The 60,948-nt window shown below is 44.0% G+C and overlaps 1 protein-coding gene across 1 annotated transcript; it reads right to left on the minus strand.

The window, feature by feature from the left end:
- Positions 1–12,642: 12,642 nt before the first annotated feature.
- On the minus strand, positions 12,643–57,197 carry PANX1 (pannexin 1). The gene is made up of 5 exons (XM_090267843.1): positions 56,580–57,197; positions 30,702–30,841; positions 16,678–16,903; positions 14,887–15,549; positions 12,643–14,318 (listed from the first exon to the last, which is right to left on the minus strand). The coding sequence occupies exons 1-5, from the start codon at positions 56,758–56,760 to the stop codon at positions 14,239–14,241; spliced, it is 1,290 nt and encodes a 429-aa protein (XP_090123969.1). The 5' UTR covers positions 56,761–57,197; the 3' UTR covers positions 12,643–14,238.
- Positions 57,198–60,948: the final 3,751 nt, after the last annotated feature.

The raw sequence follows: 60,948 nt of genomic DNA on the forward strand, positions 1-60,948 counted from the left end.
ATTAGATTCCACATATAGGTGAGATCATATGACATTTGTCTTTTTCTAACTGGCTTATTTCACTTAGCATAATGCTCTCCAGGTCCATCCATGCTGTCACAAAAGGTAAGATTTCCTTCTTTTCTTATAGCTGAGTAGTATTTTATTGCATAAATGTACCATAGATTTTTTACCCACTCATCTACTGATGGGCACTTGGGCTGCTTCCCGATCCTGGCTATGGTAAATAATGCTGCATTGAACAAAGGGGCGCATAAATTCTTTAAAACTGGTGTTTCGGGATTCTTAGGATATATTCCCAGAGGTTGGATTGCTGGGTTTAAGGCAGTTTCACTTTAAATTTTTTGAGGAAATGCCATACAGTTTTCCATAGTGGCTGCACCAGTCTGCATTCCCACCAACAGTGCACTAGGGTTCCCTTTTCTCCACATTCTTGCCAGCACTTGTTGTTTGTTGACTTATTAATGATAGCCATTCTGGAAGGTATGAGGTGATATCTCCTTGTGGTTTTAATTTGCATTTCTCTGATGATTAGTGACATTGAGCGTTTTTTCCATATATCTGTTGGCCATCTGTATGCTCTCTTGGAGAAGTGTCTATTCAGGTCCTTTGCCCACTTCTAATTGGATTGTTTGTCTCCCTGCTGTTGAGTTGTATAAATACTTTATATATTTTGGAAATTAAACCCTTATCAGATGTATTATTGGCAAATATGTTCTCCTATTCGGTGAGCTGTCTTTTCACTTGCAGAACCCTGCACTTCTAATACTCCAGTCACCACATATGTGGAGGCTTTCCCCTCCCAACAAGCAATTCGCTGTGACACCAGCTACAGTTTAACTCAATTCTGACACTACCTACCTGGAGACAGCATCAGATCCCACAGCTTAAAGGCTCAGTCCCACAAGACTGCTCCTTCCCCGTCAGAATCCAATTGCAAGTCATAGATCTCCAGATTACCCACAATTTCTGTCCAAATTGGCTACAAATTGGAGGTTCCCAGGGCCTCCCTGCCCTGGATAAACACTTACTTATGTTTACCAGTGTGTTAAAGTACATGATAAAGGATACAAATGAACAACCACATGAAGAAATACAGAGGAGAAAGTCTGGTAAGGTTGTAAGCACTGGAGCTTCTGTCTCTGTGGCACTGGGGTGTGTCACCCTCATGGTACATGGATGTGTTCAGCAACCTGGAAGCTCTTGGAAACCTGTGTTATTGAGATTTTTATGGAGGCTTCATCACGTAGACATGGTTGATCATTAACTCCATTTCCAGACCTCCCTTTTCTGGAGGATGAGGGGGTGCAGCTGAAAATTCTAAGCTTTTAATCATGTCCTGGTCTTTCTGGTGACCAGCCCCCATCCAGGAGCCCCATCCAAAGTCACCACATTAGAACAAAAGGCATTCCTATCAACCAAGACATTACAAACATTTCAGAACCCCTGTGTCAGGAACTGTGATGAAAGACCAAATACTCGAACAAAAGATACTCCTAGTGCTCTTATCACTTAGGAAATCATAAGAATTTCAGATGTAATGTGTCAGGAACCAGAGGCAGAGACCAATATATATATATATATTTGCTATTATCTCACAAGCATCGAATTAAGTCAGTGCCTGTGAAGTATTTGGCACAGTGCCTGTGATAAATTAAAAATCATAACTCTTGTCAAATGGCCCAGTCAAGCCATCTGACACGTTAATTAATGTTTATTTTGTTTTATGTGTGTATGCTCCAAATTCCCCCCCTTTGAACATATATCACTATTCTGACCAGGAAAACATGTACACACCTGCTGGTAAGTCCTACCCACTGGACCCGACTCTTTGGGGCCTAGATTCTAGATCACCAGAAGTCTAAATTCACCAGGCTCCTTTTTAAGTCTATAAATTGGATGGATTCTTAGTGTGAAACAACCACTAAGTACCTGAAAATGCAGTGAAAAATTACTGTCTGACAGTTAAATTGTAAGGCAAGCATAATGAATTCTGATAAAATAATGAGCACTGGCATTAGGTTCTGCTTGTGCCAGGCTCAGGCACTCTCCGTGTTCCCTCACTTAACCCCCACAGTGGTCTTCTGAGGTAGGAGGTATTATCCCCATTTTTCAGTTGAATATTGAGTTGTAAGGAGCTGAAGAACTTCCTGAAGTCGTGTGGCAACACTACACCTAGGAGCCATTCTGTCAGGCTTCAGAGCCCACCCACTCAACCCTCTTTAAAGCCACTTGTAAAGAATTCCTCTAAAGGAAGTAACGCGTGACTGAAATGCTGCATATTGACAGAAAAATATTTTAGAAAATTATGATGGCCTTTCTCTTCCTAATTCAGTCCCAAAATCATTACGTGGGCAAAACAAGGCAGGTGTCTATAGAGAGCCGCAGCTTGGTGTGGGGTGTTGGACAGACACCCAAGCCATGACTGTGACTCACACAAGGCAGAGGGAGAGGCCGTGGGAGAGGTAGCAGTGAATGCAGGCTTTTGACTCCATATATTTGTGTATTGTCTGAAAAAAAAATTTTTTTTGAAATGAATATCTAATCATGAATAGCTTATATCATCTTCATTTTAAATTAAAAGTAAAATAAAGGAGAAAAGAGAAAGGGGACTAGAGACTTAGAGGAGCAGTGGGCTGTTTGGGGGTGAGGCTCGAAAGGGATGGGCTGAGCTCAAGGCTGGGGAACAGGAGCGCTGAGGCTCTAACTCATGGTCTCCATCAGCGCCCACACAAGCGGCGCATGCGCCTCGGGGCAGGGTTCCCAGGGTAGCTTCTCCAGCCTCCCCTGCAAATGCTTCAAGGTGTAGGGGACAGTGAAAGCTGAAGTTAAAAAAGGAAAGCCAACTCTCTTGGCCAGGATCAGGTATTAGAAAGGTCTTGCCTGACTGAATACGTCTGCAACATGTAGCCTTCTGATGACCAAGGTTGGAGCCCTGGGGGCTGGAAACAAAGCAGGAGCAGGGAACATCCTGACTACTAGATTAGAGCAGGAGCTACTTGCAAGATAATCTAAGAACACTCCACCTACAGCTTTCTCAGGAGTTTCTCATCATTTCGTTTCTTAGAAGTTTCACTTGCTAGTTTTACCTCCTGACTGCTGATGTCAGTAGCTGATGTAATGGAACATTATAAATAAAATTGGTGGACTCAGGCAGGTATCATTGTCTCTCCATCTGAGGGCGATGGACCACCTGACCCCCGCTTTGCATTAATCTTGTGTCTGTGTTTTTCTTTTAATCGCCAGCAGCCCCCCCCCTGCCCCATACCTTAGGTTTAGACATTGGGCTGCACAGGTCGCAGCACCGAGGTTCACTCCCACAGGGCCCATCTGGTTGGTTTACATTTGAGGGTGTTTCTGAGTCAGGAATATTCCTGAGTAGCTTTGAAAATACTCGTCACTCTCACAACCCTCCCCTGTCTTGGCTGCCACTCACTTGGGGCTCAGGGACAAAACTGTCTGGTCTTGGAAAAGTAGAAGTTTTCTCATCTTAGAAATGATCTTCCCGCAATACTTATCCAGCGCTATGTTCCACACTGGGTTCTTTGAAGACACTGGAAATGACTTCCCTTGCACTTAGCTGTTGTGAGTGGGTTTCTATTCGAGATAAGATAATAGCTACTATTCGCTGAGCTCCTTGGTTCCTGACTCCAGGCTGATTATCTCACTGAATCCTCACAACAGTGCCAAAAGGCAGAGTTTGGTGCAGAGAAACATGTTTTAAATGACTTCCCTACAGTCATCTCTTAGAAGTGTTAAAACTGAGGCACCACACCAGATTTTATGATTAAAACCTAAAGTGAACTCCTTCAATATACCAAACTGCCTTTTTAATTATGCTCCAAAAGTTTGGGATATTTTTAGTATTCAAACATGGTTTACTTTGTGGATGAAGATAATGCTCTTAGACTAATTTATTTTTAAAGGATTAAGGGTTCTCTAACCTACTTTAATCCTCACCAAACCCCATGACTCCTATGTTAACATATGAGGAAATCTGGATCCAAGGTCTGGGTCTGGATGATCCTGAGACAGAACTCTGGCAGCTTCTCTTAAGCACCTTTTCCCTTAATCACTTGACTATGTCCCTCGCCCCAAAACTACAGGCACCTTCTCACTCACTTGTGAAGATTTAGTAAGCTAATGTTACCTCAGGCTGTTTAGTCTGAGCTCTCACCAGGCAGACAGCTCAGAAGTGAAATCATTGGAAATAAAGCCTGAGTCTTTCTCCACCTTCCCCTCCGTTTTTGCCACCATCCTTCCCAGGAAACTCCAAGAAATCAAGGCCTGTTGGTTTGTTCAACTTTATAGCCCCATCTTGGTCACAGTAGGAGTTTGAAAAGCCTTTGTTAAATGAAAGAAGGCCACCTCATCTTGCCGCTGAGTAGAGCTTGGTCATAAAGGGTCCTCACCGGAGCTTTGTATTGAATATATAGGGAAAAACCAATCATCTTTGGTCCCCTGCCCCAACTCGATCAATGCTCAAATGTGACTCACCAGCTTAGTGAGAAGACCAGTTCTCCAGCTGATGTATTGAACAAAGAATGCCCTGGACCACATGGGGATTAACCACATGGCACAGACTACAAGCCCGGAAGCAGGCACAGCACAATGAAGAGCCCTGGGCTGGGAGTCCATGACCTGGGGTCTTACACTCTTGGCCTCCTCCCCTCTCTGAGGCTTACTATCCTTGGCTTTCAAAGGAAAGAGCAAACTAGATGAGCTCTGACCACAGGGCTTTATTTAGCAGAAAGATAGACTGAGTGAGAGTGTGGCTTCATGGCCAGAGGGAATCACTGTCCCAAGCTGGTGTCCATCTTCAACAAGAGCTCAGAAGCAGAGCCACCAGGAAAGAAGACCTAACATTTACTGAGCACTGTGCAAGTGACTTGCCTTTGTGCTCTTCTGTGGGATCCTCAAAACAAGCTTGTGTAGAACACTCTTCAGTGATAAAAAAGAACAAATTATTGATACATGCAACAACTTGGACAAATCTCCAGGGCATTATGCTGAAATGAAAAGGCTGTATGCTATATGATTCCATTTCTATAGCATTCTAGAAATGACAAAGTTATAGAAATGGAGAAGAGATTGTGGTTGCCAGGAAGCAGGGATGGGTGGACAAGGGCCTGACTATATAGGGGTAGAGTTCTTTTCTGATTATGAAACAGTTCTGTATTTTTATTGTGGTTGTGGTCACACCAATCTACACGTGATGAAGTTGCATAGACTATGTGCAGACATACAATGAATGCATGTAAAACTGGTGAAATCTGAATAAAATCTATGAATTGTACCAATGTCAATCTCCTGATTTTGATATTGTGCTCTAATTACATAAGATGTTAACCATTGGGGAAAGCTGAATGAACGGTTAAGGGGACCTCTCTGTACTATTTTTGCCATTTTCCGTGGGTCTCTGTTTTCATCTACATATGAGAGACTTGAGGCTTACCGAAGTCACACACCTCTGAAAAGAAAAATGAAGGTTTGATTCCACTTTTCTCCTCTGACCCCGGAGTTGTGAGCTTCTCTTTCCACCACATGCCTTGGGTGTGGAAAGGGAGTTGCCAGAAGCCAGCTCATGCAATCCCATTATTCTCCACTCCAAGTGAGTGCATATTCTTTTTTTTTTCCACCTGGGCAGTGAGACTGTATGACTTAGCCAACCCAGGGCGGGAAACCCCTTTTGGAGGGTCTAAACTAAGCGCTCTTATTGTACTTCTTTATCCAACCTTCATCAAGGCTTCGATTGAAGGAGAGGGGGTGACCTGAACACCTGCTGATTTGATGGCTCTCAGAGGAAACACTGTTCTTTACCCATTCCTTCACTTTCTCTCAGCTCCTTCTCACCTCACTTCATCTTGCTATGTGCTTGGCACTTGCTAGACTGAGGTTGGGGTGGAGATATCTACTATGAAGACACCAAGACAAGAGTTGAACAAGGACTTAACAGAGCCTATAGCCTGTTTGAGGAAAACAAGTAGCAAAAGCCAAACAAAACAGCGATAGCAATTAAGGCAAGAGAGTATGTGGGTTGGGGAAGCAGCCACCAGCTCTTACTCCAGGTTAAAGCTGCTTCAAAGGGAGGAGGTGTTTAATGCACATCTTATGAGCAGCTGGTAAGTACTCACAGACTTGTTGAGTTTCAAGATAGCAGAGAATATACATCCCATTATTTCTAATGGGAGGGACAGATAATCTTTCAGAAAGGAGTTAGATTTCAAGGGACTAGAACCCCAGGCCAAAAGATCACCAAAGACACAAGTACATTAAAGTGCATACCATTAGGTAGGAGCAGCTATGGCTAAACCATGGATTTGACCTGTTCTGTCCTACATGGTAACCACTGGCCACAAGTCACTACTGAGCACTTTATTTATTTAATTAAAAAAAAATCCATCCCAACCCTTCCCCTTTGTTTCTCTCTTACATTGATGTTTCTCTCGCTCTCTCTCTTCCTCTCTCTCTAAAAATCAATAAATGTATTCTCAGGTGAAGATTTAAAAAAATTACTTATGTGGCTCTCATTATAGGCTATTGGATAGGCTGTCTAGATCACCATTTTTCTGTCTAATGCTTGCTCTACTTTCTGCTCATTTTTGAAGCAGCCATAGTTTGGAGCAATTTCTTTCCTCTTTGCTTAAATGAAGCCTCCCTCTCAAGGGATGGTATTATTTATAAGGTACTTGGAAAGATGGTAAAGAGCATCCAGAGCTGCTGTGCTGAACAACACTGCCTTTGTAATACAGTTTTGATATTCAAAATGAACAAATGCGTTGAATATTGAAATCTTTAGGGTCTCTTTACTTCTGAAATCACCATTAGACTATTTCGTTTTCCATTCCATAGGTTTCCATGGAAGCTTGAGTTCCAATGGCCTCTTTGTGTCCTGAAGTAATGCAAATTACATTTCTGGGGACTTGGAAGTGATTTTTGATAGCACTTTGGTTCCTCTTGTTTTCCTTTTCCTTGTGTTTGAGAAAAAACACATGTGAACATTGGAACAGGGCTCTTGGAAAATGAATTTTAATTTTCTTTCATCCTCCACATTTGACTTGCTTTTCTTCTCCCTGAGGCGTCTGCAGTATGGAATGTACCACAAAGGAGCATTTATTTGATCCTTCTCTTTGCTCATCTCACATTCAAGAAAGAGAGTTTAGAGCTGCAGGCTCAGTTGGGGGGTCCCCCTCCCTAACCCGTACTCCCCCTGGGGTGATGGTGGTCCTTGTGTGGTGGGAAGCATCATAGTTAACTAAGCCTCTTTCCTGACTAGGCACACAGTGTGAACAAATCATTCTCCTCTTACTACAATAGTATCAGTATTTCAAATCAACACTGGCCCAACTGCTGTGTTCAGATAAGGTGGTGCATGTTAGCACCTTTAGACTGATGATCGGCCCAAGGATAGTCCCCTTTAATCTGATGCTCCTGTCCTGCTGGGCATCCTCAGAATATATTCATGGGGGACCTGAAGGCATAAATAATTCTTTAGTGTCTGTGTGGGTATCAGTCTGTGGGCCAGGTGCTGGGGATACAGGGACAAGGGAGGCACCATTCCTGCCTTCAAGGGCCTCCCCAGCCAGTGGGAGACAGGCAGGAACACCACTGCAATACTGCAGCGTGCTGAACGCCAAGACAATGTGCCCGCAGCCCCGGCACAGGAGCAACGCCTGAATCATGGTCAAGGGAGGGAAGAGGTCACACAGAGCTCTCTGCAGGGGATGACAAAGCTTTGTTTTTCCATTGCGATGAAATACACACAACATAAAATTTACCATCTTAACTACTGTTAAGTGTACAATTCAGTAGTGTTAAGTACATTCATAGTGTTGTGCAACCAATCTCCAGGATTCTTTTCATTTTTGCAAAACTGAACTCTATGCCCATTAAACAACACTATTCTCCCCTCTCCCCAGTCCCTAGCAACCACCATTCTACTTTCTGTCTCTATAAATTCCACTGTTCTAAGGACCTAACATAAGCGGACTCATATGTATGTTTTTTCTTTCTGTGTGTGCGCGCACCCATGGCTGGCCTATTTCATTGAGCATAATGTCAAGATTTGTCAGTGTGTAGCATGTGTCAGAATGTCCTTCCTTTTTAAAGACATTATGCATGTACCACATTTCTCTATCTATTCATCCACCGATGGACATTTGGATTGACTTTACCTTTTAGCTATTATGAATAATGGTTCTATGAACATGGGTGTATAAATACCTCTTCAAGACCCTACTTGCAATTCTCTTGGGTATATATCCTGCTATGGACTGAACTGTGTCCTCCTGCAAAACTCATATATTGAAGTCTTAATTACCCCCCACCATGTGATTGTATTTTGAGGTAGGGTCTTTAGGAGGTAATTAAGGTTAAGTGAAGTCATAACGGTCCTAACCCCAGAGGGGATGAGCTTGAAGAAGCGGGCAGGAGGTGAGGCCTTGTGTGGCCTCAATCACAAGTTTGTTCTTTATCCTGAAGTCCATGAAGAGTCCCGAGGGATTTAAAATGGTGGTGGAGAGGTGGTGGAGACTGTTGGCAAAATCAGACAGATAGACTGACAGGAATGAGGAAAAGGTTTAGACATGGTGAGACCTTTAGAGGAACTCAGGAACAAAATGACCAGAGCCTGAAAGATATCACTGGGAATGGAGAGAGCCCTCAGAAAGATGCTAAGGAGGTTATACTACATGATCAGAGACAGAGCGGTTGGGATTTAGGACAACTCCCATGGCAGGTACCCCTAAGGTGGCCCCCATGATCCCCTTGATGCTCATATCCCATACAATCCCCCACCTCACAACCCCTAAATGTGGGAGGGACCTGTCTCTTGCTTCTAGGCAACAAAATATGGCACAGGTGAAGGGATTGCACAGATATGATTAATTCCCAAAGCAGCTGATTCTGAGTTAACCCAAAGAGAGAGTATTTGGAATGGCCTGACTCAATCAGGTAAAAACCCTTAAAAGAGGGCCCAGGCCCTACCTGAGGTGAGAGCCAATCCTATGGGCTTGATGACAGAAGCAATCATGTTAGAGAAACCCACATGGCAAGGAACTGTGGGTGGCCTCCAGCCAACATCCCATAAAAAGAAGTCAGACGTGAATTCTGCCAACAACCTGAGGGAGCCTGTGATGTGAATGTAAGCCATCCACACCTAGAATGCAGCCCTGTCAGACCCCGAGCAGAGGACTTAGCTCAGCCACGTCCAGACTCTTGACCCAAGACACTGCGAGATAATCAAGGTATTTGTTTTAGCTGCTAAGGTAGCAGTAATCTGTTACCCAATGATGGAAAAATGAACATAACTCCCAAGGTGCCTGCAGTGCCACCCTAGGAAACAGCTGGGGAGCAGGAGGAGGCAATGAGAGAAGTAGGCAGGCCAGCAGCGTCTCAAAGCACCTAGTCCATACTCCGTCCTCTCTAAGCCCAGGCAAACAATCCCCAATCAGAAAGCATGTGATTTCTGCTTTAGAAATGCCAGAATCTGTGGGCCCTTAATCAAGGCTTTCTTCCTTTAATTACTGCCAGCTGGATTTCACTAAGTATCATGGAGCCCACTGAATTTGAAGTACCCAGCAGACAGGAATGAGCCTCAAGATATTTCAGCACTCATCTTCACTAAAGAGAAGGCAAGGAATATCAAGACACATTCTTCGTTCCTCACAGAAGTTTTATTTAGGTGGACACAATAGTGAAGAACCAAAACACTGTTTCACACCTATCTATGGACACCACAGCCTCAATTTTAGCCTTTCATCCCTCCTTAAATGAAGTCAGCATGATCTGAATGCAGATCTTGGACAGCTGACTTACATGGAAACATGAAATATAATAGTGATAACCACCAAAATGCAGAGCTTTTAAAGCCCTTGTGCTGATCACTTTCTAAACCATGATATGTCCTCATCCTTTGATTTTTTTTTTTTTTTTTTGTGGACTAGAAGCCATCATTTTTACCAAATGACACAGCAGAAAGAACACACATGTTTTTCTTTAAAAGTGTTGAAGAAATTTAGTCATTAAAAAGAATTGAAATTACCCCTAGAAGCACCACTTTACAGAATACCATTAAATTGTAATTATGATGCTTTTAAAAAGCCAACTTGTCAAAGACAAGCTGATGGCATCGGTTTCTGTAGGGAACACTTGTGACACTGTAGAACTCTACAAGGATTTTCCTCCTCTGGTGGGTAGGGGGCACACACTCGAGGCATGAGAAGCCTTTATAACTTTCAGGAACTTGAATAACAATTATTGATCAAACTGCATGCTTTAAGTGACAAAGTATTTGTACTGCTCACAAGAGAACCAAGAACACAAAACATTTCCTTTAAAGCAGGCAAGACAAACCAACCACAGATTAGCATTTATGATATTCCACAAATAACACATCATATTTGCCAACTTTTTTTCCCCCAAAGTTTTCACTAATGAAAAATAGAGCCAAAATGCCAATAATTGCTAGTTCATCTCAGTGCCCTGAAAGATGAAACCTGGACTACTGACAACTACACATTTCAATCAACAATTTTCCAGCTTATTCTGGAAAATTACAGAGATCGGGACCTTTAAAAGTTCAATTTCTCTAATCATTGTGAGGCAACATTGAACTTGTTTTGAACTTGGAAAGCGATCATGACTAACTCCACAATAAAAAGCTAAGAACTGTCACTATGTATATGTGGAAACCTATTCACCTGCAGAAATAGTTCCCTCTCCATCACGATGCTAAACGAGCCTCCCTTCCCCTCTCCTTCAGAGAATCATCTGCCTTTTAAAATCAAATCACAGTTGCCAACAAACTGGGATTTACCATACAGTGTGTTCGTGCATTCAACAAATATTTGAGAATGCCTACTATACAACAGTTTTTGTTTTAGGAGCTTGATGTACAGCAGTGGATAAAAACTCCCACCCTCGCGGGTCTTCTGTTTACCCTGGACTGACAATAGTAAAATAAACCAAACATGAGCACATTTTAAAAGGTGTATAACCATCTGCCTCTAAGAGCTGAACTAACGCTCCCAGGAACAAGCCCCCAGGGCCCTGCTGTCCCACCCGCCTCATTCTTGGGTAGGAGAGGATACTCAGTGAACAGGCTATTTCCACAAATGAAGCAAGAACATCAACAAGACCCACCATACAAATAGAAGTTTCTAGCTTTGTGAAAGAACCACTACACAGTAGAACAAAGTCTTTTACAAGTGTTAAGCCACCAGCCTCACATTCTAGGGAGGCTGCATGGGGACAACAATTTGAATCTGGAATAAGATAATACCTGGTGACCAGAGAACAGTGGTTAATGCCAGCTGCCTGATCCAGCCAGGCTACCTCCTCCAGCTCACTCTCGTAACTGAGTTTCAAGCCTGACTCTAGAAACTGAAATGAGCTACTCAAAATGTACACCTCACTCAACAATCAACATACAGCTGAGACTCAAGTGTTTCCACAAAGGAAGCGGCTTGGCCTTAGGCCTTTAAAGCACAGCTTAACCTGGCGCTTGGACTATGATCCCTGAGGGTTTCTTTTGTGTTTGTGTATATCTGAAGAGAAGGTGCAGAGCTTAAAAAAATATTTTCAATGGAGTTTGTAATCTGCCAAAAGCTTAAGAACCTCTGCACTAGAGCGTCTCTGCCTGTCCCTTGGTAAAATTATACATGCAGTTGGTCACTGCGTTCAGAATGATGGGTCCCAGTCCCAGCGGCAACACGAGTGTTAAGAGTCTGGTTTAGAGGCCTCCTGGTGGTTTACTAGGAAGACCTGGGCCAGAGACAAGGTCAAGCACAAATGGGAGTAATCATTTAGGATCTGTTTGTCTCCTTTTATAGAACAATGAATGACTCCTCATCCTCAGGAATCTGGCTCCTCAGAAGCAGTCCTCTGAGCCAGTAACTCACCATGGATGGACGGGATAACTCTCCTAATAACACTTTTTTTCTAAGCCGAAATATATGCCCAGTCATCCATACCAGCGTCCTGGTGCCATGACTGCTGTTCATGGGCAGCTCCATGTGCCCCATTGGCTTGTTCCCCACTACCCCCTGCCAGGTAAGGTACAAAAAGTGATTGGAGTGATTGGAGCTTTTACTGTTCAAAATCAACATCTATGATATGGTTTTGTTCAAGCTTTAGTCTAGGGAACATGGAATGAGAGCCTCTGGGAAAAACTTTAACTAGACTCTCAAAATCATCAGGAACATAAACTGAGAAAGAAGAAAACAACATGGTGTTTCCCAGGAACACAGAGCATTGGCTGTGAGTTTTCTGTAAGGGCCTTTATTGTGGCTACTCTTCTTGGTACCTGCCTCTCTCCTCACTGCCTTTTACTAGACTCTGAACTCCTCCAAGATGAGGACCTGTCTCATTCCTACCCATGTAGTCAGTGACCAGTGAGGTCTGGGACATCCCAGACCCTATCAAAGCTCAGAGAGAAGGAATGGGGAAATGAACAGAGGCCAGATTTTAACTCTGATAAGAGAATTACACATGACAGGACTTAAGAGTTCCTGATCTCCTAAATAATATATCCACTTTTACTGCTTCAAAATACAAATTAGGGGCAGTCTATAGAAAAGATGAGGCTTTTTTTTGGGGGGGGGGAAGCATATCATAGAAAAATATATTTCAGAAATCTTTTCAAATTATAAAAACTAATGAAAAAATTGTGATCGAACATCTCAGATACAATGATATAAATATGTAACAAAATCGGTTATTTATGTTATTGCCATTTCCACTACAATGGTAATAAATATCAAGTAATAAGAATAATTTAAACCACTGATTGCATCCTTGGAACCATCACAGAAGTACACACATACACACAAAATCTGCTTTTGGGAATAATCTGAAAAACAAAGAGCAGCTTATATAACTTTTGTTTTTCACAAAACAGTCATTAGATCAGGTCAATAACTGTCCCTAAAGCCATATGTAAACTTTGAGGTTCCTGAGGATTACTCACTTTAACAATGTGTTAAACTTCTTATGAATAAAAATGAGGAGGTCCACAGATGTCATTTTAAAGAATTTTGTATAAAATATAAATACAGCTACGATGCATTTACATGGTCAGAATTGGTTCAAGTTTTTACATATTCTGAATCCACCTTAAATGTTTATGAAATAATGTTTGAATTTATATTATATGTATACCTATTTGTAACATTTATTCTATAATTCTCCACCAATGTTAGAATATTCTTCCCAAATGGGCTCAATTCTGACACCATATGATTCTAAATTAAAATACATTCTTAAAAGATGTGCTTAATTATAAATAAAGTAAACTGCTAAATTGTTCTGGCCCCAGGCATGCCATATGGCAGCTGTCATTTATATGTTCTGATCATAATAGGCAAAATGTCCCTCACTTTAAGCATTCGGTTAATTTGTTTAAGGAACATCTGTTTCAAATGCTTTTGCTAATAGAGGAATGCACTGAAGAACACCCTTGGGGAGTGACTGAATTAACCTGTTCTGTATGTTCCGATTTCCCCACTGGCTCTTTTAGAAGCATTCTTTCCTGTATAGAAGTCACAATTAAATATCCTTTAGACTCTATCTTATAAAAGTTTTCAGTCAGAGCAGTGCTTGGGCCTGGGCCTCTCAGAACAGACTGCGACGAAGAGCGGTCAGAGGGTCTCAGTTAGTCACGGCTCACAGGCAGCAGTGTAAGGAAGCCAAGTGTGCAAGACCAGGGCCCAGCATTCCTCCCAGTGTAGGATGAGACCAAGAGCAGGCCCACTTCTGGGTCCACAGCGGTGGAGGTTTTTCTTACCCAACAGTCATTAGGGTACGTAGGAGACCCATATTAAATTGTATGCTGACAAGCTTATTATTACTTCATAAAACAAAACAAAAAATCTCCTGAAGTCCTTGCTTTCCAGTAGCTCTGAGTCTCATCACACCATCTATACAGAAAAGTGTTTCTTTGAGGCACCAAAAGGGCTACTGCTCTTACTTTGATTAGTCTGACCACTTTTCATTTGATGAGAACTTATATACTTGCTGTGGTTTACTAATCTCTGCATTGCTTCTCAAAGGAAGTTCATGACTGGTTCTCCCTCCACATTTTGTTCATCGCTGTTTTCATTAGGGACTCCGTACGTCGTGTCCTGTCACTACCAAGAACCATTTATTGCATGCAAACCAGTTGAAATCCGACAGAGGCGCTTTAACCAAAATGAATCCCACGTCACAGAAGTCATGGATCTGAAGTTCACAAAATAATCATCAGCAAGAAGAATCCAGAAGTCTCTGTCGAGCATTCCCCTCTCCATTATTTGCTTTAGTTCCACTGTGTATATTCGGATCTGTCAAAATGGAAAACAAATGTCCATGACAGAAGGCACATAGCAGGAACCATTAGCACAAATTAACTTCTCTTCTGCTGTAAATCTATCTCGCGTTCTTTGCCTTGCCAGGTGTTGCTTCTGAGCCAAGTTTCATTGCACAGTAAAGTTAGGTCAGGGCAACAATTAAACCAATAAACTTTCATTCCTTTTTAAAAAGAGACAGAGAATGAAATACAAGAGGATTAGAGGTACAGGAAGGAAAGGTACTAAAACATGAGAGAAAAATAAGCAAGAATGACGGCAAGGAGGAATGCTTGAGCAAGAGGCAGAGTATGAAGCAGAAAGAATGAGGAGAAGAACGAGAACAGTCTAGAGAAGTCACAGATGCTTTCCTTCTTTGGAAATTTGGGGCAGCCCCAATTCTTTCCCTCTTTCTCCTAGTACTGGAGGGTTTCACCTAAGACCACATTAGGAAAATGGTTTAATGCCCAATGGTGGGCATGGCAAAAACTGTCAATCATTCATAAAGGATTGCTGCAAAGGCTCTCTGTGGGTTCCTCAGCCAGTCCCTGAAAGCTAACCTTACCTTTGAGCTCTGCCATCTGGTTCCCCTGCTCCTCTCCCGTCATCTCAGCCTGCTTGACAGTTTTGCCATCAACAGTGTCCACCTTGATCTTGCCGAGGCTAGTCAGGAGAATTGTTGTGTCGATATCCTGACAACTGCTTTTAATATTCTCCAGTACCTTAAGACACTTGTATGACTTGAGTTCACTTATATTATCCTCCAAGAAAAGGTTGTAGAGGCTTAAGTCATTGTACCCTTGAGACTTGAAATGCAGAACATCAAAAGTGGGTAGGATTTCATACACTTTGAGAACATCTGTCTTCTTCTGCCGCCATGGAACAAGCAGCGTGTAGACAACCACGGGGACCAGCAGAACATAAACCACGAGGTTAATGAAACTGAGCAACTGGAAGATGCCACCCGCAATGAGTTTGCACTGCAACTGATCGGGGATGGTGCTGTCATTTCTCAGGATCCCTGATTTGATGCTGCAGGGAAACTCATCCGAGAGGGAGGAGAGGCTAAAGTAACAGCCCAGGTAGACACATGCTAATAGTATAATGCTGAGTGTTAGCACCCGGCAGCTGATATACTTGACAATTAAAGTATTAGAGTTTTTCTTTGTCACCAAGTACTGTTGCACAATTGGGAACTTGAAGTGGCTTTCAGGTCTCTCCCACAAACCGAAAAGAAAAAGAAAAAACAAACAAAAAAAAATTAATTGAACCCAAGACCATCAAGTATTAAAGACATGAACACATTCAACAATATCACCCTAAAAATCTCAAACGCCTTCCCTCCTGTACTCCTCTACTTGTAACTTAAGTACAAGAGAACAAAATCAGTTTTTTTTAAAGAATGAAATGCAATAATAGAACACCTTTCCCCTTAATATTTTTTAAAAAATCTAGTTTGTTAAACGAGTTATTTGTAAATTCTTAGAACACCTGGTACCTAGTAAATGTACATGTTCGTTAAGTAAATTTGATAGTTCTTATTTTTCTGGTTTTTTTTAAACTATGATTTTCTGCTCAAGTGTGCAGAATAAAGTAAAAATGAATTTCGCAGCCCAAGCAGAACACATGTGCTTCCTATTGGTAAGGGGCGGGAAGCAAACCGCTAGTGGGCGTGGGCTCAGGCTGCAGGCCTGACAGCTCTGGTTCAGGTTCCATCTTGCTCACTGATTGTTATAGGACAACGATTTTATCTGAAAATAGAGGGTTGTGGGGGGCGGAGATAAATTAATGTGCTTAGCTGAAAATGATGCTCTGAGAGTTAAATTAGATAATGTACTTAGAGAATTCAATATGGTACCTGGAATATATTAAGGATTTTTAAAATAAGGGCTATTATTATAATTACTATTGCTAATAACAAAAACCAGAGGAAGAATGTGAAAAAGGCAAGGCATTGCCTACTCATTCCCCATTTCCGTCACACCTGCCCAGTGGCCATAATCCTCTGGGCTTCCCTATTAAGGTGGAGGTCAAAGCAAGTAGGCTACACCTAGTACTGTAACCTGTTACCTCTACTAGAACTGCATTTTAGAACATGAGATAGTGATGCTTCACTCAACAAGGGGAGGACTCTTGATTGTGAGCATAGTGCTGGGACATACAGGTGGGAGTAAAATTTAGGGAGAGTGAGCCTTCCTGGCTCCCACAAACTGTCACCAGGTGGATGACGCCCACCCTGCCCCCGCCCACCCCGGTCTACTGGTAATGGGAACCTGAAGCCCAGATTGGCAGGAAAAGGGCGGAGAATGCGTGCACTACAAAACCTGGCTTGGTTCCTGCTGGGGTCTAAGTTACCTTTGCCCTATGTTCTCATTAGGACCAGAAGGAACTGTGCAGGGACCATCTCTCAGGCTGTGGTCATGCACGCTTTTTGCAGCTTCAATTGTGCGGTTGTAAACTTTGTCAAGTTCTTCCATGATGAACTTCAAATCTGAGCAAATATGCGGAGCAGCTGCAAAACGCCAGAACAGGGAGGGCAGGTACAGGAGGATGGCGAACAGTAACAGGATGTAGGGGAAAAACTGAAACACAAGAGAGCAAGTTATGGGCTTGAAGACCTCCCCCACTAAAGTCACCTGACCATGTTAAGTGCTGCCCTGGCTTCCTCATTTTGAGACAAACGTGGGTGTCCATGTCACTTGTGGAAATCAGGCTCGTTACCTAATAACCACTTCTTATGGCTAACTTCATGTGTCCAGGTAAGATTTGATACCAGTTTCTCCTTTAACTGGAAATAACTGGCCACTACATGGTGAAACTAGGTGTCTCCTCTAATTACAGAAGGAAAAAAAAAAAAATTACTTGCATGTCCTTTTGAGTAATCCCTCAACAAAATCCCAATCAAGGAAGAGGTGAAATGCCTCAGTGGCTTCTGCTAGGGTTTTGTTTGTTTTTGTTTTTGTTTTTAATTGCTGTGGTTTTAAGAAGGTCATTAAAGCTTAGAGCTCTGTCCTCCCTAACCCTCATCTTGGAATCTGAGAGAACGACACAGAAATGCATAACTTTGCTCAAAACATAGGAAACAAATTTAGGCTTCAGTGATTCACTAATCATCCCTCCAACAACTGAAATAAGCAGTCAGAAATCACAGAATGAGGAACAAACCTTCTATATTTGGACAAACCTGAGCACAACCCAACACCCTCATTTACATACACAGCTGGATAATCTCAAGTCGGGAGAAGCCCGACAGTGTCAGGAGGAGGATATCCAGATGTGGATGTATGTGCAAAACAAACAGGGGGGTTCAGAAGTTGGTGAGTGAAGAATGCCCCATAACCAGATCAGTCGGGTGCTCAGGAAGGGTTTAGCCTCAAGAGAAGATGCAGAAAATTTATGAACTACGGTCAGCTCAGATCTAAATTTAGGCTCAACTTACTGGCCTTGGGCCATTAAGGGTCAGAGGTCATTGAGCCTCTGACCCTCAGTTTCCATATCTGTAAAGTGGTCATGTAATACAGGTATTATGAAGATTAAATTAGATAGTTTATGAAAAATGCTTAGTATGGTGCTTGGCATTTAATAGGCACTAAAACATACCAGCTAAAACCAACAAAGGGCTATGCAATGGGCATGTTACCTTTAGCCTTCACAATGACAATAAAGGCAAGGCCTTTATTGATGGCTGCATTTTGCAGGCGGTGAGAGGTCCGCAGCAGTTTACTAGCTGCAGAGCACCAAGCTGGTGACAGAGCCAGGATATGAAGCCTGGCCTCTGACCCCAAAGCCATGCCTTTTCCACCATCATACACTGCCAATTATTTTACTTCTCTGAAAACTTATCCCTACCTTTGGATGGCTCTCTCCCCACAGTTCCTCGGAGTTATAAAACAGGAAGAGGCCCAGAACTGACACAAAACCTCCACTTCACACATCTCTGGTTGTGGGCAGCAGCGAAGAGGGTACAGAGAGTTCTTGAATACCCCTCACCCAGCTGTCCCCACTGTTAGCATCTTATATTTCCATGGTGCACCTGTCAATACTGAGAACCCATCAGTTGCACATTACTGTGACCTAAATTCCAGACTTGTACTTGGATTTTCCAGTGTTCCCATGATTGTCTTCTTCCTGTTCCAAGATCCAGCCCATTAGTTGTCATGTCTCCCTAGTCTTCCTGGTTCTGTGACACCTCCTCTTTCCTGGTTTTTCATGGAGAATAATATTTTTAAATGCATAAAATACTTCAAACAATTTTGCATGTGATTCTGTATTAACATATTTGACAGAATCTAACAGATGGTCTAGCAACAGCCACTGTGAAGCAGTGAAGGGGAAATCGTATTTCAAGTTATCTGTGATTTCTGTGGATAACAAAGTCATAAGTGCCACTAATATGGCTATGGATTGTGGCACACTCACCAACACACACACACATACACACACACACACATTTTTTACTGTTAAATTTTAGTTAGAAGTGCATAAAAAATAAAGCAGATGCGTGTTTTCCTATCCCAGTTACAAACTCCCTGATACCATCAGAGACCACAGGTTAGGGGTCCCTGCTGCAAAGGAAAGAGAGAAATCCCTCAGGTGGCTCTGAACTTCCCAAAGCCCTCTCACCAACACAGCCACTTCACACAGGGGCTCTGGCATGGGATGGGGTTTCTCAAAATTGTTAACCCAACTTGCTACAATGTCGCACAAAAGAGGCTATGATTAGCTGAATTTGGGCTGTATAATTCAGAGTTGGCTGCAGTGAGAAGCAGTGTTCCTTCAATCCTTGCCCACTCTGAAGGGTGCTCTATAGTATAAAAATGTAACTGTGTGAGGTGGAGTTCATGCTGCTCGCATAACCAAAGGACCCAGGCACTTTCTTTGGGAATCACAGAGGAAACTATTTCTAACTTGGGGATGTGAAACATTTTTACAGACCACTTTCGTTTCAAAGCTATTTGAATAACAATATTTTACCTCAAGCTGTTCTTCTGAATTAAAAAGTGACTGTTCACAGTCTGTGGCAATTCTTCTAAGATGCCCACTTGGTGCAATAAGTAATACCATAGCGCAGTTCGGCACAGCTTATTGTGATTAAAAAGTGAATGTTTAAAGGTATTATATACTGGGTGTTTGATTTCCCCAAAAATATCCTCGTACCTTGATTACCCCTTAGAAATGTAGTTGAATGCCTCCATTTCTTGGTTTTCTCCAGTGAAACCTCTTTTATTCCCCATCAAAAATAAAAAGGTGACTTTTAGTGAATCTGTAACATGGTGGTATTCAAAACAATTCAACTAAAATAGGCATAAAAAAAGTATTAAATCATAGTCTTTAAAATCCTTTTATCCAAATAAGGAACATGGGAAAACTGTTCAGTGTTATGACTGCATCTGCTGGACGCGAGCAGCTTTGCTTGCAGCTCTGTCTGCTCCAGATCAGGTCTGAGATGCTCAGTGTCCCTCCAGGTGGCGACTACACTGTTCTGCATGACGGCCATGGTGGCATTGAGCTCCTCCAATGACAATGAAGCTTCTGAAAGCAATGTGGAACCAGCAGTTGGCACAATTTTTAGTCTATCTGTCTTAAAAAAGTATGTATTTTTCTGAAAGGGGCTGTAGTCAGAACAACAGAACCCCCAGAAAGAAGGAACCACGGAGGGGATCCAGCATAACCTCCCTCTGTGTTAAAATCCCCTCTACCTCATCTAAGGCCAAGAACTGCCCAATTAGGCCTAAACAACTCATCCCTGAAATGTATGTGATCACATCTTATGGGATTAAGTGCAGAAGAGTAAATTCATTCAAAAACATCTTCTGTGCACCTTGAATGTGCCAGTGCTTCTCAACCTTCCTAATGCCGCGACCCTTTAATACAGTTCCTCATGTTGTGGTGACCCCCAACCATAACTAAAGCATAGTGATTAATCAAAAAAACAATATGTAGTTATATGTGTTTTCCGATGGCCTTAGGTGACCCTGTGAAAGGGTCGTTCGACCCCCAAAGGGGTCGCGACCCACAGGTTAAGAACCGCTGTGCACTAGGCAGTGGGCTGAAAGCGTGGCCCCACAGATGAGGTGTATGGAGTCTGCCCCAGGCCAGGTGAAAACAAAGCTAATAATTAACCAATCAAAACATAAAAGTGATGACCATAAGATACGTAGGTACTGAGGGGATAGAGATGTCCTTGGGGCCCTGGCCAATGTGGCTCAGTGGGTTAGGCATCATCCCACAGAGCGAAAAGTTGCCAGTTCAATTCCTGGTCAGGGCACATGCCTAGGTTGTGGGTTTAGTCCCTCGTTGGGGTGTGTGGAAGAGGCAATCAATCAATGTATGTCTCTCTCCATCTCTTTCTCCCTCCCTTCCCTTCTCTCTAAAAATAAATACATAAAATCTTTAAAAAAAGAAAAGAAGAAGAAGAAATGTCTGTGGGGAGGTCAAGGAAGGCTCTATTAAAGAGGTAACATCTGCGCTATGAGGAAAAAAAACTCATAAAACATTTTATATTATATTAAGATAGCTCAAATTTCACCTTCTCTGTGGCCCTTTGGACATCATCTTTCCTCATCTTTCCTCTGCTGGAGTTGTTTCTCCTTGTCTGTTTGGTGAATCCTCACCTGTCGGGGCACCAGATGAAATGAGCAAGCCCACAGTGAGGGGCAGTCAAAGCTGAGGCTAGAAGGGTGTATTAAGTTGAATGGCATCCTCCTCAAACTCATGTCCACCTGGAACCTCAGCATGTGACACTATTTCAAAATAGTCTTTGAAGATGCAATTAGTTAAGATGAGGGCATACTTAATTAGGGTGGGCCCCAATCCAGTGACTGGTGTCCCTCTTAGAAGACCGTATGAAGACACAGAGACACCCAGGGGAGAAGCTATGTGAAGGAGACAGAGGTAAAGTGATGATACATCTACCAGACACCAAGGGTCACTGGCAATCACCAGAAACTAGAAGAGAGGCAGTAAGAGACTGTCCCTCTGAGCCCTCAAGAAGACACCAGCCCTGCTGACCCCTTGAGTTCTAACTTCTGGCCTCCAGAGCTGTAAGAGAAGGCATTTCTGTTGTTTGAAGCTACCGAGTTTGTGGCAATTGGTGACAGCAGTCTTCAGAAACTCACACAAAGAACAGGGACTGAACCATGAAGCCCTCGGCCTCCCACTATATGCACAATGGGGCGCCACTGGTGGACGGCGTGATAAAACTGATTTTAGAAAGACCACTACAGCAGTGGGGAAGGGAACACACTGCAGAGGGGAGAGACCAGACAGGAAGTGATAAGGCCTGAACTAAAGTAGCAACTGTGGGAGAGGGGAGGGCGGATTTGAGAGCTACGTGCAGGGGAAACACACCCTTCACTGCACACTTGGAAGTGGGGAATGGAAGGGGGAAGAAGTGAGGCTAATTCTTGTTAAAATCAAGAAACAAGAAGGAACAAACTCAGTAGAAATGAGCAAGATGGAAGGCAGACCTAAGAAGATGAGACATTTTAAACATGAGATACCCATGGTCAAGAACATCTTGGTACATGGACAGTAGGGTGGGGATTGACTGTGGGAGAAGGGATGGGGTGGGCAGGACGGGGGAGAGCAATGGGGGGAAAATGGGACAACTGTAACAGAACAACAATAAATTAACTATAAAAATAAATAACATCCTGGTAGACACATGTAGTAGATAACTGAAAATGAAAGAAATAAAGCTGGCTGGCCCTCTGATTGAGGATTTTGCAGCATATAGGTGGTCGAAGCCAAGAGCATGGCCAAGAGCATCCAAGGATAATGTGCGGAAGGAGGAGACAAGAGGAGCAGGGAGGGACACAAGGCCCTATCACTTAAGGGCTGGGCAAAAGAGAATTGAAGAGATGGGAAGGACTGGGCAGAAAGTAGGAAACAGATAAACCAAGAACAAACTGTACTGAGGAAGTGAAATAAAAAGATGCACAAGATGCTTGTTCTCAGCTCCATGATGTTCAGATAGTAACCCGCTTCAAAACAGTCCCACATATAGATGTCAAGAGTGCGGGGCTACCCAAAAAGGCTAGTGCATCCCATGAGCGGCTGACAGAGGACAGAGGAGAGGTGGTATGCCCTTTCACTCTGCACTCAAGGGAAGACAGCCAAGGCTTTGTGCTGGGTGGTGTTCTGTGAGGCACCTAACATAAGGACAAACCTGGAAGAGAGAAGATGGCAAGCAGAGCATTTGTGTGTGAAAGATGAAAAAGACACCTGTCAACAGAATTAGAATCAGTTTCAAGGAAGCACAAAGAAACTTTGCTAAAGAGCTGTATGAAAATGGAATGAAGTGTCTTGTGACGCAGGGCGTTTCCATTCAACGGATCAGCAGGAGGGCTGTAGTACTCTAGATCAGGAGTGGGCAAACTGTCCTGCAAAGGGCCAGACAGTAAGTGTTTGTGAGCGATATGGCCTCTGTGGCAACTATTCAACTCTGTAATAGTGTGAAAGCAGACACAGGCATTGTGCAAATGAGCGAGCATAACTGTGTGCCAATAAAACCATTTGCAGAGACAGGTGATGGGCTGCATTTGGCTGGAGCATGTACATTGTAATTTGCCAACTCCTACTCTGAACCCTTGCTTCTCAATTTCAGTACTGCCTGGGAACCTGTTAGACATGCAGGATTCAGGCCCCATCAAACCTACCAAATCTGAGTCTATATTTCAACAAGCTCTCTGGTGATTTGTGTGCACATAGAGTTTGGAAAAAATGGGTCTAGATTAATGGTATCCATTAAGGGAATCCAAGCTGAGCCAATAGCATCAATAGTCTTCTGAAAGTGGATAAAAGCAGTACTCTGAGCATTAATCTGACAGGTTCCAGTTCAGGGTTTGAATGGCATGCAGGATCCTATAGTTTCACACAGATAGTGCTAAGGTTTGAAAAGCTCTGGTCCAGCAGCTTCAGGGGACCCTTCCAACTACGTTTCTGTAAAGCCACTTAAGAAAAATAAAGAAAAATTTGACAACTCTGTTAATTTTATTTTCTTGTTCTTATAGTTTGTTTGCTTCTGTTTTTCAGTAACAGACAAACAAATCTGCTTTTCTGTTTCAGAAATAAATCTTGCCTACCAGTTGCCTTACATTATGAACTTGAACTTGATAAAGAACAGAACACCTCCAAAAAAGGCCAGTTAACCAAAAGTCCTAAGGCGCCACCTGCTGGCATCCTTGAATGCACCCACATTTGCACAAAAGACTTCCCTTAACGGGTACCAGACCACCAGAAATCAATGGGATGGGAGAGAAAGGGAGGAGAAAGAGGAAAGGAGAATGAAAGACGTAAGTGGGGAGAAATTATAGTCTTAATTATATCACTGCCATAAACTCTATGCTGATGATAAACGCATTTAAATATTACATGGAGTAACTTCTTTGGGGGTAATTTGGGTCTCCTGGTGTTCACTCTGGCATCAGAACTGAACTGGGAAGGATGCACATAAATCCTGTGCCTCTCACCCAGAGTCAGATGCTCCTAGAGAACTACGTCTGGTTCTGAACAGGACATAAAAGCCACCTATTCCTCCCCTCCCCTACATGTACGTGTTTTGCACACCCACCATGAATTGTGCACTATCCCAGCTGTATGCTGATGAAGAAGACCTGGGCACGGTATCTGCTTGTATGGATCTAAGTCCTAGAAATAAACAATCAATGAAATAAAATTAAGGCAAGGAATTAACATATCCCAGGGTGATTCAGGAAAAGCGCAGATGCTCTGGGAATGTACAACCAAGCAGCCCTGACCAGAATGGCGTGCGGCTGGTGTTCTGCTTAGCTAGTACCCTATTTTAGGATCTGTATGTCTTAGGCAGAGTGTGCAGTTTGCTATCCATGCCGTGGCCCTACGATCTTATTCTTAGAGGATTCACATTGACCCATGTGGCTCTGGAAGCAATTTGAACTGGCAAAAACCTTGATTCTAGAGGTTCAGAGGAAGCTGCTAGGTGGAAATGATATTTGAGCTCAGACCAGAATAATACAGAAGGAGTTAGCCAGATTTGGGGGAGGGAGGAGGGTTGTCAGGGGAAGAGTCATCAAAGCAGAGTATGTTTCAAACAGCCACAAAACATGAGACCCGAGGGAAGTCAAGGTCCCTGGAACACATGGGTGGTGAAGTTGGGTCTAGAAGTGAGGCTGGTGTGCTTCACAGAGGCCAGGGGGAGAGTGAACCTGGTTAGAAAAAATGGCTTGCTTTCTAAGAGAGAGAGACATTTCTTAGGGATTCGAAGCTTTTTTGTTTCATTTTAGGGGAATGACAGTCAGACAGGCAAGAGACCACCTGTGATTATGTGGAAATGGAGAGCAGGAACAAATGCAGCAAGGCTACAACGGCTGGCCGGGTGCTCTAGAGTGGTGGATGTAGGACTGAAGGATTTCTGGGCTATTTACAAAAGCAGAACTGATCGGACTCGGTGACTGACCGGGGAAAGGAAAGGAGTCAAAATGTCTCTGAGATTTCTGGCTGAGGTCACAGGTCCCAGCAGAACAGGAAGGGAAAGTGAGTTCAGCTTTGAACAAGTGTGGGAAGCACACAGCAGACTTTCAAGTGTTCAAGCTCAGGACACAGCTGGGTGTGTGGATCTGTAGCTCAGGAGAGAAGGCTGGGTTGAAAATAAAGAGACCTGGGTGTTGATGACATGTGGGAAATGAGATTATCTAGGGATAGGCTGAAGCAGGAGAACTGAAAGTAGCCTAGGATAGAGCTCCAGTGGACTCCCAGCTACTCAGGGAGGGACAGAAAAGAAAGAGCCTTCCAGGGAGACTCTGCCCCTGGAGTGGAGAGAGCACCTGCAGGAGGGCGTGGTCCACAGAACCAGACTTCAGAGAGAGGCCAAGTTGGATGAGCCCTGATGAGTGAGAATTAGTTTCCTTGTTGGTGACCTGAGAAGATCAGTTAAATGCAAACAAACGAGGTAAAATGTTAACAGAAAGAGCCTGCAGAAAAGAGACGCAGAGGAGAAAAATGGGGGATGAGGATTCCTTCAAACAGGGATTGGGGGCATCTAGAACACAAGCGGGACACAGAGGGGTCCAGCCTTTGGTCAGGAGAAGGCGCCCCTTCCGTTTATCACACGGGGTGGGGATGGGGAGGCTGGCGTTGCCATGGGGACATCAGGCAGGGCTGCTGGCAGGAAGCTGCAACGTTTTCAGGTGGCGGCTTCCATTTTCTCTGAAAGCAGTGGGGGAGGGCCCCAGAGGGCAGGAGGTGGTGGTAGGGAGAGGGACGCCCTCATTTGATTCCAGGTTTCATGAACTCAGGGCGAGGAGACCACGGGAATGAATGACAAGTGGAAATGAGGTGAAAGTTCTTAGAGATACGACAGAATGGTGAGCCAGATGTGTCCTCTGGGAGGGCACAGACCTCACCTTGGGACAGAGACATCTTACCAATGACTGAGGGGGTGAGGATGATGTAGCTGCGTGTTGAGTACATCTCAGGAGTCGGGATTTTACATGAAAGATGGGCAGCAAGAATGAGCAATGAAGATATGGGAAGAGGGCACACATCTTCACACCCACCCTGAACTAAGGACCTCCCGAGTCAACAGTGGGTTCTGTTCCTGGAAGCAATTCTACTGGAATGACCCTCTGTGGGTCAAGCCGAAGTTCACCACCTGGTAACTTTCACCCACAGGTTAGAGTGCAGACTTCTGAAGCCGTGCAAATTAAACATGCACCCTTTCACATGTGAAAAACATCTGCAATCTGCCACTTGCTCTCCCACTATTTGGCCATGGGACCTTGGACAAGGCATCAACTGCTGTGGTCCTCAGCGTCCCCTCTGTGAAATGAGAGCCTGGATGGGATGACCACACTAATCTGAACAGGCATGGGTCCACTGAATGTGGAGAAGCCAAAAGAAAACCAAGAGGAAAGTTTCTACACTTGAAGAAAAATCCAGCAATCCCACATCTGGGCATCTGTTCAAAAGAACTTAAAAAAGAGACTCAAAAAGATATCTGTACCACTATGTTCGTGGTGGTATTATTCACAATAGCCAAGAGGCGGAAACAACCCAAGTGTCCATCCGTGTATAAATAAAATATGGCATATAAATATAATGGAATATTATTCAGCCTTAAGAAGAAATGGAATTCTGACATATGCTATAATATGGGTGAAACTTGAAAACATTTCACTAAGTGAAATAAGCCAGACACCAAAGGGCAAATATTATTATTTGATTCCACTTAATTGGGGTCCCTAGAGTAGGCAAACTCAGAGACAGAAAGTGGAATGGTGGTTGCCAGCAGCTGGGGAAGGGGAAACAAGGAGTTAGCGTTTGATGAGTGCAGAGCTTCAGTTTGGGAAGATGAAGAAGTTCAGATGGATGGTGGCGATGGTCACACAACAATGTGAATGTACTTAATGTCACTGAATTGCACACCAAAAATGGTTTAAAAGGTACATTTTATGTTATGTATATTTTGTCACACACACAAAAAAAAAAAATTGAAAAAGAGGTCAGTGTGAAAATAAAGCAGATGTGATTACCGAATCTGGCCTGGCTCAGAAAGCCACAGTAACATTCAAATCCTCCAATTAGGCTGTACTCTGGCTCCCTCTCTGTCCACCTGCACTGGGTTCCTAGGGCTGTCAGAACCCAGTCCCACAAACTCGGTGGCTTAGAGCAACAGGGCACGGCAAAAGTAGGTTTACAGTTTTGAGTATATGAAACATGGAGTTTATTCTTGTATTATTACTTATTGTATTATTTTTCCACACAAACAACTGTAAATCTACTTTTCCGCCTCCCTGTATTTATGCCTCCCCCCACCCTCAAATCTCCAGAACCACAGTCCACTGCCTACCTGACACCCCCTTGGGCCATGGGCCATGGAGTATCTCTGATTTCACGCATTTAAGCAGAACTCTTTGGTTTTCCTCCTAAACCTTCTCCTTCCCCAGACTTCTTCAAAGCAGCAAATGGCTCACCTTCACCTAGCAGCTAAAACCTTGGCCATGTCGTATCTTTGACTCTGATCTTTCTCTCTTCCTCTCATGTCCAATCAGTACATCTTGTTGGCTGCATCTTCTGTGACACCCCAAATCTGTCTCCTTCCCACCAACCCTACTGCTCTCAATCACCCGAGCCCAGGGGACACCACACTGCTGCTCGGGAGCCAAGTCCAGCCACAACCAACTGTGCACATATCATCTCTCTTGGCGGAGTTGAGTAGTTGCAACAGTGACCACGACTGGCCATGATGAAAAACTTTGCCCTCTGGCCCTTCATAGAAAGGTTTGCTGGCCCCTGGTCTAAGCATCAGATATCACCTTGACTGTCCTTTAGTGCAATCCTTTAGTCAGCAATAAAACACCAGGTGCTTTGATTGTTTGTTCTTTGCTTTCTTGGCATTTCCTGACCCTCACTCCGTGCCAACCAAATGGCTCTCTCCCTGCCTCTGTTCCCTCCTACACACCATTCCTGAGGATTAACTCCTGGAAATGCCATGTTCACCCTGCTCAAACACCTGCAATGGCTCCCACTGTCTCCACCATTCAACCAGTATACCTATTTATTTTTTAAAGGTCCTCTATCACCTGGCCTGACCTTCTACAGTTGCCTAAGACCCCACTGCTCTCCAACAGGATAAACCACTGCCTTCCCCTCTCCCAGGAGGTGCCACGCACCCTCCCCAGTTAGTTCCCGTCAGCCTCTTCTCCACCTTTCTTATTTTCATCAGCATTTGGATATTTGGATATGTTCAAAAGGCTCTCATACTAAAATAATCTTCCTAGACCCCAAATCTTCCCTCTAGTTACCATCTAGCTTGTTGCTTTCCTTTCTAGGTCAGAGATTTTCTCAAGAAGAAAAAGAAACCTAAAGACAGCGTCCAATTTTGTTTTCTCACCTGCCATTTACCCACTGCCATCTGGTGCCAACTTCTCCACTGAAATCACTCCTGCCAGGGTGACCAATGATTTCACCAAATCCAGTAGGTTTTGTTTTGCCTCTATTGCACTGTCTTCTCTGCAGCAACATTTAACAGAGTGCACTGTTCTGTCTGAAAACACTCTTCCCTTGGCTTCCACTCGCTCCTTTTTTCATTTAGCATTCAGTTTATTCCTTCTCAGTGTTTTCTTTACATATTTGTTTTCCCCACTAAACAGTGAGTTCTAGAGGAAAGAACCATGTCATGTGTGGTTCTCTGATAACAAACATACTAGAAGATACATGGTAGGCCTTCAATCAGTGTTAGCAAAAATCAACTCTCTGCCACTTATAGTTTTCAGTTTGAGAATTTCCATTTTCCTGTGAAATTCTTCATATTATCTTCATTCTTTGAATATAATATTAATGATTATTTTAAGTGTGTGTCTGATCAACGTATTATCTGCATCTCCTGTAGGTCTGTTTCTAGTTCTGGTTTTTCTCTTGGCTTCTTGAACCCTGCTTATTTTTAATTGAGTGCTGAATAGTACATGTGAAAAACTGCAGCAAGAATCTGAGTCTCTGGATGAAGTGACCTTCCTTCAGAGAGACAGATTTATTTTTGCTTTCAGCCAGCAGGTAGGCTGGAGACACTGACAATCCCATATCTCCCTCATTCAGAAGGTATTGAAATGATTCAAACCAGGGCGTTAGTCCCTCTGAGGACTGGTTTAATTTTGGATTACCTCTTACTTCTCAGCAATGGCCTTTCAAGCCAGGGCTGTTGACCAGGATCCTTCCAACTTGGGAGGTCTTGACTTTTTTGTCTCCAGCTCTATGAATTTGGCTAGAGTTCTGCTCAGACCCTGAGCCAAACTTCTATCCAAACAACCTAGACTACCACCTCCAGAAAGAGTTCAATGATCTCTCACTAATACAGGAAACCTAAGGCTTGCCCACCCATGTTGCCCTGTAAGATCTCCCCTTCCACCCTGCAGGAGCAATGAGAGTCCAAAGACCTGATTCTAGGCCCACAGCCAGCAACTAGTTCTGTGACTCCTAGGCTTGACCTTTCAAGGTGCCCTTGTCCTTACATGTAAAATGCACCCCAATCAAAATCTTTGAATTTCTTCCTGCTCTAAAAGTTTTGCAGTCTCTAACCTTTCTAATGTAAGGACAATCCCAAGCTATACATTCTTCTTTTGTGACTCTATCAATGCCCAGCCTGGAGACTGATTACCATTTTCCATTCTCATAAGAACATTATAACAAATAGACTTAAACTATAATAGTGTGGATTTAGATTTGCAAACAAAGTTGTTCAATTTCTGGAACTGTGCCCTTTCCTACTGAAGATCCTTATTACTCATTGTCCTGGCTACTAAGTCCCGCAAAGCTGATGAGGTCCCAACTAACGCTAAGGCTGAAAGTCAAAGGGAAAAGCCCGACCCCAAGGAAGAGAGTCATACAGGGCATCACTGTGACTAATGGCACAGAATAGATAACATGAGGGCAACAGGCCCGAGTCAAAGCCAAGGACATAAATTGTTCTTTTTAAAAAATAAGGATGCTGACTATGTTGGCAAGAACCCAAGGCAGTGGAGAATCAAACGACCTTTAGCCTTTGGCTTTCAGACGCTAAAATACCACGCTTTCCTCAGTGCAGAATACCAGAAGATACACAAACGTTCTATCTGTTTTCATGATGGACGAGAGGACCAGTGGTTGAAAATAATGACAGGCTGAAACAAAGTCCTACTTTCATAAATGCAGAGAAGACCTAATGGAGCATCTTCATTATGCACAGAACATTGTCCTGCACAAACCTGCCAGCTCTACCCCAAGTTGCGCATGGCCCAGCCTCTATGTACCCCACAACCTTCACCCTATCCCTGACCACAGAACTCCTGGCCTGTATTGCTTCTCTATGGGACACAGGTGTCTCCTGGGTAGTGTCTCCCTTTCCTTGTGGTATCTGCACCCATCAGAAAGCAAAGGCGTTATCACTGGGCTTCTTGATGCCTCAGTAACACACCAACTAGAAGAAAATGAACTCTGTGTTGGTCCTTACTTTTTCCAAGAGACCATGTGTGTGGTGGAAAAGGAGAAGCCAAAGCTATGTTTGGGTCCTCGGCCTGCCGCTATCTGACAATGCTCTTTCAGGCATTGAAAATATACTGAGATGCCACTACAGGTCAGACACTCTGCTAGGCATTAAGAATACAAAGGTGACTAGGACACATGATGTGACTGCCACTATGGAGTTAAAATCCAAAAGGCAGCCCAGTTTCCCCACCTGCTGAACGAAGGTGCTAAATCAATTATCTATGAGGTTCCTTTCTATTTTAAAGTGCTACGGTTGTACAGCTGGAGTTACAGCCCTTGTTGGTCATATGTATCTGTGTGGCATGGACTGGTACAGCCTCTCTGGGCCGCAGGTCCCACAGCTATAAATGCACAGGTGAAATCTGAAAATGTCCCAATTACCTTATGCAGGCACAGTGGAATGTTCACAGAATCACCCTGCAAAGGCTGCTTCTGCTGAACAGTAGCCCAACAGTAAGAATCCACGAAGGCAGCCTGACGCCAGGAGAAAGAAGTTGGGGAAAAGCAGCTTATCTGTGTACCTAAGAAACAAAAACAGATCGTTCCACATGCATGAAAGCGCAGTGCCAGGACCCATTCCACCCCACCTCACCCTCTCCCTGCCTCAGGTTTGAAGTGTTAGCTAGGCCAGGGAGCACTGCCATAGGAGAAGCACAGAACTGAACGAGAACACCCAAGTCTGTAGGAAAGCTGAGTATTTCAGAGTCTTTCGGCCAATGCTGGTGATGATAGCAGATTGCGCTCAGTTGGGGAAAAACTCTTGAAAGAAGTGAAACCACCATAAAAAGAAAAAGGGAGCAGGAAAAGAACCAGAGCCAAAATGTACACAGGAAAACATGCGTAGAGTTCATTCCCTTTGAGGTGAGGATTGAGAAAGGGGAGGGAATCATAGGAGAGTCAGTGCAGACAATTAGACTAGAAAAAGGGCCTTTTAGAACAAATAAACAGAGAACTTTTAGCCCGAGGAGGAGAAGGATGATGGAAATTTGGTAACACTTGGCTGGATGACAGATGAGCAGTTTTCCATCTCCTCTAACAAAAAAGGCACAGGCTGAAGCTGCAGCCCAAGTGGTTTGCATTTGGAAGGCAGAGGCTCTAGATGGCAAACCTCTAGACAGGGAGGCAGGCGCTGGATGGGGAATCAGGAGAGCTGGGTCCTGCTGGAGGCTCTGCTGTTCACTTGCTCTGCTGGGAGCTCAGAACTCAGCTTTCTCTGCTGCAAACTGGGGACTACATCACTCTGCCAACACCACCATTACCTACTACCTGGAAGGCTCTTCATGCTCCTGAGTGCCTATGTGCTCCTGACTCACACAGGCCATGTGGGAAATGGGCTGAGACTTTTGGGGTACAGGGCTGAGGTGTGTGCTTCTCCTTCACACCAGGCAAGGCACCTGGCACTAAGCCTCTCTTGGCAGCCCCGAGCCAAGCCCTGCTTCCCTGTCCCATTAGGCATGCACGGGAGTTTGTGTGTGTGTCACGGGCACAGGGACCAGCTGCTGAGGCCAGGAGCAGTACCCTCTCTTCTGCATCCTGTGCAGTGTGAGAGAGTGCTAAATGCTTAGGCTCCGATATTAGCTGTACTGAAACCTAACTACCACTCACGGCTGGCTGAGCTCAGGTCATCTGACCTTCCAAAGCCAGGGATCTCCAAAAGGGCAATGAATTAATGTCTACATTCTTAGTACAGTGCTTGGTTCCCAATAATTGCTTAATAAGCAGTACATTCTTCTATACAAAGTAACTATTAATGTATATTCTGTTATAGCTTTAAAGATTGGGGGCGTGCCCATCATTCTCTCTCCCCTTCCTACAGAGAGGGGACAAGAATGGCAGAAAGACCATGAACTGGATTTCCCTAGTCCCTAGGACATAAAAAGCCTAGGAGGACCCCCTTCATCTAGGGAGGGGTGGCCTTTATACCTGTGACAGGAGAGGGAAGTGATGGGGATGCTGTCCAGAGAGTAGATTCTTAGGTGGTGATGGGGGCAATGGGTAAGGTCCTGAGCACCCCCTTTTTTCCATCAGGTGCCTATATGTCCATAGACATTAAGAAAGGACTTCTCAGGAACAGGAGTAAAGGAAGGAGCAAAGCAAGAGGGTGCAGGGGGACCAGCAAGTGCTGGGTGCTGCAGCCCTATACCTTCACCCAGGGCGTGACAGCTCAGCATGTCTGAAAGGCACCCATGTCGGGATGCTCAGCTGTTGCCATGAGGCTAGGATGTTTGGGTCCTGGACCATCCTGATCCATCTCCAAATGTATGCCCACATCCTTTATCTCACTTATTCTTCAAAATAATATTAAAAGGTGAACAGGTGTTTTATATATTTTCCTAGTAATCGTCCCATAAGGAAAGCTTCCAGTTTTCCCTAAATTATTCATCCTAAAGCTCAGCTCTGATCTTGATATTCCCTTGGCTCAACATTTTTTACAGGTTCTCCATTGCAAAGTGTATAAATCCAGACTAATGCTCCAATTCAACCCAGTTATTGTTGTGGTTTGCACAGGCCTGATTCATTTTTAAATCTGTACCTTTCCTCACATTATCCCCTCAGCCCAGGGGCCCTCTCTCCAATACTTGTTTGTTAAGTCAGTGCCGCTCCATGACCACCTCCATGGCCTATCTTTCAAAACCCACCTCAGATGGTCACCTTCTCCATGAAGTTTCTTCCTCAATGAGCTCCCAGAGCCCTTGCAAGCCATTAGAAATATGTAGATACACCTTCAATCGTGCTGTATGAACATGCAGATATGTCTTATCTCCTCTACTAAGATTTCAACTCTTGGCCAGTAGAGTAGATGAAGTCAGTTCTCTCTCTGTCTCTCTCTCCCTCTCTCTCTGTCTCAACTTCACACAGCACCCTGTCTCAGTGTTCAAGTATCTGTAAGAAATCACTGTCCCATTTGATAGCTGAGAAAACAGCCCCCTCCCTGACCTGCAGCGATCCTCAGTCCAGAGTCCCAGGCTCTGCCTGCTCTACTCCACTGCGTGTTGGCTGAATGAACACTCTGATTTCTAGTGAGGAGGTTTAGTGAGATATGCAATGCCCCTCACAACTGTACAGAAATCAAGAAATGAGTTTCAGGTTTACACTGGGAACAACAAAGAACACTACTTTCCACTGGCTGCGAGCGCAGAGGGAGCTGTGGGTTTTCCAGTGCGTGTCTGGCCAGATATAATGAAAGACCACAAGGAGGAAACCTGTGTTCAGGGGCACTGTAGAAACAGCTACAACTGCTAGCAAGTAACCCGACCATAGGCAGCCGCCCTGCACCCGCTTCCTGGCCTTGGCCTGGAGCCCAGGGAACCCAGGGAGCCCAGGGCTGTGGGGGTCACACCTCCTTCCTGAGCAGCAGCCGTGGGGGCCCTCAGTGCAGCTTAGGCCTGTAGCTGTGGCCGCTGGAGGAGAAGCGGGGGACCACACGGCCTGAGGGCGGACAGGACCAGGGAGCGCAAGCCTGTCCGGCGGCTTCTCAACGGCACCAGCACAGCTTGCGCCGGGCCCTCTGCTTCCAGTCCAACCTCGCAAAGAGGGACTTTGGCCTAGTTGGCTATTGTTCCTCTCTCTTTAACAAGCTTTCTTTTCATGCTTACACATGCTAACCCACATCCAAAGGGCTGTGAGTTCTGAAGGAGACCCCTGTGCCTTCTGACAAACATCCGCCCTCTCTCCCAGGATGCTGTGTGGGGATGTTTCCTGTATTTGCTTCTGCATTTAAATACTACGTGCACCTGTGAGGTGACATAGGAATCGGGCCTCCTGGGGAGTTAGGAAAACTCATCCAAACCACAGGTTTAACAAAAATAAAAACAGGAATAGAAAAATCTAGTTACCTGGCTGGAGAACTTTAAAGGAACTTTTAAATGGAAGCTGAATGACGCATTTGAGAGAAAGCAGAAGGCAAGCACAGGGAACTAGCCCTGGCTGGGGACTTTGACCCCCATTTGAAAGATGAGATCATGTGGGCAGGAGGTTGTGAATGGTGGTTGTCAGAGGCTGGGGGAGGGGAAACACCTTCCAAACACAAGAAAGAGGAGGCATAACGCACAGGTTATTGACGAGGGTTGGGTTAATAGATGTGCAATGAGAAAGAAGGAGATAGGAGAGTTTCTTTGAGGGGAACAGTAAATCCTGGGGTTGCTGTTCTGAGGTACAAAGTGAAAATAGAGTATAATAATGATTATATTAATTATAATTATTACCATATACATAGCATTTTAAAATTTATAAAATATTTTATTTTGCAAAACAAAAATTTAGTTTAAATTCAAATTAATGTAAATTATACATACACACAATTCACACATATATACCACATATGGGAACTAGATAGATCATATTACAACCTATTGATATAAAGCACTGAACTTTAAAGTTCTGCCTTAAGGTTGCCAGAAAATAGAAAACTATTTTAAACTCTCAAGTTCAATGAGCATAATCACATAAAGAGGGCCATGAATGTATAGAATAGAGAGAAAGAGATGGGTAGTGGTCAGATATTTAAAAATAAACACTGGATAGTAACAAGCACTCACATGGATGAAACAGGTCTGAATCTGTTTAAAGTAACTTTGATCCCTACATAATAAAACCAAATTACTCAAAGGGTCTGTCACAAAGGTGTATACCTTGCCAAATACTCAGAGTTCCCAACTATCATAAAATACTATAAAATTCTAAGAATCTCAGAAAAACTTCTCTTTCTTAAAAAGAGTCAGGGAACACCTTTCTGCTTACTAGAGGGAATGCTGCCTTACTCAGAATTGTTCAGTGCAGCAAATTAGATCTCTAAATTAAAAAAATAAAAATAAATAAAAAGGAGCCAAACTCCTCTCCTTTCACCTCTTCATCAGACTTCCACCTGGACCTATCTCTAGCTTCAAATACGAGCAAATAAATATATTCTGGAAGCCCCAAACTGTCCATTACTGCCTTCATTTTTGCAGGAACTGATCCCAAGGCACACATGAGTTTTAAACCAGTGCAAAAATATAATTACTCTCTGTAGCTCAAACAAACCAAAACTAAATCAAAATGATAGTTTTCTTTTCCTTTAAATCAAGTTGACTCACTGGGTCTTTTGTCCACAGCTGAGCACGGCTTTTAAAGAGAACCCAACCAGAGCTAACATCTGCTTCTTTGCTAAGATGGACATAATCAAACGTAAACTTCTAAACCAGTTCTAAGAAGTCCCCAGACACTTCACTACCCACTCACATTGTACTGCTCAGCATTTCTAAATTAATGTTTTCCCTTGGGTCTAACACATTGGATAAAGCCCCCCTCAGTGCACAAGGCTCTCACTAATGGGGGGTGGGGTGGTATAAGCCTATAGCTTCCGTCCACACGGTCCAGATTGTGTGACCACAGGGCCACACAGCCACCGGGAACACACAAGCAAGCTGGAGAGCCTCAGATGGAAAGTGAAAAGGAAGCTGGCCTGAGACCGCAGCTCCAAGGAACCATGATGCCACATTGCACCCAGAAGAGAAACTAGAGACCTAAGTAGCGGTTTGAGGGGCTTCTTTCCTGCGGTGGGGATCCAGTCCCTTATCGCACCCAGATGTCTACACCACACAAAAGAAGAACTTATATAAACCTAATGTAAAATCTAACAGTTGTCCAGTAAGTAAAATTTTCATTACCTGAGTACAAGGTAAAGAAAGGCACACAAAACCTCAATGTTCTAGTAAACATGCAAAAAAAAAATATATTAGTTGAAGTATCTAAATATTATTTTACTAAAAACTTGCTCTGAGATTAACTAACTCAAACATACAGAAAATTATATAAAATAATATAACAGATACCTAGGAGTTTAAAGTAATATTGACATGTTGTAGTTACCTCATCTCAACTCTTTTTCAGACATGCTGTTTTGAAATTTTTTCAGACCCACAAAAATGTTACAAGAATATTACAATGATATTTAACCATAAAAAGAAGGAAATCTTGCCATTTGTGTCAACACGGATGGACCACGACGGCATTATGATAAGTGAGATAAGGCAGAGAAAAACAAATATTGTATGATCTCACTTACATGTCTTAGCTAATAAAACAGAGCTCACAGAAACAGAGAACAGACTGGTGATTGCCAGAGGTGGGAGGTAGAGGGTGGGGATGTGAGTGACAGTGGTCAAAAGTCACAAACTTCCAGTTCTAATAAAAAGTCATGGGAATGTAACTATAAGTTAACAACACTGGACTGTATATTTGAAAGCTCTTAAGAGAGTAGATCTTAAAAGTTCTCATCACATACACAAAAATTATAGCTATGTGAGGTGATGGATGTTAACTAGAGTTATTGTGATGATCATGTCATGATAAATACATAGGTCAAAGCATTATGTTGTACACCTTAAAATTATACAATTTTGTATGTCAATTATATCTCAATAAAGCCAAAATAAGACAATAAATAAATAATGTTAAACCTGTATAAAATACAGTATCATTAAAAAAAGACTATTTCAATGAAATCCTGAATACTCTGGAATTTAGATTCCACCACCATCAACATTCTACCACACGTCCTGTCTCTAAACATATGAATATGTAATATTGGGTTGGACAAAAAGTCATTTTAGTTTTTTCTGTAAAATAAAAGACACGTTTTTTATTTTTACCAATAGCTTTTTTTTTTTTTTACAATAGTTCCAATTTTTTCCCCTTTGCTCCCCTCCACCCAGCACCCCCCATCCCCCAGCAATCACCCCCCAAGTCCATGCCCATGGGTCGTACATACAAGCTCTTCTGCTTCACCCTTTCATATATTCTCCTTCTTCTTTTTAAATAAGTAAATGATTAATTTATTATTTTAACAATAAAAAATAACAATCCCTCCCTCTCAGACTTAAGACCCTTTACAATCTTATAAAGGACAATGGGCCAAGGTCTCGAGCTCCTCTAGCTGCTTCAAGCTGGACATGGTTGTCGTCCTACCTACCCTTGGGTCCAGAAATCCCTAATAAGAGTGGGGGTGTGGAGGGGAGGGTGGCCTTCCCACATGGGGAAGGATCGTGCAAACTCCAGGTCAGCTGGCTGTCCCCGGACAATAGCGTACTTGGTTTAACAGGCTGGCATCCTTGCTGTATTCGGTCACGTTGTGATGTGGCGGCCTTTTCTGTCTCTCCGTGGTTATAAGACTTCTCTCCAGCTAGTGTTCGGTTGGTTATTCCAGATGATTTCTCCAAAATTAAGTTGTAAATCCAGACTGGTCCCGGGAGGAGGTTAGTGTAGCTTCCACTTACTCCTCCGCCATCTTTGATCTCCTCTACAATAACATTTTTAATCTAAAAAGTACAAGCTCTTTTTCTTTTTTCTCCACACATGTAATTAATCTTCACCATATGCCATAATGCTGTAATCTTGGTAAACTTTTAATGCCCCAATTTCTCATCAGCTTTTGTTTCTCCCTCTCTGGGTGTTTGGTGGTGTTAGAAGCTTGACTCTTAAAAACCTATAGTTTAAAATCTTAGTAGCTTTGCTCCTATTTTCACCAATAGCTGTATTAATTTGTATATTTTGACTATGTCTGATATCTCCCACGTGACATTGACTACCCTCAATTAACATCTCAATTTGATCTCTATCAACTTCAACTCATCTACCTGACCATGGAGCATTGTCCAGCGAGGAATCTTCAGCACAAAACTTCGTAAACCGCTTTTGCCACGTTCTACCAGTCACAGGCCCTTCTCCATACGCTGCACAAATCTTTTCGTGTGTGTTTCAGTTGCATTTTTTACATTTCTTGAAATAATAAAGCACGATATGCCAAAAATGTTGTGTATTTTCTTCCATCTTCAATATTAAAATGGCTACACAGAAATTCACCAATTTTTATTTTTTATTTTTTTTTAATGTACACTAATATGACAATCTAACAAAACTGTTTTGAGTGAAGTTAAAAACAACTAAGTGCTATTAGAGCCATCTTAATGAAAAAAGCAAATTAACTTTTTGGCCAACCCAAAATATACATTTTATTTTTTCCCGAACCACTTGAAAGTAAATTGCAGAGATCATGACCCTTTACTCTCAGAAGTGTGTATCTTCTAAGAACAAGATATTCTCTTATATAACCCAGTGAATTACAAAATTAGAAAAAAATATGATACAATACTGTAATCTATATTCAGATTTCCCAAACTATCTTTTGAAGTAACCTTTTCCTCCCTCCCATCAGGATTTGATCCTGACCATCCTCTACACTTAGCTGTCATGTCACCTTATCCTGGAAGGGTTCCAAAGCCTTTCTCCATCATTCTCTACGGGCCCCATGTGTGAAGTTTGCCTGATTCTTTCCCTACACTATGATCCAGGTTCTGCATTACTGCAGGACTCCCACAGAAGAGTGTGGGTCCTCCACAGGACACCCTGGAGCTACCCATCACCATGACTGGTGATGTTACCTATGAACGACCACTTGGGTGAGGTGCTGTCTGCCAGGTCTCTGCTGTAAAATGTGACTTTTCCCTGTGATGTAAGTGGTTTGTGGGGAGACCCCGCGACTGTGTAAATACTCTGTTCCCTAACAACTCTCACTCAGTAAGGAATCAAATGCTTCAACTGTGGTTGCAAAATGAACATTTCCCAACTTTATCCTTCCCTCTACACTTATTAGTTGGCATTTTACTATAAAGAGGGATTTCCCTTCCCTGCATTTATTTGTTTTTTAGTATCAATATGGACTCTGCAGTCTCTTATTTTTCAATATTTTATAACCTGTTATTGTTATGCATTTTGATGCTCACGTTGTTTCAAACTAGCTCCTGTGTCCTTTTGACATGCGCCCTCCTCCACATTTCCTGGCACAAGATGTTCTGGGAGCCCTCAGTTCCTTTTAGTGGGTAATATAATTTTAAAACCAAGATGCTAGATGCACTCATTACTACTAGGGATGTCACTGTTCACAGACACAGCTAGGAAATCGGTGTGTGCGTGTGTGTGTGTGTGTGTGTGTGTGTGTGTTTATACTGAAACTTCTAATTCCAAGCCAACACACCTGGTTTCTTCCTTGCAGTCCCCCATTCCATATTTGTATCTTCCTTCTTTCATAATGAGAACCTTAACTCCTAACTGTATCAATGGTTACTCATTTGCTCAATTCTAAAATTCACACAAAACAATTTCAGAATTTTTAAAGCAAAGATATCTTTTGATTTTCATTTTAAAGGGTTTACCATGGCTTCTTCTCTGAGGAAACACCAAACGGCAGATGGCTCCGGTGTTGCAGGAGGGGGTATGGCCCAGGGGCCCTGGAATGGGAGGCCACAGGGGCTTCTGGCTTGGCTTCCGTGGACTACTTGGCAGTGGCATTGGGCTAAAGAGAGGCTGGCGATGGGGCGAGGCTGCGTCCGCAGAGCTAGTGGAGGCAATGTCAAGATAAGTAGTGGATCCCCTTCACCAAGTTGGGCCGCCTGGTCAAGGACATGAAGGTCAAGTCCATGGAGGAGATCTGTTTCTTCTCCTATCCATCTAGGAATCTGACATCATTGACATTTTTCGGGGGGGCATCCCTCAAGGATGAGGTTTTGAAGATTATGACTGTGCAAAAGCAGACATGCACAGGCCAGAGGACCTGTTTCAAGGCATCTGTCACCATTGTGGACTACAATGGACATGTTGGTGTGGATGTTAAGTGCTCAGAGGAAGTAGCCACTGCCATCTGTGGGGCCATCATCCTGGCCACGCTCTCTATTGTCCCTGTGCAATAAGGCTACTAGGGGCACAAGATTGGTAAGACCCACACCATCTCCTGCAAGGTGACTGGCCACTGTGGCTCTGTGTTGGTGGCCTTATCTCTGCCCACAGGGGCACTGGTATCGTCTCAGCCCCTGTGACCAAGAAGTTACTGAAATGGCTGGTATCAATGACTGCTACACCTCAGCTAGGGGCTGCACTGCCACCCAAGCAGCTTTGCCAAGGCCACCTTTGATGTCTCCAAGACCTACAGCTATCTCACCCCTGACCTCTGGAAAGAGACCATGTTCACCAGGTCTCCCTATCAGGAACCCCCTGACCATCTTGTACAGACCCACCCCAGAGTATCTGTGCAGAAGACCCAGGCTGCAGCTGTGGCAACCACACAATTTCATACAAGAAAAATAAATAAAGTGAATTAAGCCTGTTTAAAAAAATTAAATAAATAAAAGATTTACACTGGATGTTATGTCAGTAGCTGGCCATTCGAGGTCAAGAACAGAAGCAGAGACCAGTTAGTAATCTATTGCAATTATCCAGGTGAAGACAGTGTGAAGAAACAGTCACAGCACCTGTCTGCCTGAAGTCTCCTTCTATCACTTCTAGGTTCTAGCCTGGTCCAGGCCAAACACTTCGGTTCCATAAAATGAAGATTAATGCAAAAGGTCAGATGGAAGGTAGAAGAAAAATCAACACAAACATCTCTGTTATAATGCTATTTATGTGTTAAAAAAAAAAGTAGTGTTCTGCAAAATCACTAAAATTAACAGAACTTATAGAGCACATAGAATTGGGGCAAATCACTCAAAATATCTGCATATTTTGTACCTAGAACACAAACCAAACAGCAACAATTCTGATAAAAAGATACTAGTGGGCTAAAGAAGTGCAATAAGAAAGGACCTGAAGCTGCTGTTGCACACACACACAATGCACAAAGACCAGAGAGCACTTCTGAAACAAAGCATGTGACCAAATGGAAACAGGAGGAGAGCGTGCTTCATCCAGGTCCTCTTACTTGGTGACACAAATCACTTACATGCTGGAAAAAAAGGCATATGAGCTGATGTGACTCCCACATTATATTGGTGTTCCCCAATGTACTTATCACATACGTTTCCCGTATAAGCTACTTCCAATCACAGAATCACCTACTGAAGGAGAACACATGTCATTACTAAATACTATGATTATAGGAATTAGATGCTCTCATTCAATCCAATTTTTAAAAAACCTGTGAACTAGTCATCATATTTAGTTCCATTTGTCAGATGAGGAAATAGAGGCTCAGAGAAACTGAGTAACTTCCAAAGTCGGACAGATAACACTCAGTATAGGTGCGATACAATCCCATGTGTGTGGCCCTACTCTTTCCCCAACGTGAGGAAACCCTGGGAATGAGTGACCAGGGCATGGGGACAGGGCAGAGTAGAAAGGCCAGGCAAGGCCAGTCAATAACACATGAAGCAGCAGGAAAGGGCCAGCCAGCCTCAATCTCCCCAGAAGCCTACTCCTGAGCTCTAAGCCTGAAGTTCACTTTCATCAAGTGTCATCAAAAACCACAGAACTCATAAGAGAAGCCCCATGTGGTCACTGGCTGGTGTGTGGTGACCTAACCCAGACCTGGTGCTACTTTTTTGTGTGGAGGGAGACACATTGTTGTCAGGTAGACGGAACTGCAGGCCTGGGGTAGAGGCTGAACTGATGGAAGGAAAGGGCCAGAAAGAATAAACTACATCATCAAAAATGTCACAGCAGGAATGGGGCATGTGCGATCCAGGAAGTAAGTCCTTGCGGCAGCCCCAGATGGGGCACACTTCCACTAGAGAAATGTGGTCTTGGTGTTTGCATTGTAGGAGGGTAGTGGGGAAAATGGGCACCATTCCAAAATGAACACGAGAAATTGGATGTTGCTCCGCGCCCCCAAAGGGGGAGGGGGACAGCTTAAGAAAAATGTTACAGGAATAGATCATTTAATACCAGGGGGCAACTTAATAAACATGTTTAATAAAGACTTTTAAATATAAAATGCTTAGAAAAAATTCCTGTTCAGCTGATCTTCACTGACACAGAGGTCTAATCTGTGGGAAAAAATATAAAAGTCCACTTAGATATAGGGGAGGAATTTTAGCCTAAAGGGAAAAAAGAAAATTAGGCAAATCTATAAAAAGAAGTTCTTGAAGTTTTATTCCTGAAGACTGTTTTAAAAAGATCCCATTATAACCAATAGGCATTGGGTTTTCTCTTTACCTTACTAGCAAGCTACTTAACCTCTTTGAATCTAATTTTCTCATTTGAAAAATTTCATAGAATTCTTATAAGGATTAAAAGAAATGTAGGTCACAGTGTCAGCACGCAGTAAGAATTTAGTAAGTGGTGGCTATTATTTTTATTTTTGTGTCAAGCAGCATGATATGCATTAGGGATACAAAGATACAGGGTTCCTTTGTTACATCTTGTACATCTTAGTGCATTTATAATTATTCCAATTTCACCTACACTTACTGGTTTACTTGTCTTATTTCCTGCAACTCTTGAACATAACACTGGGCTTTGGATAACTGCGATCTTAGATTTTATGGGGTCACAGCCTGAAACTAGACCCAACTTTGTTAAGTCCTTTTGCGTTATCTCTCCCTCAAAGATGCCTTTTGTGGACAAAAAAAGGGGCCGCATACTAAACCGCACAAGTTCAGGAGAGGCCTGTACTGTAAACCTTGCAAACTCAGAGACTGAAGATAGTCATGTAAGACGGTCTGAACATAAAAATCCCTAACTAAAAGCTAGTCGTGGTGGGTAGTTACAACATAGGCTGGCATCCTCCCTGACAAAGGTCAATCTTTATTTTAATCGAGCATGTCTAGTCTTTTTGCACCTAAAATAACAGACCTCTGAAATGTCAGAATAATTTCCTTCTCCAGATCCCAAAGGCACAGTCTCCCGCCAGAGGAGCAGACCACAGAATTCTTCATTGCCACCTTGTTCCCCAAAGACCACCTCTGTGCTGTAAGTATCAATCGTTAACTATCCTGTACCCACCAATGTAAAAGAATTGTGCATCTCTCCATTTTACTTTTCATCCAGTCTCTCAGATTTCCCCGATTTGTTTTCTTCCACCACCCTAATCTACCACCAATGGATTTCATGTAAGCCCCAACCCTCACCACATCTCCTCCTTTTATGTTAATATAGAAAATAAGCTGTAAAACTGCCATTCTTGGGAGCATTTTCTCAATCTGTTGAGATTTTCTTCTCAGCAACTGTTGTCTGTTTGGCTCACATAAACACTTATAAGGCTTTTTCTTAGGCTGGATGCTTTTTCTTTGACACTTTTAACAGTTAGCTTTTGTAGTTAGTGTAACAAAGAAATCCTATTGTGTAGGATGAGGTCTTGAGCATCTAAATTCAGTACTGAATCAATGATTAGTGACTCCAATAAAATGAAAAGAACTTAAAATGACTGCTACCATTATTTAGACTGGCCATGCAAATACAAAGACATTCTAACTAGACTATCAGGTTTGCACGTGACAGATGCAAAACCTCAGAAGAGAAAAGAGGCGTCCAAGTTCATCAGAGCTGGGTATTTAATGTCACAGGGCCTCTGTGCCAGCAGCATACCAGAAGGATCCAAGTACCCCTGCCATCCCCAAGGACTGTTTTTTCTGTCTCTATTATGGTACAACAAAGTGCAGATGTCCTCCCCAGCACACAGAACTCGATGGTGTTGAACTCAACTCCGAAAGCATTCACTGGGCACCTCCTATGTACATGGTGCCACATGGGAAATAGGGGATTCAAAGAGAAAGAAAGCAAGGTCCCTCTCCTCTGAGAGCTTATAGTCTAGCAGAGGCCAAGAAATGAACCACAATGTTAATGGACAAAATAATCACCTGGGGATAAGGCTGTGAGCCATGGTGGATGTTCCTACTTGAAGGGAAGAAAGAACCCAGGATATGGAAATAGAACAAATAAAGGCTTGGAGTCTTTGGATTCTCTGGCTCATCAAGAAGGGGAGCAGACCTTTGTGCCTGGAACACAGAGTCCAGCCAGGGATCAGATAAAGGCCATCCCAGGACGATGGGCTGGAAGTCCAGACTGGATTCTATGATAAAGGCAAGGAGAGCCTGGCAGGGTGGGGCGGGGGAGCTGTGTTTTCACATCCTCAGGTCTGTAATCCTTGTACCCCTGGTCCCGATGGCCGGCTGAGACTGCAGTGCTGAACTGGGACAGGGCTGGCCGTGGCTCTAACAGAGCAGGCACCCTCCCCAGGGTGGGTGTTCAATGGGCCGAGCACAGAGGATTTTCAGGGCAGTGAAAATACTCATGATACCATCATGATGGAGACAGGTCATTATGCATTTGTCTAAATCCACAGACTGTATGACTCTGGCGGGAGATGCTGCTAACAGAAAAGGCTGTGCATGGGTGGGGGCAGGGAGTGTAAGGTAAACCTATGGGCCTTCCCCTCAGTTTTGCTGTGAACCTACAACTACTCTAAAAAAGTCAAGTCTTAATACACACACACACACACACACACAGAGCAGTTGTTGACATGGGTCCTAAGGGTGGCTGAGGAAGGAGGGCATTAGGAACAACTGCGTAAGTGCAGAGGTGCGAAGCACCATTTCCCTTGGGACATAAGCCCCTCTGGTTGCTCACCCCCAGGGCCTGGGTCAGGGCCCCAGAGCTGTGGCTTTTCACAGCCCCTCACCAGTGAGGGTTTCCTGCTTTGCCAGGTGATGAGAACCAACTACGAGGCCCACCCAGGGCCAGGCGTCCTCACTGGACCTGGCTCATGCCCGCCAGCCATGGCCTTCTGCCTCACCATGCCCTGTGCCAGGCCACGCCTTGAAGGTGACCATGAAGCCCCGGAGTACAGCTGCTAAATGTGACCAGCTCAGGTCCTTCCCAAATCAGCTCTAGCATCCTGGGACAAATGGGAGGCACCAGGCATCCCAGGGAGCTCCCAGCAACAGCTCCTGAGAGACTTTTATCAAGTACTCACCCCACACAAAGTGCCATGGTGGAGACTGTCCTGTCCTCAAAGTGTGCAGTTAGTAAGCCTGAAATCAACCACAATAGCCCCTACCTGGTCTCTTCACACCAATCCATTCTCACAAAGAAGCTGGAGTGAGATGTTAAAATGCATATTTGATTGTGTCACTTATAGCTAAAAGCCCTCTGACTACTCCGGGCAAATTCTAAAATCCCAGTCCCACAGTGCCCACCATGATCAAACCCCTTCCCATCTCTAATCTCTTTATACTGCTCAGTTTCCCCCCTGCTCAACGGTCCCAGCAACACTGATCCTTTTCTGTTTCTCCAGAAAACCATGTCCAAGGCTTTGCAAATGCTGATGGATAACTCAGTCCAAGGGCTGCTTCCTCTGAAGGGATCCCCAGTGCCCTGAGCTGGGGAAGCCTCCCTGCCATGGTGCTAGTTCCACAGCATTAATCGCAGCCAGAACTCCGTAACTGTGAAAAACCATCCCCTCCCCCTCAAACCCTTGCCCTCAGGCTGCAAGCTCCCAGGACCATGTCTGCCCTCTTCACTGCCAGCACAGTGCTCAGGGAGTGAGTGTCAAATGAATGAGAACATGAATGAATGGAGACAAAAAGTGAACAGGAGTAATTACTGTAAGGTGGGGCATGAACCATATGGCCAGAACCAGCAGGGTACTGGAGTATATCAAGTAATTAATTTTAGTCCAATGTCCTCGTGTTACAAGGGGTGAAATTGATTCTAAGGTGAGATAAGGTGAGATGCCTTCTGCTCACACATACTGCACACAGCTGTTCCACACTGTAAATAAGTGTCACTAGAATGTTCTTACAGTCCTTCAAAGTGCATCATTTTCCTGGTATTCACTTCAATGTGTGCAAAAAACACACTAATAACAAAGACTTAAAAGAAATGAGCCTTAAGAAGAAGAATGTCAAGACCATCAACCCCTATACATTCCTCCCTCTAAGGAACACTGAAGAGAGGAAGGGAGGCAAGTCACAGTTACCATCACCCAGACACATTCCAGTTGTGCCTCCAAGCTCTGGTCTGAATGACTCCTGAATGTGAGTGAGAACTGGAGAGAAGCCTGAGGCCTCTGTCACACTTTGCTGGCTGCTCACAATATTGCAAAGCACCTTCAGATCGCAGAAGTTTAACACATACTAGTTTTAGAGTTTACCAACAGGTGCTGACTACGAACCATAAGTCAGGTCTTTTCCCATGTATTATCACATTTAATAGGTATCATTACCTGTTTTGCTAAAGAAAACCTAACGTGGCCAGAGAGGAGAGGTGAAAGTCAGCAAGAAAGGGTAGAGCTGAGTAAGAACTTCTCTCTCTGAAAAGTAAACTCTCCACAGCAGAGCAACTGTGCTTTTTGAAAACTGAGAACCCTTACATTCAATCATGAAATGTGAAATAGATGTTAACACTAAAAAACAAAAACAAAAAAGCAAAAAAAATTTTTAAAGATGTCTTTACATTTCCTAATAAATAAAAATTGCTAGTTTTGTTGGTTGACTAAATTTAAACCGAAAACAGAGGGCTCAGAGTGAAACAACATGTTTTAACCTTTAGTTTTAAAAAAAAGACAGATAGTTAAGATATACTTGGAGAGGGGTAGATTTCATAAGTCAATGATAACCAGTGAAGACTTGTAGTTTCTCTAAGATTAAATACCCCAGGCCAAATGCAACCCTAAGTGTGTGAAGAGAGTGGGCGGTCTTGGGAACGCCGCCAGTGTTCCAGCACAGCTCGGCGCTACGTCATGTGAAATTCCAGGGCAAACGCAAGTACAGTATTTCCTCACTTATCATGGGTATTACATTCTAGATGCCCCGCGAAAATGAAAATCCGTGAAGTAGGAACCTTACGTTTATTTTAGTGTTTTTATATATATTAAGGCTTTATAAACCCTTCCCACACACTTATAAACCGTTCCCAGTTCCTTATTAACCTTTCCCACTCCCTTATTAACCTTTTCCACACTATTATAAACACTACTTATGCTCTTAAACATATTCCACATTCTTAAACCTATGTAACTTTAACAACATACGTATACAGTACTGTAAAATTTTACATGTGTACTCACCAGTGAAGTATACTACAACTTGAATGATGAAGATGATGAATTAGCTGTGCAGTACTGATGACGATGAAGGTGATGAAGAAGAGATGAACGTACTGCACAGCAAAGAAGAACATTACAGCTCTTCTAAAGGCACCACTTCCTCAGGCGCTTCTTCAGGTGGTGCAGTAGTATCTTCGGCCTCGTCCGTAACTTCTGCTTCCGCTAAAGGCGAAGGTGTAACTGACCTTTTCATGCGAGTGATGAACATAGTTATGGGGAGTTGCTGGTGCTGCTTCTTCTTCTGATTGAGAATGTTTTTGTAAACTGACATGGCACTGTAGATTGAATTTGCAAACTGCAACGAATGAACCATATGGGGGTCCCATTCTTCAGCCACTCATTGAAGTTCTTTGGCCATTCTGACCATGGTTGCAAGATGATCAAGTGTTAGGCCAACCTCTTCCTCTTCCTCAACCCACTGTTCATCTTGCTTCTCATCCTCTTCTTCACTTACTGACTTAGTCAGCTCCTCCAGGTCTTTGTCCATCAACGGTTGAAAGTGCACATCGATCAGGATATTTACGTCTTCAGTAGTCATGTCACTGAAGCCCTCTCCTCCCAGTATTTTTGCCAGCCTCACGGCCTTATCCACCACAGAGTGATGGATTTCATCAGGAGAGAATCCCTTGTAATCATGGATCACTTCTGGCCACAATTTTTTTCCAGCTGGCATTCAAAGTCTCACTCTTCATCTCCTTTATGGCCCTTTGAATATTTTGGAGACATGATGCAATTGTGTATTCATGCCAGTACACCTTTAGTGAGAAGCCTTCATCCAAGTCCATAGCTTCAACAAAATTTTGCAGGGCATTTTGGGTGTAGAGCGCCTTAAAAGCACGAATAACGCCTTGATCCATTGGCTGAATGAGCAATGTGGTGTTTAGCGGCAAGAAGTCTGTCTGGACACCATCATACGTCAGGTCGACAGCATGGCCTCCAGCATTGCCCATTATCAGAAGCACTTTGAAATCAAGGCCTTTCTCTGCCAGATAAACCTTAACCTCTGGGATAAAACATTGATGAAACCAATCAGTCGTGAGGAGTTTCATGATCCAAGCCTTAGGGTTGTGCATTCAGTACACAGGCAACACATTCTTATTTTTGGTTTTTAGGGCCCTTGGGTTCTTGGACTTATAAATAAGCCCTGGGTTTATCATAAAGCCCGCAGCATTCCCACACATGATTAAAGTTATCCTATCGTTTTGGGCCTTGAAACCAGGGGCTTTTGCTTCTTCCTTCATAATGAAAGTGTGAGACGGCATCGGTTTCCAAAGTAAGCCCATTTCATCCATGTTGAAAACTTGTTCAGGCTTATAGCCTCCTTCCTCAATGATGTCTTTGAACGTGTTGTTTACGTACTCCTCAGCTCTGGCTTTATCCACAGAGGCAGCCTCTCCCTGCAGAGAAACGCTTTTGAGTCCAAAGCGTTTCTGAAATTTGTCAAACCAGCCCTTGCTGGCACTGAATGGGGTTGGTCTGGTTGGAGAAGCACTCGAAGGTCCTGCTTCAGTGGCGTCACTGTCATCCTCTTCTTCATTCTCATCACTGTCACGATCATCCCTTTTTGCTGCTAAACAATCATACAGTTGCTTGGCCTTTGGATGGTGTTTGTATCCAGCAAGATATTCTTTTTTCTGCAATTGTTTATCCACACAGCTAATGCAGACTCCATCTTCACAATGATCTTATTGTGGGAAGTAACCACCCCCTTTGCTGTTTCGTTGAAAGTCACTGATGCCGTAGACCTGATATTCTTCTCATCCTTCTTTATATAGCAAACAGTAGACTCATTGATCCCGTAATGGCGGTTAACAGACGCATAGCTTCTTCCTTCCTTCAACACGTCAAGAAGTTCCACCTTCTCTTTTATGGTAAGCATCTTCCTCTGGCGCTGGGGTTCACTGCCAGAATCCTTAGAAGAGGCAGAACGTTTGGGTGGCATCGTAGGGCTTGCAATAAATTCAGTCTTTAAGGAAAATTTCACAAAACACAACACCGCAGAGCAAAACTATGCACAGTGATCAGAGATAGGAGTGAAGTGGACAAGGCAAGATGCTGAACTTATGCGCACAGTGCGGCATAGCAGACAGACTGATGCTATGTGTACCAAGCCAATCAGTGCCCAGGATACACAAGACAATGCTCTGGTTGGTCGCCTTCCATCAATCAGCCAGTCGTGTGCCGTGTACAATCTCACGTAGGCAGACAAGCTCGAGCATACATCTCATTTTCAGCGTAATGTATGTGTTCGTCCACAAAAAAAAATACATACTGTAAACAGTGCGCAGTATTTTATTTCGATTTAATATTCTTTTAATGTTAGAATCATTTATTATTTTTTAATATATTTTTTGAAAAATTTTAGGCAAAAATCATTAAAATCATACATACTATGCATATAAATATATATACAGTACTGCAAAATCCCGCGATATAGCGAAAAATCCGTTATAAATAATTCAATATAATATATTTTAAAATCCCGCAATACAGTGAGGCCGCAATACGTGAACCGCGATGTAGAGAGGGACTACTGTGCAAACTGAACCAGTGAGGTGCCGTTTCCATCCCGAGAATGACAAATCAGAAACTGTGTCTGCTGACAGTAGTGTAAACTGGTATTCTGGAGGGCACTGAGAGGCACCTTTAAAATCTGTAATGTGTACACCTTTTGACCCTCGAACTGTAAACTTCACCCTCTAGGATGACCCTAGATGGTTCTCAGAGTGTGGTCTAGAACCTGAGACTCTTTCAGGATGTTCATGACATTAAACCTATGTTCACAATAACACTAGGTTGTTATTTGCCTCCTTATTCTCATTCTCTCATTAGTGTGTACAGCAGAGTTTCCAGAGGCTACTGACATGGGTTAGCGTCACGTGATGAATGAGCATCAAACAGAAAAACGCAGTGGTCTTCTAGTAAAACTGGACATTAAGGAGATTTGAAAAATTAGAAAACAATGCCACTCTTCTTACTAAGTCTTATTTTTGAAGTTGTTTTTTTCATAAAAATATATATGTTAAACATGTAATGGGCTTATTTCAAATTAATGGAAAAATTTGAATACTTCTCAGTTTTAATTTCTAATACAATAAATACCTATAGATATAGCCCACATACAAAAGCTCTTTGGAATCCTCAATAAAATGTAAGAGTGTAAAGTTTATCCTGACTCAAAAAGTTTGAGAACCGCTACATTTTGAATGAGGAAGCACGTCTAAGGATGTTTATTGAAACACTGTTTGTAGTAAGAAAAAGTGGAGTGAACCTACAAGTCCTTTCATAGAATGGTTAAATTTCCCACAGTCATACTATGGACCATTATGCCACATCAAACAAAATGCAGCTGATTTCTACATATTGACATGAAAATACCTCTAGGACATATTACAGATAAATGAACAAATTGCACATTTTTAATACACGGCATAATACTTGCTGAAAATTTAATAGTGGTAAAATGCTAATAAAATCAATTTCTTCCTTAGGAGCACAGAGCAATGTACGTAAAAGGAAACACACAAAAACAGTAGTTACCTCTAGGAAAGAGACCAAGGTTGGGGTATGTCAAAAAAAAAAAAAAAGCAGGGCTTTTATTTCTTCTTACTGTCTGAATCTCACCACAAAGATACAGAGAGGCAGTTATTTGGCAAGTAAAGTACCTGGAAATTCTCTCTGCCGCCCTCAGGAGCCCCATGGCACACAGCTGCGCCTGCCTCAACCCACCAGGGCCCAGTGCTCCCAGACTGCGGCCCCTTCTCCATTCTGCCCAGACGCTCATTGCCTCAGTCAGGGGGCTGAGAAGAAAGCAATCCAGGGATGCAGTCTGGAGAGGAAGGGTGGTGTTTGCATGGTTTTCTACAAGGAATGTCACTCATCCAAACCTAGTTCCCGCAAAGGTTCTGAGACATACAAGTATGTTCACGTTTTGCTGGGGATGAGAATTTCATCTATTTCAAAATAACAGATTATTTTCCACCGTGTCATTTTCTTTTCTTCCTTTGTTCTTGAGGGGGTGGGGTGGGGTTACAAAAAAAGGAGTAAATAAATCGTTAAATATGGATCTTGTAGTTCATTGGGTCTTTAAAAGTCAGGGAACAGTATGCACAGAAACAGAACAAATGCTGTTTGGGTAAGTTCTAGTATATTTTAAAAATTGATCTCATCATGACTGAATGTTTGCTTATCACTTGTCAATTCATATTTTTTGCTCTATTAATCACATCTTATAGAATATAACAACACTTAGACTCCAAAATGCTAACACCCTACTGACACCCCTGATCATTCTTTTCATTTACACCCTCTAGTGAATGTCTACCATCTACCAAGTTTTCTGCTGGAAGCTATGGACAGAGCAGTCAACCCGACAGAGGACAGATGGTCCCTGTCCCCAGTGAAAGTCTAGTCCAGTGGGGAGACAGTATTCAACAAATAAAACAAATAATTACCTAATTGCAACTTGCAGTATTAGAAAGGAAAGTTACAGCGTGCTCTGAGAACATATCAGGAAATCCCCTAAATGTTGCAATTTTACCCCGGAGAAGGGCGCTGCTTTCTTAAAACCAGGAGCACATCAAAATGCCTCCTCCAAACTTCTGATAGAGTCTCAGTTGGAAGGAGAGAGAGGTGGAGGGTACACAAGGTAGAATTTTTTCCCTACTTACTTGAAATAAGAACTCAGGAACACAAATTATCCTGGAAGATGATCTCATCTTTCTGGGAAATAACACTGTTCTCTTCTCTTTTCCTTTCAATGTTGGGAGGAGGGGACACTGACAAAGACTTATGTACATACAAGCTTCATTTGCAATAGTAGAAAGTTTGAAAGAACCTAAATGTACACCAGGGGAGTGCTTAGATGAGTTATGATAAGAATACAGTAGGCTATAGAATATGCTGCCTGCCTATTACAAAATAGTGAGGTGACCTGGCCATGGTTCAGTTGGTTGGAGTGTCATCCCATACACCAGAAGGTTGCAGGTTTGATAACCCATCAGGGCACATAACTGGGTTGCAGGTTTGATCCCTGGTCAGGGTGCAAATGGGAGGCAACCAATTGATGTTTGTCTTTCACATCAGTTTTCCTCTCTCCCTCTCCCTCTCTCTCTCTCATCAATAAATATATAAACACATCCTAGGCTGAGGATTATAAAAAATAGTGAGGTGGCACGTCCTGACACAGAATGCTGTCTAAAACATACTAAGTGAGAAAAAGCAAACCACTGTCATATGACTCAATTTCTTTTTAAAAAAATGTGTGCATGTGTTATATTAATGCAGCAAAGGGGACTTTAAGGCTCTACAAGTGTCCACAGGGGGGGTCACCTCCAGCACATGATGAAGGAGCTTTATGACTCCTTTAGACTGAGAATATATTCAGTACAATGTATTTTGTAAAATATATGTAGGTACTATTTGTACAATAAAGATACAATAAAAATGTTAGCAAAGAAAACCACATGCCCAGTGACAGCCTGACTGGCAACAGGCGTCCCCTGGAAGGGCCCAGGGTCTCTCTGGGCTGTTTGATTTTAACTATGAATTGAGAATGTGCTGTTACAGGGTCTACCCCTAGAGACCCTAAATATTAGCTCATTCTTATAGACACCCCAAAAAGAATCAACCAGCTCTGCCATCTAGTACATGCTGAAAAGAGGCCTAAACCTATTTCCAAAGAGGGGACTAAATTCAGTCACAATAGAACAGATGACTTAAGCTACCTGGCTGCTGACTCAGATGGAGAAAACACAGGGAAACTGTAAGCAAATAGTATCAGAAGCAGCTGCAACTATATCTGTCCTTTGGCTCACTGAGACTGGCCCAGTGCCTGCCTCTAATAACAGCAGCTAACCAAAAGGGGCCAGATCCTTGTGTCCAGAACTACGGCTGCCCACTGGGAGGGCAACAGGAAGAGAAAGCTCCCTGGAGACCAGACTCCCTTTCCCAGAGGTACACTGGCTGCCTCCACTATTCGTCATCCGGGAGCCGGCCAGGCTCAGGGCAAGGAGCATCCTGACAGGATACGGGACTCTCCTTTTCTGGGGTCTCCTAATACATCATGTTAGGGCACCAGAGAATCAAGGCAGCCCACTGAGCAGGCCCTGCATAACCCTAAGCCTAGTGCACTACAAACCTTGTCAAAAGCCCCTGAGAACATGAACCCCATTCAAAGTCTGGTCTACTGAAAGGTAGCAGCACACCTAGGGAATATGTTTCTTCAATAGTTTAGAAAAATTCTGCTAGAACTCCAGAACTTGAAGGCCACGTAGTCCAATTGTGCTTGAGTTGTCACCCAGTTATTTCCTAAATCTCTCCCTCCCTCACTCCCTCCCTTCCTCCCAGGGTGAAAGATGCTACACCTCTAGAAGCATCTGGGGACAACTGTGTTAGAAAAGAGAGTTTTTCTGGGGCAGAGAACTGTCTCCCTGCAGCTACCACACTGGGCCCGTGTGAGCTGCTGTACCAGGCAAGGGGCGGAACCTCTGTGGAGTGGACTCCACCGGCAGTCACTGTGCCAGCACCTGGCACAGCCTAAAGGGCGGGCTGCTGCTCTGCCCCTTGGTCTCCATGGCCTGGGAAGGTTCTGTCCCTCTTTTCAGAAGGGAACCCAGTGCATTGAACTAGTGAGAAAATGGGCTAAAGACTGAGGAGAAGCCTTTGATATGGCACCTAGACTGTTTTGTCATAGGAGGACTTTCTCCTTCTAATCTTTCACATCTCCCTCCCTGCATTGGCCAGCTTCTAGGGACCAACAGAAGATAAATGAAGTATCTTGTAGGTGAGGCAGCCACAGGGACAGGTTATAATGCAATGTGCAAAGTACAACAATGAAAGACAATCCCAGGCACCAAAGAGGCTGGGAGCACTTCTCGTGAGTGGAAGGATAAGCCATGTTTAAAGTTCGCAGGCCTATTTCACACTCCTGGGGCAAGGGCTCACTCACCAAAGTGATGGACAAAAGTGCCTGCTCCATTTCATTACTCCTCTCTCTTGTTGCTGTTCTCTTCCATTGTTTTGTTTTTGTACAAAAGCTGAATTTGCACAAAACAAAATGTTGCATGACATGACTCCACTGTACCGACTCCAGGTATTAACTTATGTACTTCTCATCTCCTCTCTAGAGCCTTTTTTCTGGTTTTATCTAATGTGCTCTCAACCTGATAAGTCTTCACTGGTCCTGATGGCTTCGTCCCATATGCTTGTCCTCCCCTTGGAGGTCCTGAAGCTTTAGAGAAGACATGGAAGTCTGCTTGACAGCTCTTCAGCGAAGCCCCAGCCCACCTTCACCTGCCTGGTGCTCAGAGCTCTACACTGTCTTGTCACTGAATCACACACAACTAAATGAGGCTACCTGTCAGCATGTTGGTTCTAGTACCCAGGTGGGTGGTAAATTCCCACAGGGCAGGGAGAGGATCATGCCTCAAACTCCTTTCCTGTCCCCCTCAATACCCAGCCATAGCTATGTACACAGCATGAGGTCACACCTTTGCTGCATAAACCCATTCCCAATGCCAACTAAATGCCTCTCAGACAACCCATCAATTTGGATGTGTCTACAGCATTACTGGTGCAGGTACCTCGGATGTCTCTCTAATATGTGACCAGAGCTAAAATTTGACCATGGAGGGTAACCAATGCCTCCCACCTGGCATCAGGTGCCCTAGACTGTTGCTCCTCCAGGACAGGGACCACGCCTTATTTACGCCTGGGTCCTCGGTGCCCCGCACTGGGTCCAGCCTACAGCTGGTATACTCAAGAAGCAGTTGCTAAGTGGAAAAATGATCTCCAGGACCCATGCTATTCTGTGGTTTTCCTTTTTACTGGAAGCTTCAACACCTGGCCACCTGGAAGGTGGAAGGAAACCCCAGGGCTATGCCTACCCAGAGACAAGGAAAACTGAACACTTATTTTTCCACAATGATGGCAACTTCCTGAGCAGTTGAACAACTTAGTGCCATCGATCACAAAATCAAACTCAATTGTAACCCTTTTCTAACCAACTCTTCTCTCAATTTACTATTTCCATCAACAACAACAACAGCATTCTCCACTCACCTAAGCCTGCAGTCTTTCCAAAACTCTGACAGGTCTCTGCCCCTCCTGGCCAATTAAAAATGAGTACCCAAGTGCTGCTTGTTGCTCCTCAGTCTCTCAGAAATCACCCTTCCCCATCCTTTCGCGTCCACTTCCTGGCACCCACACATGCACAAGACCTCAGCTGATGCCCAATCTTAGAGCCTCCTGAACTCCACTCCCCCCTCCTTCACAGGTCTTACATGCCACCATTGGGCTATTATTTATTAAGTGCTGTCTTCAACCGGTCCATCCTTGGCTCAAATAAGAATTTCATACTTTTAAACCACAAAGTCTGTACTGCTCTGTTCTAAGTGACCCAGGCCCACATTCATTCTCCTGTCTCAGGAACCCTGACTAATCCTCCTGACTCAGCTGGGACCATCACTGTGTCTCCCCATCCAGGAACATGTTACATTTCTGCCACCCCAAAATCTTGGCAAAGGTCTCACCTCTGCTTACTCCAAATCCCAACCACACTCCAAGGCTCAGGGCCAGGCCAAGCTATCACAGAGGTCCAGGTCCGCCAGCCTCTCCCTCTCCCCCCCCCACAGAACTGTCTCTAGCTCTCTGTCACACTGCGTTCCAGTTGACTCATAAAGACTCTCTCCTGCACTGAAAGTCAGAAGAGCTAAGTAGTGAAACTATACACATTTTAGCCACGTGATCCTGCCCAAACCACCAGACTTTCGACTCTCACAGAACTGTTATGATCAAGTGAAAATATACATGAAGGGAACACGGTCATTTCACATTCATAATAAGAACGTGCAGGTGAAGGATGTTGTTTTCTATTACCTGCCAACTACAGGCATTACCTATCATTCAGAATCCTGCAGCGCTAAAGTTTCAGTAAATATCAATTAAAATAAGATAACAAAGGGAGAACATACTTTTCATGGAGCACCTTGTCTCCATATCCAACGTTTAGCCACTCAGGAACTTCTCTGGTACGAATTTTTAGGTGAGGACACAAATGTGTGTAGAGAAAGAGGGGAGGCAGTCGTTCTGGGCAAATCTGGTGGCTGGCTGGTCATAAGAGTGGGACATGAACACTAAAGCACAGCCGGGATCAGTGGGGTGCAGGAAAGAGAACTGAGGAGTAGGGATGCGAGTAGAGTCCACTGGAGTACAAAGGAGGCACGTGGGCATTGTAACACTGGGGCTACCTTTCTTCTCAGCGTTCACGCCCATCTCAGCAATGAGCCCTGCCAGGGGCACAAGGTAAAATCGCTTCTCCTGAGATCTGGGCACCTCCCAGAATGCCTACTCAGCCGGGCCAGTCTTCCCCATCAGGCCCGCCACGCCCCTCCCGCCTCTGGCCTTACCAGTCGAGATTTCCTGCGCGTAGGCCAGCGAGATAAGCAGCAAGGGCATTCCCACCGCGATGTACGTGACCATCTTGTCCACGACTAGCTCCAGCCGCAGCCCCTTGAACTTGGCCTCTGAGGGCTCCTTCAGCAGGAAGTCCGAGAACACATATTCGGTGGCCAGGTGCGCAATGGCCATGGCTGTGGCACGCCGGGCTCGGCCTGTTAACCCCCAGAGGGCAGGCCCGGGAACTGGCGATGTTGGGAGGGATGGGCCGCACTTTCAACCCGTCACTGGCCGCGCCTATGGCTTTCGCTTTTCCTTTGCCGGCTCCCCAGTTGCGCCCACATGCCACCAGCCTTTGTGTCTGGGCGCGCCCGGCCCTGCTGAGTGCACCAGCTCGCGCGCTCCCTCCTTGGCTGCTGGCGACGCCCTGCAAAGCACGCGCCCCCCCGGGCCCGCACCTCTCAGGTTCCCGGGAGGCGAGAGAATCAACCAGGGAACAAGCACTTCCTTTCGCCCGACCCCTCCGCTTTAAGGTCAACCCGCGCTTTTAGCCCACTCGCCGTGCTTTTCCGGAACAAGAGAGAGACCGAGGACCCAGGGGCGTGGAGTTTCCGGAAACCGCGGTGACGCGGAGCGGATCGTACGGCAGCATCCTCCGACCCCGTCATCTGCACCCCCAAAGGGATCTACCCATCCAGAGAACTGCCTTAGTCTGGTCATACTCACGCTCCTCCTTGCCTCATTTTCCTACTTCCTGGCACCGGGACTTTTGAAAACATTTCTGAAAACAACCCCTTACCGGGGGGCCCCCTTCTAAGCCCCACCCCCAACATTTCCACACGGTGAATCAGGTTAAAAGGAGCTGCGAATGCTTCCAAGAGCATCGGGTACCATAAAAGCCAGTCGTGCCGGTGTAGACTGAGCGTGTGTGGGAAGAGGGAGCACTGGATCGGAGCTCTGAGAGACAAGGGTGGGGGGCGGAGGGTGAGGGGATGGGGCAATCAGCAGTGGGGGAGCCCTGAATGTGACTGGGTCTCAGGCCTCAATTGTCACTGCTCAGTCTGAGCTTCCCCTGCTTTGCCTGTAGGAGCCTTGCTGGGGGCCAGCAGAGGGGTGACTGAAGATGAGTGAGTGCTGGGGGAGAGAAGCTTCTGAACCACTTATAGAAAGTGGTTGCTGAAAAATAGATAGGAGATGCTCTAGTCAGCATCATTTGGAGCAGACAGGACCTTTAAACATGAGGTCTCCTTGGAGCAGGGCTGGGCTGCCTTGTCTGCTTTTTGTACGTGGATGTGTGTGTGTTGATGGGGTTTTGGGGGGGGGATAGTGCGGGGGGGGGGTGTCCATGCACAAGAGCCTCTTTTATATGCCTTCAACTCCCACACATACATCTCCACCCTAGCCTGCCCTCTGAGCACTCATCCAATGGCCTCCGCGAGTCTCTGCTTGGATGGCTTACCAGACTTCAAACTCATAATTGCCAGAACTGCATTTCTCATCTTCCTCACATCTTGAATTCCAGTCTTCTGCGTCTTGCTAAATACATCACCATCCACCCATTTGCCCAGCACTTCCATCTCTTCCAGCTGCCATAACCAACTTCCAAATTCTCTTGCTTCTCTCCCCTAAATATAGAAAATCTGGCAGCTGTCCTCTCCCTGGATTTCTAACACCCCAATTCAGGCCACCAGCCTCTCGCCTGACCACATACTGGAATATATCCCCTAGGCCTACAAGCCAATCTCTCCCACAGCTGCCAAAGGGAGTTTTTAAAAACTCCAATCTGATCATGTCACCCCCCTCTTCTTAAAGTGTACATTGCTTTTAGGATGAAATCCGAATTTCTTAGCATGGTCACTGCCTGTCTCACCAGCTTCACTACTTTCCATACAGTTCTTCAGGTTTATCAGGCTCCTTGCCTGCTCCAGGCCCTCCCTTGCCCAAAACACTCCCACAGTAGCCTTTCTGCCTGGCCAATTCTTATTCACCCTGCTGATATCAATGTCACTTCCCTAGGAAAGTCCATCTGAGTCCACTAAACTAGATGAGCTCACTGTGTTACATATTCTTGCAGCACTGGCACTACTGGTTACTAGTTGTGGGCCTTGGGAAAGTTACTTGACCCTCCTGTGCCTCAGTTTTCTCATCTATAAAGTGATTATGCCTCTTATGATTGTGATAAGGATCAAATGACAAAACTACATAAAGTGCCTGGGACAGCTGATGAGTGCTATAGAAGTGTTATTTTTTTACTGTTGCCCTCTATTTTTTCTTCTTAATGATAATCACAACTACAATAAAACAAGTGTTTGTTTAACTGTTCATTTCTTTAACGTTTGTCTCTGCCTTTATATGGAAGGTTCATGAGGACAGGTCCATGACCATGTGTACCACTCTTATCTCTAACACTGAGCACAAATGCTTTGCACATAGTAGATCTTTTATTAAATATTTATTAAGTATCTGAAAGACTCTGTAAATGTTTCACCTTGAAAACATTGTTCAAAAACAAGCAGTCCAACTTACACTCATTTATCCACACACTCAAAGCCTACATTAGAGGCCAGAGATTGGCTGGTCTGGGCTTGATGGATGGGGAAGTGAAGGTGAAGTGGACACATTCTCTTTCCTCAAATACCTCACAGCTTAGTGGGAGAAATAAGGCATGTGCACAATTAGCTATAATGCAAGTTGGAAAGGGTGAGTTTGTGAAAGGTGGGGTGTGCCAAGGGGCATGTGTAAAGGAGTGGGGCTCATACAGATCAGTCTGTTTGTGGCAGGCAAAGCTTGGACAAGAGCTTTCTAGGAGTGAATGAAAGCATGGGTGCTGTGATGTTTCTCTCCTTGTCAAAATATATACACCTGACAGGCTCAAATGTCCCCTATTCCAGAAGACTTCCTAAACCACCCCCACCCCCGTTGTGCTGAATCCCCCCCTCCCTAGCACTTTCTTCTTCTGGTCCGGCATTTAGCTTATTTTTCTTTGTGTGATGGTTGATTGCATCTCTGCTTTCTCATTACATATCAAGTTCCTCTGAGGATCTGGACAGAATCTGCAGTTTTGTAAGCTGCTGTCAGCCCTGGCAGAGTTCTTTACATTTAGCAGAAAGTCAATCCACATTTGCTGAATTTCTAATAGAGGCAAGAAAGAGAACTTACTAAGAAATGGGAAGTGAGGGAATCAAAGATGAAAAGGGACTTCTGGCCAAGATGGAGGCCTAGACAGACACACTGGGTCTCCCTCCACTACTAAGAAGGAATACAACTACCTCAAATCCAGAGACAACCAGAAGTTCCAAAAATAGAGCTGCATGGAAGTCCAACAAACAAAGACATAAAGAAGAAATACACATCGAGACAGGTAGGAGGGGTGGAGCCGGGATGGAGAGGATGCAGTGTGGTGGTGGCAGCATCAGGCCAGCGGAAAGTGCATTCAAATGTTTTACAGTGTAGGGAGGGACACCTGGGGAGCAGTCCCAGCACCAGACCAGACTGCACAGTTCATGATTCCAGCACCGGGGAAAATAAAGCCTCATTGCTTCTGACTATGCAAACCAGTGGGGGTTGGGGTAGAGGAAGAAACTGCCAGTCTTTCAGAAGAGTCCGTATGGGTATAGAAGTGGGAGAAGTACCTGGAAAATAGGCAAGTGCTGAGCAAGAGACATTGTTCCCTCTTAGACCCCTCCCCCACATACAGCGCCACAATGTAGTGAGACAAGTCACCCCATACTGATGAATACCTAAGGCTCTGCCCCTTACAATGTCACAGGTACAACAGCTCTACCTAAGACACAGAGGCAAACAAACACAGGAGCCTGTCAAGATGAGGAGACAGAGAAGTATGTCCCAAAAGGGATAATGGATCAAAGTTCCAGTGGGAGAACTAAGCGATGAGGAGATAGCCAACCTAACAGACAAGGAGATAGCCAACCTAACAGATGAGGAGAGAGACAACAGATATAGAATTCAAAACACTGGTGATAAAGATGCTCACAGGCCTGACAGATATGCTTGAGTACAGCAAACGGATAAGAGAAGAAGTGAAGGCTATGCTAAGTGAAATGAAGGAAAATCCACACAAAACCAATGGTGACGGGAAGGATACCGGAATTCAAATCAATGATTTGGGACATAAAGAAGAAAAAAACAGTCAACCAGTACAGAATGAGGAAACAAGAATCGAAAAAAATGAGGAGAGGCTTAGGAACCTCTGGGGCAACTTTCAATGTGCCAACATCTGAATCATAGAGGTGCAAGAAGGAGAAGAATAAGAGCAAGAATTTGAAAGCTTATGTGAGAAAATAATGAAGGAAAACTTCCCAAATTTGGTGAAGGAAATAGACATACAAGTCTAGGAAGCACAGAGAGTCCCAAACAAGC

This window comes from Furipterus horrens, unplaced genomic scaffold, assembly GCF_987537825.1.
Source record: "Furipterus horrens unplaced genomic scaffold, mFurHor1.1.pri manual_scaffold_2, whole genome shotgun sequence".
Classification (NCBI taxonomy): Eukaryota; Metazoa; Chordata; class Mammalia; order Chiroptera; family Furipteridae; genus Furipterus; species Furipterus horrens.

What these genes read in the sequence shown, in the direction of transcription:
- PANX1 (XM_090267843.1), bottom strand. Translation starts at nt 56,760, where the DNA reads ATGGCCATTGCGCACCTGGCCACCGAATATGTGTTCTCGGACTTCCTG. An exon ending in CGCGCAGGAAATCTCGACTG is followed by an intron (nt 30,842 to 56,579) that starts GTAAGGCCAGAG and finishes TTTGTTTCTTAG; the next exon opens with GTACACAGATAAGCTGCTTT. An exon ending in CCAGATGGCAGAGCTCAAAG is followed by an intron (nt 14,319 to 14,886) that starts GTAAGGTTAGCT and finishes CCATTTTGACAG; the next exon opens with ATCCGAATATACACAGTGGA.